This window comes from Caloenas nicobarica, chromosome 3 (assembly GCF_036013445.1).
Source record: "Caloenas nicobarica isolate bCalNic1 chromosome 3, bCalNic1.hap1, whole genome shotgun sequence".
NCBI classification, from domain to species: Eukaryota; Metazoa; Chordata; class Aves; order Columbiformes; family Columbidae; genus Caloenas; species Caloenas nicobarica.
In genome coordinates, this window is record NC_088247.1 from 52,010,397 (window position 1) to 52,081,545 (window position 71,149).

The window sequence follows — 71,149 nt, forward strand, 5'->3', positions numbered from 1 at the left end:
CCTGGGGCTAAATGGTAAAGCAAATGCACAGCAAACAAATGAGGTGATGTTCCATGTTATTTAAAATAAACCCCTGTCATAGATTCTTAGCCCTTATCTCCATGTCTTCTCTTCTTCAGAAAATATTGAACTCAAAATATTCTAAGCCGATAAAGTCTCTTGAAAGAAAGTAAAGGCCCCTGAAGGCTATTTTATTATCATATTATTTATTTGGGTGTAATAGTACCTCACAAACACATCTCTTAACAGCTACCTTTGGTTTCAGATTATTTATGTCAAACTGCATGTTTAAAGGTAAAAGCGTGATTAACCTTTGGAATTTATCTGTGCAGCTGGAAAACATTATATTTTGTTAAATTCTGATAGCACAGCAGATCAGCCACGGCCTCACCTATCACTTCACAAGCAGCATATTGCCAGTCTTCACGACAGGGCAAAAGTGACAAAGAACTGAGTTTTTTCCTCTATTTGGGTCACTGATACATAGGACATCTTCTGTTTTAAAGCATTTGGAAATATTATTTGATTTAAAGTAGCCTGAAAAATAGGAACTGCCATGGACCAACTGGTGTGATTATATGGTTAGAGCTCAGTGCAGCCCTTGAAACAGCCAAGGCAGATGAAAGACTGTATCTAGAGGATACTAGTGTTACATTATGTTCCTCCCAGTGCTGACCCAAAGGTTGAGCCCTTGTAAAAGACTGAAAAACACACTAGTTCTTTAGGAATAAGTTGAATTCAAAACTCAACAGAGGACATAATTCATTTTTCCATAACTCCTTTGACTTCTTCCTAGCAGAAACTGATGCTCTGGTAAGAGAAAATGTAAAACCAGAACAATGCTTTTTATAAAATCCTCATGAAGAGAGAAAATAGAATAATCTTGGCTTTTTATGGAAAGCTCAGCTCCACCTTCTTGTGGCCTTGTGAGAGGAATCCCTGTGCTTTGGGATGGCAGCTGCTGTTACATCCTTACCTCCCTCTCTCCCATCTCCTGGGAAGCTGCCATCACATTCCAGGAACTGGGCTCTTGCAACAAGAGTTGCTTTATAACACCAAGATCACACTGGAGGGCAGAGGCAGGAACACTAGAAGCCTTTGCTAGCAAGATGTAGCGTTTACAAGTAGAGCAAATCACAACAACCACAACAGCTTGATTCCCCTCTGTGGTGGGAGAGATGGGACCTCAATGAACGGTTCTTCCTTCTTCCGCGAAGGAGTGGCTGCAGCATGCCATTTGATGTACACAGTTACTCCTTTTACCATCTGCAGACACATATTATGGCTTATCAGAATAGTTATACTTGGCAAGACAATTAAATCATCCTAGCTTCAGGTCACTTCATCGCAGTTCCATATCAAAGTGGTCCTATCAGCAGCAGTCTCATTTCAACAAGCTAGTAATATACTTAGAGGTCCTACATATCAGCAAAAGATTTGCCACAGCTGCAATTACCAGCAAAACAAAAAGTTTAGAAGTGTGAACTGAACGCAGGTAAGCAATGAAAAAGCCTATGCATCTGGCTATGCTATTGCATAGGATTGCGTTGGCCTAAGTGAGCCGATGGGAAGGCTGCTGGCAGTGTTATGGCTGTTTCTGCTTTTAGCTGTCATATGAACCTGGCTGGGACTAATAATATTTTTCCAGTGCCTCAGTGGGTCCAGGGGGATTACCCTCTGCCAAGGGGATATGCTGCTCTGGGAGTGGCATTGGGGAAGGCAGCTACAGAGGTCCACATTTTAAGCACAGGGTCCTATAATTTGAGGAAGTATGTTCCTTTACAATTAGGGTTGGGCTTCACCAGAAAGCGTCTCAGAAAAGTTCTTTTTTAAAAAACATTCATTGTTCTTTGAGTGCTTATTACTGCTTTGATATAAGCGTTGAAACTGTTCTTATCTTATTCTTGTCCTGAGAAATGAAGAGAATGCCTATCTGTAAAGCAATGTGAATTAAAATTAAATACTGGAATTACTAGAACATTACTAGCGTATTAGATGACTTGATTTTTTGCCTCAAAAAATGTTTATATTAAAGTGTCTATATGCTTTCAGTATCATATATAAAAAAGTATTTGGATGAATCATATATAAGAGAAATTGAACATAAATAGACAAAAAAGATGTAACATTTTGCCTCCAAAATGCTGAATTTACAGAGAGCTTAGCATCATTCCCAAGGAGAAATGAGCACACTTTCTGAATCACGGTAAAACAGTTACAGGTTCTGACAAACACAAATCGCAATTTTCACGTTAATCACCTGAAGCTTTTCTGAGAGTCAGTTTACTGCATGTAAAGAATAAACTACTTCAGCATTCGATGTATAGCATACTCAGGAGGCCTTTCAGTAATCAATATGTTCTCCATCTTGCATAGGTTCACAGACATTCCTACGCTGCTCTTTTCAGAAAGTGCAGTTTGCAGCCGAACACAAGTGGCTGGGACCCCCAGCGGTGACAAGTCTCTGTGATTTACTTCTGATGGCAGAAGTGTACAACTCCCTCTGTTGCCCTGCCACCTGGGAAGAGAAAAGCAGATCAAAGCCTTTCTTGGAATTTCAGGAACACGCTGCCAGTTTCTTCACCCGAGTGGTTAACCAAATATCCAGGGTCTTGCTAGTAGATCCAAACAGGATCCCATTATTTCTCTGAGGCAACTATTTGCAAAGAAGAAATTTAGCTTCTGTGAAGACAGGAGAGTTTGGCAAAAAAAAGGCAACATCCCATAAGCAGTTATTTTAGTCAGCATTGAGCCCAAATGCACTCATTTTCTCTCTTAGGGCAAACATTTGGTAGAGATTCAGGATATAAGTCTTTGGTCTCATCAGGGTTATTTTAATGTTTTGTTATCCCAATGCTTTCTTTCCAGTGGTGCCCAGCTAACAGTTGAAAGTTACCCCATCACCCTGCCCCAGCTGCCACTCCCTGAAAAGGCTATTGTTTGTTATACCATCAATACCTTGGTTGGTTGGACCTTTACATGGCACTCCTGGAATCAAGCTGAAACAAGTGAGACACCAGGAACTTGACCTTAATAAATCTGTGATTAGGCATGTGTTGCTCTAACACTCCCAGAGTGCTTGTTAGGAAAAACAAACAAAAACAAATTAAAACAAAGTAAAAATAAAAAAAAAAATCAAAAACAAATAAACAAACCCCCCCACAACAAACCATACACAACGTTTATTGAGATTTGGCATAAGGTCATGCTTACACAAGGAAATCAAGTATCTCAAATGGTTGGTTCCTGTCCAGGTGGTGCGAGGAACCACTGTGGCAAGAGCCCTTGCAGATGCATATTCAGTCAGATCCAAGTGAGACTTCCATTCTTCTGCTCACTTCTAATCCAGCTGTCCCACGGTGATTACGTAGGAATCAAACAGAATGTACAAACCAGTACAAAAAGATTTGGCACATTACAGCATTTCACTGGAACACCAGCTTAGTCCCAACAGCAGTTTGAACACTTTAGTGACGTCCTGGGGCTGAGCTGCGACTCCTGCTTCTTAGGCTCACAGATCTGGTCACGGTGTCACTCTGGTGAAGAACCTGCTGGGTCTGGAACTGGCAGAGCCTTAGCCAGGAACAGACTCAGCCCCAGTCACAGGGGAGGGAACAGTGCAGAAGATTGAAGCGTATCTGTGAGAGGTTAAATGACCTCATGGCTACAAAACTTCACATGGTGTAAGAACATCTGCCACATAGACCAGAGCTGATGGTCCCCCAGTTCTCAGGAACTCCATCCCTAGTCTCAGCCCTTCCAGTGTCCTATATATTTAGCCCATTCACAGGCTATAGGCCAATTCCACATACCTACTGGAATCAATGCATTTTTGTCATTACCTTTTTTTAATTTCATGCATGTTTCAGAAAAATTGATTTATGGATTGTAGTATCTTTACACATTCACGTGTTTCACTACTTCCAAAAATTACCAGCTCTTATTGCCAGAGCATATTAAACATGGGAGAAACAGGTTAATAGTAAAACTCCTACACCTGTAATACATCTGGATGTCAACACGTGAGTTTAACTGAAAGGGAAGTATCTAAGCTCTTGTTACAACAGTAAATGAATGCCATGGCAGGATACCAGTGCTTAAACAAAGGCATCCAGTGCTATCTGCAACACACTCGACCATCCCTCGCAGCCTCCAGCTGTCATGCTGTAAAGGCACAACTCTTGTACTCTGCCAGAGCAGCAAGTCTTACACGTAGTAGGGTGTCTCAAACGAGCAGACTTGTCTCAGCAGAGAGCCCATGTCCAAAACAGCACTAACCCTGCACAATAGTGCCCCTAGTCAACAATGAGTTCAAATGTCCTTTCCAGATGCCTCTGAGGCCTAGGGGTTATACATTATAAAACACACACAAAAACTGAAATTAAAAAAAATGAAATAAACTCTTCTATGAAATATTTATTTTATTTATTCACAGTACAAAAGAAGTATCTGCTTCCTATACCCCAACGGATTGTCTTGCACAGCTCCTTGAGCACACGCACACTCTACTTTGGACACCACTATCTTAGACCTCACAGCCAATGCTAACATTGATCCACCTCATAAGCACACATGTTCAAGTTTACAAGTGACACATCTAGAGAAGCCAGCTGCCTGAAAAGAGGTTCAGTAGTAAACTAGCTCCTGGTGGAACAGACTGTATCACGTGAAATCACTGAACTACCTCTCTACTTTGCAAATAGTTGCAGGAAAAATTACTGAGGCATAATAGATATTTGTTGATCAGATTTGGTAAGAAATAGAGCACTGGCCACAGAGTCACCCAAAACACATTTTACAGAGGCACTCCAATAAAGTGGTTCCATAGTATCTCTCTCCACTGCTTACTGACAGTTAACTACAGTGCATAGTTTGCTATAGCATGGTACGTGTTGCTTTATATTTAAGTAACTAAGAAAACAGCAAATTTTCTAGTAAAACAAGAACTGTAATACTTCAGTTACAGATTCATCAGGAGGGCAGAGTTTTGACTGAAGATCAAAACTACAGATTTACTCTACTGTTGTGCTTCTCCAAAATCCCCAAACATTTATGGAGACACGGTTTAAGTCTAGAAACTGTTGAGCTAGGGTCACAGTCCAGAAGTTTAATGTTTTGCATCCGGCAGATTCCAAAAGAGGTAATTAAAGGCATCCTTTAAGGAATCTTCTCTGATGTTAAGACTTGAGAAGCACGGCAGCAAGCCTAAAAAAAAGTGCGGAGAGGAAAGAGAGAATAATTTAATTAATGGAAATATCACTTTAAAAGGGCATTTTCCAAACTAGTAGGTCAGTAAGCTTTATGAGGGGTTATATTTCATCTTAATTAAATGGGAGCTTTAAAGACAAAATTCTAAATAATTGATATTTGTAAATATAAAATCACATCTTTGAAAAGAGACAAAACCAAAACCAAAACACCCCCCACAAATTCCAAACAACACTCTTCCTTCTACTGTGTCCTGAATTGTAAAGTTTTTGCCAGCAGGAGGAAGAGAGGTTGGTTGTGTTTCACTGCTATTTCTGGGCCAGAAAACACTTAACATTTCATGTCAATATACAGATGTTAAATACAGTTCAGCAGGTGACTCAGTCACCAGGTATTTCCTGGTTTGAATAGAAGTCTGTCATGAAGCTTGAACATGCTGAACAGTAATAATAAGACACCATAGAATCAAAACATGGTTCCTCAGAATCGGTTTGTTAGTGTAGGAAAGAGAAAGCTTAAGAAACAAAGAAATACAACAGACATTCAGCTGAAAACTTCTAAGGTCTTAAAGTTACAATGCCAAAAGTGAAACACATGGACAGGATTTATAAAATGCTGACAGCTCAAACATAAAAGTTGCTCAGAGCAGCATTTTGAATATATGAAGTATTAAGTACTTTCAGAAAGCAGAATGCACTAGTTCTAGTGTCCAAGCTGAGGAGACACTGGATGGTTAGGCCTCAGTATCTGTGCACCTTTTTCTTCAACTGTCAAAGGTTGACAGACACCACATAGCTTTACGAAGTTACAATAAAAACCCCTGAACATAATTCTGGACTATGTATGCTTTCTAAGTACCTTATATGCCCACATTAAGTTACTTAGAATAAATTACAGTACAAAAATAAAAAGAAGTCTAATTTTTGCCTGCAAACAGCTGCAAATTCATGTAAGACTTAGAAGCTGCCAGTTACATCAAGGTGGCATGCATTTATACGCAAAACTTTTTTGGTTTTGATATCCTGTGATTTCTTAATTCAGAATAAAGTGGCAGAGAAGAACTAGAAAAGCGAAAAGGTTAAAAAAAAAAAATCAATCACCACACACCCATATATGCATATGCATTTGAGTATTAAAGAAGAGATGCAGATTCTCTTAGATTTTCTTAGACAGAAACTATTTTCCAAAATACTTACAGCTTTCTCTTCCAAGGAGAGGACACCATCTACAGCCACTATCTGGTATTGCTTTTCTTTTAAGCTACCCAAAAATTTCCGAAGTAGTTTGAGACTAGTACCATCACTGGTTTGTTTTAGCAGTTTCTGCATTTCTTGGGAAGGACATCCCGGGTCAAACAGTAGCAAACATAAGGTTTTATTCTTCTTCTCTTCTATTCCAATAACAGTACGACTATGACCTAGTTTCAAAATAGAGTTTCAGTATTTTAAAAACATAGAAATCCCATTTACTTCCTCATAACATGCTACTTATTTCCAGATTAAAGATGACATTACTTGAAATGTAATAAGGTGGTTATAAGTAAAGAGCAGATGTCAGGAAGTTGAGATCCCAATCACATCCAGCTCTTCCATCCAATACAAATATAAACTTTGATGTTGCTCTTACTACATAAAAAACCAAAACAAAACAGGAAATGAAGCCATGCCTTCTATTAAACGAAGGAATGTAAAATGCTGCTCTGAATTGCAGCACATATAAAGAAAAATAGAGAGTAGTAAGAAACTGGTATATTGTGATACTGACCTTGATGTTGCAAGTAGATTGGTGGTTTGGAAGTACACATTACCTTTGCACCACCTTCATTATCTGTAGAATAATAACGCAAAACCCACTCAAATAAACGAGGGTGTGTACCCATAGGGCCAGTTGGTTTGTGAAAGTCAATGATTTGACACCTACAACAGAACATGTAGAATGAAAATAACAATAAAATTTCAAGCAGGTTGTTTGTTAAAACAATTTTTTCACCTCTCAATCCCTTCCTCCTGCACCAGGAATGTTTCGTAAACACAGCAATTCCAGGTGTCAAGTGGCTGTTACCACTTTTTTTTTTTTTTTTTTTTTTTAAATACAAGAGTAGGGGACATATAATTACAAAGCAATACAATAGATACTGTCCAAAACTGGAAGATATATTCTATAACAAAGAAACACTCTACTCTGTTCAGTCTAACAAGAACTTGTGAAGCTTGCAAAAATTAAGATGTTTGATTTTTTGTATGCAATACACGTACACTAGAGAATCCAATTAACAGCTTTCAGAATTATGCATGTGAACAGCTGAAATTCAGTTTCTTCTTGAGAAGGAACTTCTAGAGAAATTAAGTTTTTAATCAATGTTTGATTTGATGCATATGTGGCATAATTCTTCACCAAGTCTCAGTGAACTAAGTAGTTATTCTGTTCATGTACCTGCGTAAGTAGTTACACAGCTTTGTGCTGCGTTAAGTCAGAAACGTTTATAGGTTGGTTAACTATAAAGCCACCAAGGTGGCTTTGTCATCATACAGTTGGCAAACCTGACCTTTCAAGGCGCAGGACTTAAACCAGCACTTAAAAATAACAACAAAAGAAAGCAATATTTACTTTATCCTGAGACTGGTTAACAGTGAATAAATTTCACATGCTCCTATCCATGCTTTGGAACCATGTAATCTCTTGTTGAAGTGAGATGCCCCATGAGGATCAAAGCCTTCTCTCCAGGCATCTTCAATCATGGACTGAATCTTTGGTATACTAGGAATTAGTGTAGTATCTGGAACAGAAAAGCTTTTGAATTGTGGTTACAGTTACTGAAACAGTCTATTAACTAAAACTATTCATCTTCTTTTATAAGAGGCAGTTGATGTTACAAAGATGCACCACAAAAACTAAATCTAAAACTTCAACCACATCATGCCTTGCCAGTATTCACCTCTCTGATTCTTTCCACAGTATGTTCCAGTGGTGTAACAAGCACTTAATAGGTATCATGGACCTAGTAAGCCTTGCTGTGTAAACGAAAAGGCTAAACACTAATCAGTTGGTTGTCATCCAAGGTATGTGAAACAAATAGGCAGCATGTTGTTTAATACCTCTCAAGCAGTCATTATACAAGCTGTTTTGCAACAGTGAGGAAAGCAACATTTGGAAATTCCTGTAACCGCAACCCCAGCCTTTATCGCCCAAAGATGAGTGGAAGTGATCGACTCCTGTTGAAAGCCATACATGCCTGACATCTTTGTTGTCATTCTGATAGTACTTGCACAATGCTTCAATGACTCCTAAAATAAGACCAAACATAAAGTTTATGTGCAAAATGAACTGTAAAGTTCTCCAGAAAAAAGATTCTTTACCCAGCTTGGAATAGATACAGATTAAGACAATTTGTTTTAAAATTTCTAAGTGATCCTACATTACATCTAGAACCCAAATCACAAAACCAGTGGACATTGCACCTATTTCATTTTGATGGTCTTTACTTTGATGAATTTACGTACTATGAAGCTTTCAAAATTCAAGCTATTTTTTCACTGCTGTTACACAATGAATATTTTAAATTAAACAGCTTGGACTACATTGTAAAGTGTGATATGCACAGGAACCACTACAATGAAATAGGAAAAGTAATGTCACCAATAAAGCACTTCTATGCCACTGTCAGTTCCAGTACAACATCCCCTTAAAAACATGGAAATACTTATGCATACTTTGTAATCCTTTTATTCCCCATAATTTTTTTTTCCTGGAGAAAGTAAGAGAAGAAAAGGAATGGCACAGAATTTGAGAATTACTGTAGATATTTAAAACAACAACAAAAACCAAACAACACATTTGCAGGATATTCCAAATCCTCCTTTGTTACATGAAAGAACATGCTTAGGAATGGTCTCTTCAATTTGTAAACGCAAATTCTCAAAGGCACTTTATTGCCATGCTGTTGTGAAGACAATCATTCCATGGCCATCACAGATTATTTTCTGAATTCTTCCCTGGAGTCTAAATCATTACCAAGAATGAAGACTTTAAATGTATTACTTCCAGTCAATACATCTTATAGAAGAAATTTCATTTTACTTGTCAAGAACCAAATGGATCTTTGGTAAACTAGAACCACTAGCAATAACCTGTAAGACCTTTGAAGCTGTGATCTTGGCGAGTAAAGACAAGGAAGTCTTTTGAAAGGGACACAGAAAACCATCAGCACTGTATTTTTGTACCAATTACAAAACATTTCAAAGAAGATGTATTGAGTAGATGTCTACTCCTACCAGTCCTCTCTGAGGCTTTGGAATCAGATGAACACTGTGCCTACCTGGGACCAGCTTACATGATACTACAACTAACTGAAACACAAGATAAAAAGCTACTGTACATTTTAACGGCTACGCTAGGTTAGGAACCAATGAGTACTAAGTAGTAAACAAGCACACTCTCAAGGACAACCAACAGGTAAGAAGAAGACATTTGCATCTTTTGATATATATTGCATTTGGGCCTTTAACCAGAGAACTTGATTGCAAGGTTCCACAGAAAAGAAAAAAAGAAGGAAAAAGGTCTTCAGGTTATAACAGAGGTTAGAAATATACCAAACTTTAACTTCCTTATTAGCTTATGACTAAAATGGTATTAGATTGATCTAGAAAATAAAGATTAGAAGTAGAATGCAACCAATATCAAACATCCAATTATAGGCTTTGTTAAAGACAGGTTTGGTCACTACAACCTAGGTTTAAAAAGTACAGTCTAATCATATAATTTCAGCATTTTTACCTGAGGTCTTTGTTTTCCCATCATCTATACCAAAAGCCAAACATTCCATCATGTCAGCTTTTCTCTTGTGGTATTCAAAAGGCTGCATATTTCCTCTATCAACTTCCTTTTCCATATTCTTTAGGTACTGCTGCTTGTAGCCTCCAGAATTATCCAAGCCATATTGTCTCTGTTAGGGATGGAATATGCATGACTTAAATCACATTTTTTAAATTCACCTTTAGCAATTTTGAGAAGCTACATGCGTGATATTTGAAAAACAGTGAACAATGACACATAAAAGCTTCAGATTTATGATATTTTAGAGCTGAAGGCCAAGCTTCACTCCTGAACAGAAACATGGGACTAGGAAAACCACACCTGCAAGAGCAGGCACATCCCTCTGTCCTCTCTTGGGCAGCCAGCTGTGGGCACGGGGGTAGTTAGGGGCCAGGAGGTAGGAAGAGTGGGAAAGGAGCTACCAGAGCTGTCGGGTGGGAGGGAGAGAGAAGGAAGATCTAGCAGGAGCATGGTCATGGGAGCAGGTGATGGTATCCAGGAAGAGGAGAGCCAGGATGCTCAGGGCGTCAGGCCTTCTGCCAGGGAATATGCTCCAGGCTGCACTGCAGGGCAGAGCACTGGAGCTGGGTAGAGCACAGTAGGAGGTGGCGGGCAGAGCACAGTAGGAGGTGGTGGGTAGAGCCCCTGGGCAGAGCAGTGTGATGTGCACAGGGAGCAACACCACTCAAGGCAGCAAAGCCAAGTAGTTCAAAGGCAGGCACGTCCAGCACCAGTGCCAGGATCTGGGCTGCTGAGAGCTTGTGTTTGCCTGCAACCCGCTCCTGTACCACCACCTCAACATGGCCTGTCCAGCTGCATAGCTCTGACCTGGTACGGGCATTCCAGGTCATTTCAGTCCCAAGATACTCAGCTTCTAATGGCACAACTGTTCAATATTTTACCATTTAGAAATATTACCATACCTGCAGCTTTTTAAATTCTTCCCTCTCTCGCTTCTCTTCTTCTGATCTCTGCTGTTCATCTTCTTCAGTTTGGAGCTGTTGAGCCAGTTCTAGATCTCTTATGTTTCCATCTACCCAGGAGTAACATTCCAAAGAGACGACTTGATCAGGAGGTTATCAATGCTTTGACGGATCACTTACTTAATTTTTAAAGATTCTTTTCTAAGCAGACAAACATAAACACAACTGGGCCTTAATTTTAGGAGATGTATCCCACACTATTTTGAACTGTTAGCGAACACTAAACAGGACTGGCTGCATTCAGTTTACTAGGACTCAGACTCTTGACTTGGACAAAGTTAATGCCAAGTTACAGGAGCAGCTCCTTGGCAAATAACACATTTACTTCTATGACTAAGAAAACGGCTTTTACCTACTATGTTTCACTTCATTGTTCGCAAGAAGTCCCAGTTTCTTGAATACCACACGCTTATTAGCTTCTGGGATCACTCCCAGCAGTCTCATAACAAAGTGATAAAAACAAATTTAGGATCAGAGAACTGGATAGGGAATCTCTAGGATTTTATTAGCCATGCTAATAAACAAAATTAGTTTTGATTCCTTTACTTTATTGCTATGACTAATGAATCAGCACAACCATTTAGAAAAAATAAATTTTAAAAAAGTTGAGGTTTTCATAAGCTATAAATTTTCAGCTTATCATACTGGAATGCGCCACTCTTAATTCGAGGTATGTAAACCTTCTATAGAGCTACCAAAAAAAATGGCTGTCTTTTAAACATTTTTTGCTCTAAGTTTTAGTTTTGGCTAACATACAGAGCATTTACTTAACAGGTGTGCATAGACAAATATTTCTTTTAGCACGTGTAATTACGCAGAGCACTTGGGCAAGTGAGAGGACTTGCTGTTAACTATAACGTGTTAACTTCATTGTATATGTGTCCAGCTCTCTTTTTCAATAAGGAAATATTTGGTTTAAATTTTGTCTGAGATTCTACACTGCAACATGCAAACGCTTGTAAATGCTTTCAAGTATTATCAAGCCTGTATCCTTTCATGTACCTTCTGAAAAGTTATGTTCCTCTAAGTGTAAATCCACATGTTCTTCAAGAATTTGAATGTTTGTACAGGTAAGACTGCACATTGGACACTCATATAGCTGTTCAACAATTCCTGCATCTGAAAAAGAAATGCGGTTTCTTGATTAATCCAATGCCTGCTTTTTGTGAGAGTCACTCCCCTAACTGATAAATAGCCTAAGATAAATACACAGTAATGAGTTCTGTGTTCCCATTGAAATTCCCCAGTGCAAGGCAGCAAATTCTAAACAGCTGTTACTCTCTTAACCATTTAAGAATTTGTATTTAAATAGCTGACAAATTTAAGACATATTTTCCTTCTTTCAATTAATCAAGTTTTGCCCCATTTAACTTATAGATTGCAATTTGCTATGATAATATTTGTACTAAGAAATGCTTATTCTGAAATGTCAAACTGTTAATGAAAAGATCTATCCAGTTAACAGAAAGACACTTGCTGTGCAGTTTTAGCATTATTATTGAAGAGCACCGTATAGAATAGGTAAAGTTCAAAAGGACTTCTGGAAATCATCTAGTCCCTCAAAGCAAGGTCAAATGAAACAGGCTAAGTTCTACAGGGCTTTTCCAGACAGTTTTCAAATATCTCCAAGGATAGACACTCCACAAGCTCCCTAGACAACTTATTCCAGTGTTTGACCACTCTCACAATAAAGCGTTCCTGTGTTTAAATACCATTTCTGGTATTCCAACTTGCACCTATTACTTGTTGTCCTGTCACTGGGTACCACAGGGAAGAGCCTGACTCCATCTTCACTGTCCTCTTTTTGAGTCCCTAGATTTTACTTGCACCCTCCTAAGTTCACAAAACACAGGAATTAATATGCTATGTCAGCTGTTTCTGGAAAGCGCTTTCTCAAGCTACAAGTTCATGACTGGTTGGAGGAAAACTTGATGGTACAATAATCCAAATTCACCAGTAACATTTTACATAACACCGCAAAAATATAGTTTCCTGAAACACATTATGTACATAGAAAACCAAAACATTCTTAATGTAACTCCTTTTAAAAAATAAATTGGCAAGCAAGTAAGTTACTTATTCAAGCTCTGCCTTATTTGCACATGTAGAAGAAAGATATTATTCAATGCTAAGATCTGGATTTTTTTTTAATCACAGAATACGCAGTGGGGTTGATTATACTGACACATCTGCATCCTCATCATCACTTGTTTTTCTCTTCAGTGTACATAGCTTGTTATACCAAGAATGCTAGTCTTTTGAGAGAATTACCTTCTAACAGAGATGCCATTACTGTCTGAAATAGCTACCAGCAACTTTGGACGGTTGTCAGAATAAAATTCTGGCCACGTTTAAAAAAAACCCCAGTATTCAAATAAATAACTGTTTTCCTTACTCCAACTTTATCCCGCAAAATACACTTGTGGTCTCCAAATCAACATTTAGTACTTCAGAATACTTCAGTGCTGGATCTTTCCTAAGTCTCTACTTCAAACTGAAAATGACGTTTCCCTAACAGTACTGCAACTGCTCTACACGAGCCTGTCAAAGATGAGACTTGAAGAGGCAAAGTCAAACCTTTGTGGCTAAACACACGTCGGGTAGGTAAAAACCACCTCCCTAACACACAAAAGCTTTCCGATTTGCTTTCACTGATAGAGATGGCGCATTTTGGACATGCAAAACATTGCAGGTTCGTCTGCATTAGCGGCTTTAGTTCCGCTCTGGAGCAGATTTTTCAAGTGACGCCCCCATTGTCTTCACTCACTGTGCCCTCCCAAGTAACACCCCTCCACCGCCTTCGCTCCCTCGCCCCTTGTTGGCGCCCACGAGCGGCCTCGCAGCTCTCCAGCTGCATCCCCCGGGGAGAAAGCAGCGCCAGCGGCGCTCGGGCAGCGCCCCCAGCACGGTGCAGCCGCCCCCGGGCGGTCAGTCCCTGGCACACCGCCAAAGCGCCGCAGGACGGTTCTCCACTCCCCGCCCGGGCGGCCACGGCCAACCTCAACCCCCGCGGGCTCAGACGCGATGCCCCCCGCCGCCGCCGCTCACCTGTGCCCGGGGCGCCCAGCAGATGCCCGTGCCGCGCCCTGACGTGCGCCTCCAGCTCCCGCCCCGCCACCTCCCCGCAGAAGGGGCACTCGGGCAGCCCCACGGCGAGCTCGGGGCGGCGGGCGTCCGGCGGCTCCGGGTGGGCCGCCTCGATGTGGCGGCGGAGCTCGTCACAGCCCGGGGCGGCGGCGGCGGCGCCGCAGAGCGGGCAGCGGGGCTGGCGGCCCGGGGGCGTGTGCTGCGTGTGCCGCAGGTGCCGCCGCACCGCCGCCTCCGAGGAGAGCGCCTGCCCGCAGACGTCGCACACCAGCATCGCGCCGCCAACCGCCACCGCCCGCCTCCCCCGGGAAACGAAACCGCCGCACTTCCGCCCAACGGTCGCCCCCGCGCCGGCCGTAGGTCGTCACATCCTGCCCGCTGCCTGCTGGGAAGTGTCGTTGCCGTGCCCGGGGCGGGTGCCCGCGCGCGCAGAGCCTGCCGGGAACGGAGGGGCCCGCCCCCGCCCCCCCGGCCGGTGCGGCGCGCGGCGGGGCGGCGTCCGCCATCTTGCATCGCGATCGGCTGCCGGCGCCGCGCTCCGGGGCGGAGCGGAGCGGCCGGGGGTTTCTCGCTTGGAGGGCGGCGGCGGGCGCCGTGTGTCTCCGCTTCGATGGGTAAGGGCGAGAGGAGAGCTGAGAGGTGGAGAGAGGAGGCGCCGTGCCTCTCTCTGGGGCGGGGTGCGGCGCTCCTTGCCGTAAGGCTCCCCGGCGCAGGCCGGTCTCCTGCCTGCTCGGGGGCGGCGGGCAGCAGCGGGGCGTTACCGCGCACAGCAGCTCGGGCCCCGCCAGGCGGGGCGGTCGGTGCCGGTATGCGGTGTTGCCGCGCTGTTCTCCGCTGCCTCCTCGGTCAGGGGGCTGCCGTCCTCCCGCTTCCCTGCCCTGCCGCTGGTGGAGCGGACTTTTCCAGCCCCTCGTCCAGGAACGCGGGTGAGGAGCTCGGCTGGTGGCTCTCAGTGGCCGGGGTAGGTGTCCTCTCGGCCGAGCAGCCGGCCAGGGGACTTGCGGTCCGGCCCGGTCCTGGCCGGTGCGAAGCCCGCGGGCAGCACCTGGGGACCCGCGCGGCGCCCCCGGCGCTGCCGGTCGGGGGGGGCGGTGGCAGAGCCAGGCACGGTATTTAGGGAGCCTTATGTAGGCAGGGAGGAAAAAAACTCTTAGTAGGATAGGTCTTAATCTAGGTACAACAAGTGAGCGAGATGCAGGATGGTGGAGGGATTTAGTGTTCAAACGAGTGTAGTTTTGCAGAGCAGAACTGCAGACTTCTTTAGATCTAGATGCAGAAGTTGTGAAGCCTGAATAGATCAGGGACTGCTAGTCTTTTTGCCCCTATGGTGTCTATGCCAAAACCCTTGTGGGTGGAACAAAACTGTAAATTCGTAAATTTTTGAAAACAATTTTGATGAGCACATCCTCCCAGTTGTGCTTCTGTAACTCTTTATTGAGCTGGTAACCTAAACTGGGTTGCTTTGCATGCTGATCTTGTTTGGTTCGTTGCTTGGTCTGACAGTTTTATTGGCACAACTAAATTAGCGAGACATGAATGATTAAGAAAGTGATGAGAGTCTAGGACTAGTTAAGCCAGTACTGTTGTTGGAAAAAATGATTTTCTTAAATTGTACCTCAAAAGTTACATGACGATTACTAGAAAATTGCTTTAGTTGATGGCACACCTAGCATTGTGGTCCAGAAATGGTAGTAGTTTATAGAGGCTCATTCGAAGCAATTGTGTTTGGGTGAAATAGGCTGTTGAGTCCTCAGAGTGTCTTGTTGATGTCAGACTAAGTCTGCAGCCTGTTTTCCTCTCAGAGTCTGTATTTATTGCTCAGCAGTCCTTGGTACTGCTGGTATTAAAAAAAAAAATAGTCCCAGCATGGAAGTTGATTGAGAATTCTGCGCAGCTCAGGAGCTGTAGTTCATATGTTCTTATGTATGTTTTCTTGTTGTAGAAGGGTTTCAGACAAGTGAGAGTTCATGTGGTGTCTTAAATAATATTTTTGACAGTTTTTTCTCAGATGAAGGCTACAATTTTAGCTTCAAAAACTAGCGCCATACTGTTACAACCTTTATCAGTCAGTTTGATCGTTTCGGTGGCAGAATCATGTTTTATCACTTTTATCTTTTCACAATTGATGTGCCTGAAATGACAGTCTGACTCAATCTAATGAACAGCTCTTTCGATGGATTAGAATCTATCATTTGGTTTAAAATGGAAAAGACTATGCCTATCTGGATGCTGTTGACCCTTAACTTGTTTTTCTGTATACAGTTTAGAAGGAAATGCAGCATAACCTTTAGATCCTTTGTTATGTTTGTGAAATAAGCATCTTAAAAAATAAAGAAACTGTAATAAGATATTAAATGAAGCAGTAAATACTGAAGATTTTCTTCTTGGATTCAGCCTTATTTTTTAATACACTTAATATCTCCTTTTTGAGGGGAGGAAACAAATTCCTTTACTTGCTGACAGAATAAAAGTTTAGCAACAAAATGTTTTTGCTTTTTGTTTCTTAGTTTGTTGTCGTGGTTTAACCCAAGCTAGCCATACAACCATGATAGCCGCTCACTCACCCCCCTCTTCATGCCATCTCCTCCAAATAGGGTAGAGAATCAAAAAGGAAGGGAGAAACTTGGATTGAGATAAACACAGTTTAATAAAATAACAAAATACTAATACACTACTAGTAAATATATATATAAAATAGAAATAGAGTATAAAATAGAAGATACTCAAGGCAATTCCTCATGAACTCCGTCTACACTGAGCAGCCAGTCCCAGGAAGCAGCACCTGGTCCTGAACAGCTGATCCTGAAGAGAGAAAAAAGGAAAAAAGGCAGAAGGGCCCCGAGGCCTCTGCGAAATGGCAAAAGGCTGAACTAAACATCCCAAACCGAACTCCCCCGGCTCTGACAAAAAGAGTGAACGTGGTGAAAAAGCGAGACAGAACAAAAGATCCCGACTGTCCTTAAATAATGAAGTGTGATGCTAATGGGATGGAATATTCTTATTGATCAGTCTGGATGTCAGTCAAGCTCTGCCCCATCCATGCCCCCATTCCTTGATGCCTCGCACCTGTGGCCAGAGCGCTCAGAATGTCCTTGGCTCTCAGACCAGAGCAATTCAAAACATTAACTCCGTTATCTCTTGTTCTCAAACTAAATCCAAATAATGACAGTGCTACCTATGAAAAAGAAAGGTTTCTAACTATGAAGAAAATTAACTCATTTTCAGTCAAACCAGCACATGTTCATAAGACTTGTAACTTCTTTTTGCAGTAGCTTATGTCCTTTAATGAAGTATCTGATCCCTGAGATGATCTGTAGTTTAATCTGCAGTTTAGAAATACCTGTCTAGGCAAAGGTTTTTCTCTGATTTCTACTTAAGAGATTTTTGTTGGTGAACTGGGCATTGCAAGCAGCTACAGGAATATATAGCTGTTGCTGTAGATATTTTTATAGTATAAGAGGTGGCATGTTTGCTTTGCAAGGTTTGGCCTTTTGGAGTAATTTTTCTTTTTTTTTTTAATAGACAACATGGCAAGCCCGGGTAAAGATAACTTCAGAATGAAGAGTTACAAGAATAATGCGCTAAATCCCCAAGAAATGCGCAGACGAAGAGAGGAGGAAGGAATCCAGCTTCGGAAACAGAAAAGGGAAGAACAAGTAAGTATCTTGGTGAGATGCTAACTGTTAAGTGCTTGCGAAGCTAAATTCAGTTATGTGAAGGGACTTGAGCAGTTGACTCCTGTGGTGCAGAATTCAGAGTGCTAGGTTGAGTGTCTGTTTTCTGTGCAATCCTGGGGAGCACCAGGTGCTTCTCGACAGTGTCATAAAACAAAAAAGTGTACAGAAACCCTCTTAAGTCACTAAGGCAGAGGAGAGACCTGTGTCTTAAGTTCAGTCCTGAGTGTAGGTTTAAACATGTAAGACTGGGCTAAAGGATACTATTTCCGATAAGGATTAGAAACCTTGCATTCTCTTCTAGAGTTTGGGCCAAAGTTGTACTGTTAGAAGGGAGAGTATTATTTTCATCTCTGAAGCCATACTTCAAATTGCCCAAGAGCTTCTCTACAGTAACTTAGTGAAGTGGATACCAATTGGTGGTCCCTGAACTGTTAGGTCTAACATTCACAGTTGTCCTCATTGGGTTTTTAGCGATCAGAGTACATGGAGCATTGTATAATTTAATGGTTTCTTTTCCCAAAATATTTATTAGTTTCTTCCCAGGAAAGTAAGAAATGTAGTTTGTTTTTCTACTTGGTCTAAAGTGGCTGGATTTGTCTTATCTACCTAGAGAGTGCCGCAGGCACTGACCCACAGTCTTCTCTGAGCTGGGAATCCTTACCTTTCTCCTGGGAAAGTGGTGCTACTGCATGGAAAAATAATTTAAATTAGTTCAGTCAGAGAGGTAAGAGTAAGGAGTAGTATGATACTGGAGCATTTGCCTGTGAATGGGTAACTTCATTGTAGTTCCCACTGAAAGTATTGTTTGCGTATTTTGTAATAAATACTCCCTGGATAAATTATGAAAATAATAGGTGTTTCCTCTCCCACACTGACTTTTGTAACAATTAGAATACTGTTATGTTCTCCTTGATCTTCATTTGCTGGACTGGTGTTTTTCAGCTCTGCTTGAACTGGAGAGAACAAGTTTATGCAGGGAGATGAGGCTGCTTTTGTTCCAGAAGAGATTATAACTGGTAGATAGACTATGATCCTAAGCAAGAACAGTTTATACATTTCAACCAAGAGCTTCTGTGTCCTCGAGTGCTAGAAAGAATGGCTTGCCTTCCAAAAGAAGAATGTTGTTTCTTCTTCCTTTGTGGGTTTAAATGGAATTAAACCTTGTTTATGTCCAGGATTCTGCAGTTGTTTTTTGTCCAGGATTGTGCCCAGTCCAGAAGTGTATTGAACAAGGGAGAGAAAGTCTTGTGTCAGGTTCCTGTTTGAAATATGAGTTGATGCAAACATGGAATTGCTCCTGCAGTTTTGGGCATGTACAGTAGCAGAAACCTAGGTGTCTGTAGACACCTAGAGGACAAAAACTTAAGGATTTAGTAAGGGGTTTCATTATTAGGCTTACAGGTGAAGTTTTGGTCAATGAACCGAGGTTCTAACATTTATTTTTAAAGATGCCAACATAACATTCTTAGAATAATAGTTGTAAGTGTAGTACGGGGATTAAAGGTAAAAATGTAGGTTTGGTTTCTCAAAACGGGCTAATATGAGTGTTATGCTTGTATGCCAGAAAATGAAGAGGCACTCATTAAACATAGCTTATTAAATACTACGGTGCAGGTATGTATTTTGAGCATAGGCAGTGCATGCAGCCAATTTTAAAGTGATTTTTGGACTTAGAGAATGTTTAATGTTACATAATTTGAAAGTTTACCTTGAAGCTACACTATTTTTTCTGCAACTATATTAAAATAATGTTTCTGTTCTAATTTTTCTGCAACTGTATATTAAATATAGGTGCTGTTAAATTGTCATGCAAAGAAAGTACATAAATCATAGTCCTTCTATTGAAGGGAGGAATGCAGTATGCTGAAACACAAATACTGTTTCAGTGTTGATGATTTTAGCCTATTGACTAAAAAAGGAGAAAGTATCCTTTAGAACACTGTTTCCTGCGTAAAAATAAATACTGATTTTGAGAGAGAAAAGAGTAAAAGTAAAAAGATCTGTATCTTCTTTTCCTTAGATGTGGAAAAATTTATGGATCTTTGCTAACTAAAAAGAACTTCAGGTTTTTTCTGTCTCTAAAGTCCTGCTGTGCAGTTTATCAAGATACAAATATAGTAATGTTTTTCTCCTGTATGTTGTTTAAAATTTGATGTAGAATTCCATTTGCATGGATGAATAGGAAGGTGAGTAGTTGAAATACTTTAACTAGTACTGGTGAAAGCACTTCTTCAGATGTATGTCATCAGTACTCACTCTGTGGTAATCTCTAATGTCTCCTGAAAATTTCTGCCTTGTTTAGCTGTTTAAACGCCGAAATGTTTCTCTTCCTGGAAATGAGGAATCTATGGTAGAAAGTCCAATTCAGGATCCTGATGTCAGCTCTACTGTACCTATTCCAGAGGTAATTATTTCAGAGCGTGTTTAGAATGTTATCTGTTAAGGTGCATACTACTAGATATAATCCTCCTTTCATTTTTAGGAAGAAGTTATTACGGTAGATATGGTGCAGATGATTTTCTCAGATGATCCTGATCAGCAACTCACAGCAACTCAAAAATTTAGAAAATTACTATCTAAAGGTATGTAAACCTGCGTTGTTGGTTTTTTTCATTCGTTCTGTGTTGTTATTACGAATTTTAGTCAGAGTCAGTTAACATCTAGTTTTGTTTTACTTCAAAATACAGCTTGCTGAAACTTCTAGTTCTGTTTATAGAGAAACCATGCCAAATCTATTCCGACCTAATGGCTAAATACAGAAAGCTTCATTATTCTGATGTTAAGTCTTTCAGACAAAGTAACAAAAGCAAGGACATTTTGATTGAAATGTCTAGGTCAGTAATTAACTGCACACTAACATTACTTACAGCGCTTGCTGCGGTGATTCAGTTTCTGATTCTCGTTCTGTATTTGAGGGGAGAAAAATTACATGGCTGCCGAGGAAGAGTTGTAACTTGTTTTTGTTGAGAATGTAAGGCATGCAGTCTTAAATTAATGCTAGTATTTGTATAGCATGATAGGTAAAGTTATGGTTGGGCGTTTAAAATAGTATCTAATCATAATTGCCCTTCCACTGACCTGAGCTACTGACCGAGGGAACAGTGTTTTGTAATGAGTTACTGACATGCCAATGGATAATATTATGTGTTACTATTAATATACATAATAGGGTATTTACTAAATTGCAGCACTTTATGGAGATGATCCTGCAGTCTTCTAAAGTCAAAAGTTTAGCTCCTTCATTTGAGACTAAAATAACTGAATGCTAAAAATTATTGTAAGAATTGAGAATCGTATTATTGTTTTGTGTCATACTGGAAAAGTAATTTATTTGGTCTTTTTTGTTAGACTTATACAAATGTGATCTGTTTTTTTTTTTTTTAATTCTCTAGAGCCTAATCCACCTATAGATGAAGTCATACAAAAACCAGGAGTAGTACAGAGGTTTGTGAAATTTCTAGAGAGGAATGAGAATTACACTCTGCAAGTGAGTTTGGCTGGTACTGATGGGAGGTTTGGAATGAGATCAGAAACCCTTCAAAACAGCTTTGTAAAGCATGTGATTATTTTTTTTAATAACCAAATTTAATTATTTTTAACCACCGAAGCTGTCAATTTTATTTGTCTAAAATGTCAGTTATTGCCACTGAAATTGTGACTTGACTCTTGTGAATTTCATAGTAGTCTTTAGGGTTATGTATGCAGCTGGTCAAATACTTCGCTGTTGAAAGCAGAATGTGTTCAAGAGAGTTTCCAGAGTGTTATGTTAAGATCATCAGCATCAATGTATGAGCAGAATCTATTTGGTTTGCTTTGTGTATATTGTAGTACTTTTCAGTTCAAATCTTAGAAAAAAAGAAGGAAAAAAATACGGGAAACTGAAAGGCTTGTATGAAGCCCCTTTAGAAAATCGTCAAAAGATACATAACTAATAGTAGGAGTAACTAATTCTGTCTACTTTTGTTAGCTCATGGCATGGCACTTAGGCCTTGTGTACATTCATACCAGAAGAATTAATATAAACAAAAGGAATTTATACTAGTTAACAGAGATTTGAAAACTTCCTTACAATTAGTGCTGCAAGCCAAAACCTAAAAAAAATTTAGATACTGATGGAGCTTATTAAATAGAGATTTTGTCAATGCCAGTTACTGTATCTAATAGAAAGTACAATAATAGTAACAATTGCTATTCAGTGGAAAGGAAAAAAGTTGGAAAATTAACTCCTGCAACTCCCATGTCAAACTGTTCTTCATGAATTTAAGCTTTACTGCTGTGTGGTTTAACATGGTCTTTGTGCTCCTCAACAGTTCGAAGCAGCTTGGGCTTTGACAAACATAGCGTCTGGAACTTTTCTACACACCAAAGTTGTAATTGAAACTGGAGCTGTTCCGATTTTTATTAAGTTGCTTAGTTCAGAACATGAAGATGTACAGGAGCAGGTAACTGTTTTCTTGGGGTGTTTTATAATTTCTTAAAATTAATTTATGAATGTCTTGTTTGTGGGGTGTTTGTGTGGTTAGAGAGGTTTTGAGGCCCGTTTGCCTACTAGCCCATTGATTTGGCTGCAGGAAGATAAGAAATTACCTTCAGTGTATTTTTACCCTATTTTTTTTCCTCTGATTCTTTCAGGTTTCTTTGAACCTGTTTTTTATTTCATGTTATTGGGTGATTTGAAGAAAGTACCTTATTTCTATTGGGGCATTTACAGGTGGATAGGATGTAAAACACCATAATAGAAAGAATATAGTAGAAAACAATGTGGATTTTTTTTCCCTAAGTTGTCTTGTAGCTTTATTTCCTATATCCTTCTGGTCTTTCATCTTACGATGTTACAGTCTTCATTAACGTTTTCCTGAACTTTATTTTTTTGTTTATGTTTAAGAGAGGCTATAATTTACTGGCTTTTATTTCGCATGTTTGAAAGTTTGTATAGTGAAAGTTCATGATTTACCTTTTTTATTCCTCTTACATTGTTTGCAACTTTGAGGCAGTTTTATTGAATCTATTACACATAGTGAGGAAATGTAACTACTGAAAAGTGTGTGTGTACCCTTTTTATTGAAAAGCTCATGAATCAATATATTTTCATAACAGAAAATTTTCTTTCCTTGAAAGAGTGACTTCAAGTGTAGGTAGTTGACTTTGTGTCAGTTCTCAAAAAATGCAATATAGAAATCAGTAGTCTTTTGAAATTTTGTATTTGGAATGATACTGCTTTTTTGATTCTGTAATATTTGTTGTAAAAATATATAGGATCTGTAAAAGTTGATTTGCAAGCATGTTTAAATTCACTTGGATGCTTTACTTTTTAAGGCAGTGTGGGCTCTTGGTAACATTGCTGGTGATAATGCAGAATGCAGAGACTTTGTTTTAAACTGTGGAATATTACCACCCCTCTTGGAGTAAGTAGTGTAAATTAATACTCTTAACTATAGCATATAGGTGTAGATAACTGTAAACTTCAAATCAGAATTTATTTGAGAAGAATATAAGCTTTTTGCTAAATAGAGAATATTTCTTTTTTATTATTATTATATTGCTACGAATCTAATGTTTTGGATTGCCTGCGCTTTATGCATATCTTTAATTAGTCTGTGACTGGAAGCTTTCCAATGTTTCTAAAAGGAGAGAAGTGTTATTTCACAGGTATGAAATTTCTCTCTTATGCAGAACTCTGTGTTCTCAGAGTTCTGGATATATAGGGTGGGAGCGATGATTGAATTCACACTTTGTGTGATTCCAGCTGGCTGGGCAGTAGGCTGGTTTCCCCACCTTTGCCCAGTAGCTCTAAGTTCCACTATCGATTTGCTTGTTGAGATGGTCTGGCAGACGAGTTGTAAGTTACATGAGCTACATTCCACCAGAAGGTTTCTCTTCACTAGGAATATCATTGCAGGATTTACTATATGCTTACAGTAGGATGTAAGGCAGCTTCATCACAGGGAGAAAATTTACATGATGCAAATTTTGTTAAATTCATTATTGTTTAAAATAATAAAATACTTTAAAACATTCATAAAATAGTTTAAAATAATAGAGGAGAATATGATTGCTTTCCTCGAGGATTTAAAGGATTAACAGTTTTAGACATTTTGGTATTTATCTGAAAATTAACCTGATTTTTCAGGTGTTGAATCTTTCGCATTCTGTTCAGCAAAAACAGTGAAGTGTTAATTTTTTTAGAAGATCTTTTAAGTTCTAACTTTTTATGGAACTTTTTTTTTATTATTAGTTGCATTATCTGAATGAAAACATCAAAATTAATTCAAGGGAGAGCTGCATCTCCTAGTGCCTCTGAAGACCTTCAGAAAACATTAGTTGAAGAATTTTTTTCATATGAGCAGTGGTTTATTTTGTATGCATATACTTGATTTGGAAATGAGAATTCCATGCAAAATAATCTGTTCAGATTCAGTTTATTCTAAGAAAATATTCACAGCATGTAAGCTATGAAGGGAAATAAATTGAAACTAGTACCCAATAATAGGATTTCTTATCCTGATTTGAGATACTGTTGGTAATAATAGACATAAAAAGGCTTGCCTTTTCAATAAGAAAATGTTATTTTTTTAATTGTCATCTCTCTTTGACAGACTGTTAACAAATTCCAATCGTCTTACAACAACTAGAAATGCAGTCTGGGCTCTCTCAAATCTCTGTAGAGGAAAGAACCCACCTCCAGACTTCAGTAAGGTATAATAAAGTGTTCATTTTGAGAAACCAGAGAGCTGAAGAAGACTTATGTTTGTAATGTTGTAACACACAGAATCTTTGAATCGGGTGATAGGCTCAATTCTTTTTAATGTAAACACACAGCCTTGTCCATCTGTTGTATCTGCACAAAATCATCTAATTTGACATCAAATGACTTAAACTTGAGATTGTAATTAGTCAGATGCAATAGTCATTCACTGGTATGAAATGATGGACAAATAATACATTCAGTGTTAACCCCTTTGGAGCTGTGTTTTCTCCAGATCTGTTTTAGAGGATGTGAGTTAAGATCGATTTTAAATTTTTTATTTTATGATTACAAGTGCTTGCTGCAGGAATAAAATGTTGAGTTTTCTGCTCTGTCAGATGCAGTTAAAACAGGCTGTGATGACAAAGGTGATTTGCCTGTATACTCTCCCCTTCCTCCTCTCTCCAGTATGTGCTTTTGAAGATAGTAAGACTGTAGAGGCTAGTGGGAGTATTAGCTCCTTATTTTCAGTATGAAATTGATTTCTGGTGAGTTTAATGGCATTAAAAGATGGAACTTTGGATATGCTGGTAGAAGAGACTGAGGTTAAAGTATCATTAAAGATAATCTGGAGACAATTTACATGTGTTGAAGCTTACCTCATGGCGTAGCAATTACTGTCATTGCATTTTAATAATTCTGGCAGAGATTTTAACAAAAAGGTGAGATTTCTGATGTCAGTTAATCAATCACCTCACAATTGTTCTGCCTAAGTTACATCCTTCAGTAGTGTGGTGTTCTGGTAGAAAAAAACCAAGATTTCTTGCTGCTTAAGCCGTTTGCAATAGCACTGGTTGGACACGTAAAGGAGGCTGAATTGCGTAACCGATGCAAGATAAAGAATTACATTCTACAAAGAATGTGAAATTCCCAAGCCATACAGCCGAAACCTGTCATGTTCCAAGTGGTGCTGAGATGGTCTTGTTCATTTGGCTCTGTCTGTTTGAAACTTGTAGGAGGTTAAGGCCAGAGAGTTGCAGTGAGAAGGGAAGTCAGCTGTTGCTTGTTTGATTTGGTTCAGTGAATGTTAAGTCCTTTCTGAATCACTCTGAGTTTCTTTGTGGTGAAGGAGTTGTAAATTGGTTATTACAAATAACCTCCAGTACTCCTACAAAGACACCAATATAAAAAAAAAAAAATTACTTCCAAATTCTGTTCCTCAAGTGATTCAAAAAAGCATCAGTAATTTCTGGTCATCTGCTTACCTGTAAAAGCAGACTTTTTTGTTTAAGCTGAACAATTATATACCTATTATGATATCTCTGAATAAATAGGCCATGGATCAGAATTTATCCAAATTGCCAGTTTGAAGTGGATATCTAGTTTATTCAGGAAGTGTTCTACATAGGTCCTGATTTATTAATGAGCTCGTATGCTTTGGTAGTAAGTAGTTTTGCACCTTTATGCTTTTGCAGAATGTTCTCTGAAACCTGAAAAATATGCAACACCTAATTTTATGCAAAATTTTTCTTTAACCTAGGTTGCTCCTTGCTTAAATGTTCTGTCAAGACTGTTGTTTAGCAGTGACCCAGATGTATTAGCAGATGCTTGCTGGGCCCTCTCCTACCTTTCAGATGGTCCCAATGATAAAATTCAAGCTGTTATTGATTCTGGAGTGTGTCGAAGATTGGTAGAGCTGCTGATGTGAGTCTTCACCTAATAAATGTCTTACAGTACTGTTAATATTCATGAATTCAAACCGAGTTTTTTATTAGGTGAGAAGTGATGAACATTAATTCAGTCTGAAACCTTTTCATTTGCCTGCTACGTTGCTTGGCTCCTGGGATTTTTTTCTGAGATTGACAGTGAAAAAAGTTTTCCCGATGTATTCCTTTATATTCTTTAAAACTTAGTGTAGAATTTCATTTACATGGAGGAATAGAAAGCTTTTTATTATTTTTTAATTTCACTCTTCCTTTTTGTTTTCTAGGGGATGTAGTTGCAATACAGAGTGTTCTTGGACTCACAAAGTCCAGAGGCAGGCGTGTGCCACTTTTGAACTGTTCCACTATATCAGTTTTATGGTTCATTATTTTCTTAGAAAGGGAGCCTACATCCCTGTGTTCACATGGGGGCGGCAGAGCAGGTCAGGGATAGTAGTTGCCAGCACTGACAGCTCAGCACAGTTGTCCATGAAAAGCTCATTTGTACAGCTTTCAGGAAAGGGTCAGGCTGCTTTTTCTCTTATAGATGCTTTACCACAACTGAGTAGATTTCCTTCTCTCACACCTCAGACAGTTGAATATGGGCTTTGTGTACTGACTTCTAGGGTTATTGACTTACAAAAGGGGAAAGTTGTCTTACAAAGGGGGGCTGCTAAGTTTTAGTATATAGCTAATAAAACCTCTTTTGTTTCTGTGGCTACTGAATAATGCAGGTTCCACTATTGTATGCAATCATACTTGAGCTGGGTGAAATGAATCTGCTGGGCAAATAAATTGCTCTAAGTTGTGTTGTTCCATAGAGATGCCCTTTCCTTGACTCAGCAATTCAGCTATGGGCTTGTAGTTGTTAAATTTGACTAAATAGGGGGAAAAGTCTAAGAAGTAATGCAGCGTTTTCTGTAATTGGAAATTTAGCACCTGAAGTTAATAATTGTTCACTGAAAATGTAAAATTATATTTTAACACTTGGTAATATCAAGCAATTTAACATTTGTCTCCAGGCATAATGATTACAAGGTGGTATCCCCTGCATTAAGAGCAGTTGGAAATATTGTTACTGGAGATGATATCCAGACACAGGTAAGACTGGTTGATTTAAGAAAAATGATTGGCACATGGAAAAATGCATACAGAATTCTGTAAAAATTCATTGTGACAAAATACATGTCTAGTACAGGTATCTGCTATTGCAGTGAAAGAGGCTCTCTACAAATCTACATTATTAATTTGACAGTCAGTTTAGGCTGATATTTTAGACATAAAATTGCTGCAAGAATAAACATTTTCTTACAGCACTATAGGCAGTGGATTGCTTTATTCTTCTAAGATACCTTTAATGTTGCTTCCCATTCATGATGCAAGTAACTTTTTTTTTCCCTCCTTAGTGGAGGTTCAATTATTTATTAGCATGCCCTTTTTAAAGTCTTCAAATGCAGTCAGAGTTTTTGCTTGTAAGCAAAGGTCATATTTGGTTTGTCCATGAATTTGTATGTGGTAGTCTTAATGATGCAGTTTGTTCTAAAGATTTGTCTTTAGGCAGTGGAATTGATTTTGATGCAATGGAGGAAATACTAAGGTCCTGCTTTAAAGAAAATTGCATCTAAAAGGCTGACAGAACTAGTGTAAAGGGAAAATAAGGAAATAATTTGATTATTTAATTTGTTTTGAGCTCTATAGGAGAGGATTTTGCTGAGGAATTAAATAGAAAACACCTGTCTCTTCAAAAACAAATGAACAAAGAACTATACAAACTGGATGTACACTTCTCAGTTATTCATATTCTAACCTTAAGCATATTCATATTCTAACCTTTAGTCTTGCTCTCTTTAATCTTCTGGTCTGAACTTAACTGAGGGTAGATTGTTTCAAATTGGAGTGTCAATGACGAGACAATCCAGCATCATTAAACACTTCAGTTTTGCGGGATGTCATCTGTCACGCTTTGTGTAGTGTAAATGTGTTGCAAAATCTGCTTTTATGTATGTATATTGCACAACCAAAATTTCAACTTTTAAATTATTTTAGGTGATTCTAAACTGCTCTGCATTACCCTGCCTCTTGCACTTGCTTAGTAGTCCCAAGGAATCTATTCGAAAGGAAGCGTGCTGGACTGTTTCAAATATTACTGCAGGAAACAGAGCTCAGATTCAGGTAAAGCCTGTATATTTGTTATGTGGTTGGGTTTGTTTTCATTTTACTACCTCACTTGGTTTTCTTTCACAAGGAGAAATACGTAGATGCTACATTCGCTCTGCAATGGGTCTCTTCCAACCAAAATGATTCTATGATTATTTGCTTTAGTTCTAACTGTCTATAGTTTTACCTAACTTTAATGGTTTTTTTTCTAAATTTTGAAAGATTGTTACAAATAACTTCACAAAATAATACTTTAAAAATAGCTGTCATTATTTGTACTAGAGAAACGAATTAATTTCTGTCGAAGGGATTTGGCTGATGCTTATAAAACAAATGAAAGGGTACTTAAAATATTCTCTTAGATCTGATATCAACAGTTGTTATTTTTCCCTGTGGGAGCATCATCTACTGGTATATTCTCTTTAGTTTTGTTCTGCATTGTAATATACATATTAAAGTAATAAGCAATTTTTGTTTTTTTAAAAGTTGAAACCATCTTGTACAAATTAGTCCAGTGAAAAGTGGATGATTCTGCCAATTTGGAAATGTTGAACATTTTGCTTGGATAAAAAACCTGCATGATGTCATCAATACTGAGTTGTGTTCTTGTGGAAACTACTACATCCTGACTATTGCTCCAGGTGTCTGGAGTTACCTGAAAAAAGGTTCTGTTTGACAAAAATAAGAATTCTGAATCAGAGTACATATTTCAGTATGATTTTTTTTTTCCCCTTATACTGCAGTCAGGGATGAAAATGTTACTTCTTGATGTCATTTAAAATGTATAATACAGTTTCCAGTTATAGACATAGTCTTTCTGTGGAGACCACAAACGTGAATAAAAGGGACAAAGTGAAGTTTTGTTCTCAGGCTTGATCTGCAGTTCAAAACCTCAGGTTTAGTGTTTGTCATGTGATTTTTAAATGGGCATATCCAGAAAGCAGTATTCTGTCCACTAGAGACAGAGATATCAACAAAGAAAATACTCTGTTGGCTGCTGCAGTGCAAGGTTGGAGTAGTTCTGAATTTCAGTTTAGTGGCTCTAGTTAGCATGGTGCCTTCTAACAAAGCATTGTTTGCTTTGATATCAGCAGGCATCACTGATTCTTGTAGTGAAGGGTATTAATGTTCTTTTTCTGTGTGAACTAAATCTTTATTAACAAACATAAAATATTATAATTTCACCTCTTAGGCCGTTATAGATGCAAATATTTTTCCAATATTGATTGAAATTCTTCAGAAAGCTGAATTTCGCACCAGAAAAGAAGCAGCATGGGCCATAACTAATGCGACATCAGGAGGAACCCCTGAACAGATTAGGTAAGTTTGTATATGTTAACGTTTTCTCAGCGAAAGGGTCTTGTTGAAGGTATTTTTATTTCTGCATTTGAATCCTGACAAAACATAGCAAGAAAATCCTAACCACAACTGTGACTCCTTGATACTCTGTCTGTACAGAGACTAAACACGTAGAAATTCAGAAAAAATGAATGAAATGTATGCAGTAGACTTAATAACAAATTGACCGATACTGCTTTGTTTCAGTGGTATTACACCTAAAACTTTCACAAGGCTATCTTTCAGAGTTGATATTAGATTTCAAACACAATTGGAACAGTTAATGAACAATTTCAGTATTTGAAAATGGAAAATTTTGGGAGACTTGTTTCAAAAACTTACACGATGGGTTCTTTTTGTGGAGAGACTTCAGGAATTTTGGTGGCTTCCTCATGTATTTTAAACCCACTATCAGTATTTTAAAACAGATACCTGAACTCCTTTTTCAAAATTTAATTTGATTAAAAGTTACTGTCAGCAGCTATTTATATGCTGCAAAGACTGGACTTCTTGAAAGACTAGAATAAAATACTTTCTGGTTTCTCTGAAAACCATCAGCATGGCAATCAATGTGAATCAGTAGCTGATAAATGGATTAAAACTGACAGTGTATTATTTGGAAACCAGAACTGAAAATGATGTGGTAAGTCTTCCAGCACGTTGGGGAGATCTGTTGCAACAAGTGCATTCTGATTTATTTAAAATGTAAACAATCCTCGTTTTCTTATAACCAAGTTTTATCAGAGGTAAGGAAAGTTTCTTGATTTCCGCCCCGCCCCCCCCCCCCCCCATTTGGATTGCTTGCAGAATGTAACGTCTTAAAAATTTAGTGTATTTTAAATGAATTTTAATTCAGGATCCTCAAACAGTAGATGTGCGTGTAGTACCATAGAAGTAGCTTCCTGTCACAAAATACAGATATATTATCTATGTCATGAAATTTTAGCCCTTTTAACTGCTGTCTAACTGCAGGATAATTAAAACCACTAAATCAACTATATTTAAGCAACTTTTTGATGCTGGCAAAGATTACTGTCTTTATTTTACTTGCACACTAGAAACAAGGACACAGGTTCTGACTTTCAAAGTTCCTACACAATTTTGTGCAAAATTGGGAAAAGGATACTCAGAATACAAATATCTTTTTCATATGTACAATTATGTTCTTCCTTTAAAGTAGGTAATGCTGATAGCTCAATGGGCTGCTACCGTGGACTGTGTTAGTATAGAGCAGTGTCCAGTGTTCTTATCTGTCTCTAACGTGTTTACTTGACATTTTTGCCACTACAAAATTTCAAATGTCCGAGAAAAGAACTTACTGCTAAAACTAACTTTTTTTCTTCTATTCAGTTAAACCCATCCGAAGAAGATAAGTGAAAAGGAATTTAAAAGACTACAAATTCCAAACTCCAGTTAGGAACATGCACATGAAATTTTCTCGTTAGGATGAATTAGACTATTTATTCAATTTCAGACTAAGATTATCTTTCTGTTCAATTTTAGAATTTTTTTGTTCCAGCCACTTCTTTTAGCAAAATTAAGGACCAATAGTGATAGTCAGGCATGTCAGAATAAATGTGCTGGATTATCAGTCCTTTCTTTTTCCCCACCCCCCTCTGTTTTTCTGCTCTTATAAAGGTATTTGGTAGCACTAGGTTGTACCAAGCCTCTTTGTGACCTCCTGACTGTGATGGATTCAAAAATAGTACAAGTGGCTTTAAATGGACTTGAAAATATTCTGCGTCTTGGAGAACAGGAGTCTAAGCAAAATGGAATGGGCATTAATCCTTATTGTGCCCTTATAGAGGAAGCATATGGTAAGAAATTACTTCTTGTAAAACTACATACATGAACGTCTTTGTTTCAAGCTGTAAAAACAAAACCATTGTGAACCATTTATAGGTAAGTTTAATAGTAGAGTTTTTATTTCAAGCATAAGTGGATATCAAAGCATCGTAAATTAAGTAATGTAACATGGTGGAAAAAGTGGTTAAATGTGGAAAACCTGTGGATATTTTTGTCTGTGTTCAGTTTACGAAATGTGCCTCTAGAGAAGCTTTCTCAGAAATATGTAACACACAGATGTCCTAGTCTGCTGGAGCCATGGTTTGCGTAAGTTTATCAGCTAATCCTAAATATAGTTTTCTTATTTTAATATATAGTCGCATTTGGTACGGTTTCATTACCAACACAGATGCGAGATCAGAGGGTTTTTTGCTTCCTCCCAAAGTCCATCACTTTTTAGCATAGTAAATATCAGTAATAGAAAAATCAACTTCAGCTCATGAAATTAAATAAGTTTGTACTTATTTCTGAAAGTATTTTGTTCTATTTCTTCTTGTAAGACCTGTTGAATTAAACCACATTTTAAAGGCAGAGTATCAAAACTAAAATGACATCTGTGCACTTTTGTGACTGGGATACTTTTGATTTAACTTCAAAACTGTCTCAATAACGAATATGATCTAATTTATGGAGACTTGAATTTTCGTAGTGTCTGACAAAACAGAATTGGCAGACATTTGTGTTTCAGGAACTGCCAATAACAATTCTAGTTGACCGCATTATATCTGACGAAATGGTACTGACTTTTCTGTAAAGCAGCCTTGAAATCTGAATTCCGTGTTAAAGTTGCATTTCTAAAATCAAGTGCATACTCGAGAATGTACTTTGCAATCTAACATCTAAGAGGAATAAGTACTGAGTCCTTTAATGGAATTTATTCTGTTCCAGATTTTGAGTCTGTTCACAATTTCAACTATTGAATGTCTAGGTTCATTTTTTTCCTTTACCATTTAAGTGTAGGCTGCTGAAGCTGTGGAGTAGAAGTTCTGTAGGGGAAACAGCTGATAATGTCACTCTCATTGCTTTGGCCTCTATAGTCACCAGAAGGGTTCGTATGAACTCTTTCTAATCCACCTTAAGAGAAAACTGAATTGTCTTAAATAGTTTAAAGGGAGTTTTGAATCAGCTGACTGCCAAGCACTTAATTCTGACAGCAGAACAGAGGTTATGTCCTCTAGCTTGCAAACAATAAGCCTTTGGAAAACTAATATCTTCAAATCTTGAATTTGAAAAAAATATACTGGACTGTGCTCAGTGACAACTTTATAATAGGGGATAGAATTCAGTGTTGGGGAAGGCAGAAGGAGTAAAAGAAAAGAAATGGAGATACTGGAAATTACTATAGCAAACAGCTTTATGCTATCCTAATTCTGTACAGATACAATTTCTTTGTAGGCATGGCATATTTCTCCGTAGATAGTACAGCCTCCTCCTTCTCCTTAGTTTAACTGATATACATTTAACATAGTTTTAAAATTAGTTTGGACTTCAGAGAATGAAGATTAGAAATACATGGCTTAGGAAATTAAGTAGTAAGAAATTAAGAATCAGTGATGTCAAATGAAATGAGAATGATTCGGGGTTGCATTTTTTTATCTAAGAAAAACCACTAAGTTTTCATACTATAAGGTGTTTTCCTTTGAATTCATCATTCTTTTAAGCAACTAGATTTTGAAAATGTTTTGTTTCGAATTTAGGACTTGATAAAATTGAATTCCTTCAGAGGCATGAAAACCAAGAGATCTACCAAAAGGCTTTTGAACTCATAGAGCATTACTTCGGTGTCGAAGAAGAGGACTCCAGTATTGCACCTCAGGTGGATGAAAGTCAGCAGCAGTTTGTGTTTCAACAGCAGGAGGCTCCAATGGAGGGGTTTCAGCTGTAAACTACTGAACTGAAGACAACTGTAAAACGTAAACATTTGCTGGGTTTTGGGGTTTTTTTTCCCCCCAGAGGTCTTTTCTTTATGGCCAAAGCTAGAGGAAAAGTTGAATATGTTTTGCAGAAATAGATGAAGCAGCAGCTCATGCACTTTTATATATTCTATTAGGTACAACTGTTCTTTGTTTTGTATTTGTGTTTTTCATTATCTCATATGTACAGAAAGCAACTGTGAGTAATCATGTCTAAAGTAAAGCATTAAATGTGATTTAACAAGAACTGTTAAGCTAAGACTTGGTAGGATTTTAGGTAGTGGTTCTGAATTTTCCATATAGTCTCAAACTGCATATCAGCAATACAGTTACTGACAGTTGCATTTTTGGCAGTAGGCTTGACTTGCCCAGTCTCTATTAAATCTACCTCTTGTATTGAAGCAAAAACGTTGCTTCAGAACTAAGGCATGAAATAAAGATGAGCTTGTAAGAAGCTGAATTGGAATGTGAAAAATATTTATTTAAATTGTGAAACTTTTATGCATTACTTACTTTACAACACACTGCTGGAATTTAATTATAAACTGTATTTAAAGACATAATAGATATACATATATAATGCTAATTACCTAATATAATATTGAATATATTTAAAAGCTTTTCCTGAATTATGTGGGAAGAGGACTATTTCAGAGGTTTTCCAATTGAAATCAGCAGGGAGCTTGCTGGTCATTTGATATTGGCTCTGTAATTAAAGCTGCTAAATGGCATTAAAAGTCAGCCACAAAGACAGTACTTTGCTGTGGAAGCAGTTGCTGTAGTTACCACAGGAATGCTGTGATTATGAATGGCAGAGATGGTGATATGCACAAATCACCAAGCAGAGAGTTTACAGCTGTCTCCTGTCAAACTGTGGTAACACCGCTTTAGTTTGAGAAACATTGCGATGTTTGCTTTTCTAGTACAGTAGCTTCTTAAAAGTTTAGACAGTAGGTGGGTTTTTTTTGACCAAATATGCTACCGCCACTGAATTGTTCTCTAAGTTACTAACTTGGTTTTCTTTTGGTAAGACAATAGAAATACTGCAGTGAAGAACGAATAGCGCATCACTCCTTTCCAGTTGAAGGAAAAGTTTGTTGTACTGTAAATAGCATTAAGTATGTGGACAGCAAAACTAGCTAGAAGTTACTGTCATCTAAATATGTAGGCTCTACAATATACAGTGTTTGCTGCTAAACACTAAAAGAAATAGAATACTAATATTTAATAATTTTGAATACAGAAAAATGTATACTCTGCTTAGACTTGCATATAATTAGTGTTTCTGGCGTATTAGTATTACATCTCATTTGGAGAAATTAATACTTTGGGTTAACTCTAAAGTACGATTATTTTTTTAACCTGTAATTAATGTATTAGCTCCTGGATTAAGTGAAATCTTTGATGTATGAGAACATTTCATGCTTCATAAACAGCTTCAATTTAAACTTCAAATTACTTACCCCATGGCACTGTGCTTGTCACTAAACAATATTTTAATGCACTGAAAAATACAGGTTAAAGGTGGTATCATTTACAGTACCATTTTATCTTTAGATTTTTTTTTTACATGCAAGTTAAGATTTTTAAGATGTTTAACTTTGTTACAGCAATATATACCATACTGTAATTGAATGTGGGACTTGAAGTGAATTTTCTAAGATTAATGGTCGGTTTTGACTAAGGCGTAACTGGGAGAGAAGAAACCTCTGTTTAGGGGAAGACGGAAGTGTAAGAAGTGTATATAGGAGTGCTGTTACTTTATGAACTCTGAATAATGAGATATTTTAGCAAGTGACACTTGAAACCTAGATTTGTACAGCATACAAGAGTTTTGAATAGCATGAGAATACTGAGTACAGCTGCCAAATTTTCATATAATGTTAGATTATTGTATTCGTGCCCTTTTTACTCCCATAGTTTTAAATTTTCATATACTGACCTTCCTTCCCCCTATCTGTTCAAAGTACAGGGTAACAACCACGGAAACCTACCAGGATTACTAGTAAATGCTGAATTTCAATGTTCTTCTAGTGTAAGAAAATTATTCAGGTAACAGGGTATTCCATTCTTTCTAACAACCTTCTTTTGATAATACTACATAACCAGCTGTGCCTGCTTTTTATTTGGAGAACCCTGTAAAAACTGCATTTATAAGCCTCTCTAATTTAAACCAAATCTGAACTATAAGAATCTTGATTAAAAGACTTGAAAATTAAGAAAAGAGGGGACACTTAAAGTATTAATTTGTTTTGAAAGAATGTCTTCAGTTTTGTGGCAATTTATGTGTGAATGGTTAGTGACTGCACTTTATGCATTTAGATAAACTGTATTTCATGCCTCTGATACATTTAAATGTAACAGTTTAAAAGGGAACTAAAATGGATGGCCTTTGGCTGCAGAAAACCATTATTTAAACTGAACATCTGGTTTACCCTAAAATTGTTAAAAAATAATAATGAAAATTCTTCTTTAAAGGATAAACATATAGGATGGCCTCTCCTATTTTATCACTGGGTTTACAACACGCTTTGTTGAAAGCAATAAATGAACAATATAAAAACAGAGATGATGACTTAAGGTCAGCTCTGGTATAGTCATTTGCAGGTAGGGGCATGAATACGATGATGTTGCCTAAACAGATGAAACCAGTGTGGAGAAAGGAAGAAAAATAACCAAGAGAAGAAAATCTCTTTAAGTTTGGCATTTCATTTGGAATCTGAAGTGCCCTGTCAGTTACCAAGTCTATTTAAAAGTACAGGGTTTTGGTTGTTTTGGTTTGAGTTAAAAGAGTACCATTTGTTCTGTTTAAATGTGAATACTAACTAGCTAATCTATGCAACTATGCAAAGCAGAAGATTTTTTTAGTTCCCTACTGTTGATACACTGAATCATATCTATTTTTTTTCATCATTGCACTTTTGTCTGAGGACTGGTTCATACAGCTTCTTCATTTTCTAGTATTTGCTTTAAACACTGTTGCTAGCAGCAATCAGAAAGTAGTAATAATGTTGGCACAGAAATAGGTTAGCTGTAGAACAAGTTTGCAACTGGAAAATATTTATTGTTGGGTCTGTCTTTGAAAAAAAAATAGAAAAGATGCACTATTGTCTTTCCTCCACGGTTAGTTCTCAGTTTAAATTTTTTAAATTGTACAGCTGAGGATTTTTGTAATAGGTCTGCCAATTGATATGTGAAGTTTAACTCTGACCCCAAGAGTTCACTGAAATCTGGAATGAGAAATTTCAGTTATTTGTGGCACAATATCTTCATCTAATGTGTGGAAACTAAAATACCTATACTAACTTCCAATAGTAATAGTGCATCTTTAAATCTAGGCCAAAGGCCCATTACTGTAAAAGAACACATATGAGTAGTATGCAATATTATGGAATGTTAAATCTCCAAATACCATGCAGAAACCAATAAAACCTATTTTACACATGTTTATTGTATTTATTTAGTGTTTCAATAAGTGTGGCTTCCTAAACTAGAAAACACAAATGCCATTTTGAATACAGCACTCAGGCAAGGGAATTGAAACTGGCTGAATTGTGCACTGAAAAACTACGCACTGTCACCAGACAGAAAGCTTTTGGGTTTCAAATGTGTTTTGTAAATATCTAATCAAACATATACTTGTACAATAATCACAGTCCTGTCTCTGCCTGCAGAACCGACTGCTTTTGAGAATTCCCGTGAAGTTTATAGGGACTTCAAAATTTGTGGAATTATCAGGCCCTTTCCCCTCCCTTCATTTCTCCAAACCTTTTCTTTTCGGTGTTTAAGATTTGTAATATTCTGGCTGATTACAGTTTGTTCTTTATTTAGACTTGAAGAAGTGAATTGTGTAAGTCTCCTTATTTTTGCAGTTTTCATACCTCCACTACTGCTTGGTCTTTGCTGCGTTTATCCTTTCATTGAAAAATAGAGCTAGTTTTTCTGTAAGGAACTCTCATCTGTGTAACAGCTCAAGAAAAGAAAGAAAGAAAGAAAGCAAGCAAGCTTTTAAGACAGACAGTGGAAACTTGTCTCCCCCGTACCTGACATTCTTAGGAAGCTACCTCATCTCCTTTGAAATTAATTACTGCTTTTACATTCTAATTTTGATAATTTGCAACAAGTACATCAAGTATCTCTCTTTTATTAGAGACCGTTTCATTTTGTGATCCTATAAATACCCTTGTTGGCTCCAGTCTGTGCAATACTACAGTTCCCCTTTCTTGGTGAAATTTACTGATCTCTCTCAGCAACACTTAATTTTGCTCCTACAAGGACACTGGGCATTTCAAAGCAAGTTACTTTGTCTTCGACTCTGCTGCTAGTGCCGCCTCTTTCCGCCACTGGGCCTTCTTTGCCATGTTCCACCTCGTTAAGGACTCGTGACGTGCTGCAGCCTGTGGAAGTAAAACATCTACTTAAGAGTAGCGTGGTGTGAGTAACAATGCTCCTCGGGGAAAGCTGCCCAGCCTCAGGAACAGCCAGCAACTACTTACATGTCCGGGTGACAGGAACATCGGTCAGCTAAAAGGGCAGCTGTAAGTCACTGCTGCTGAGGTTTCTCTACTTTTCACAGAATTCCGTAATTTTTAAGTTTGCTACACGTTGACTAGCGCTGTACTCACCTTTTTAGCTGAGGCAATCACTGCAAAACAGGCAACAACTGACAGTGCGATCATGATGTAACAAGCTTTAACTCGAGCTTTGTTTCTTGCCTTGTCTAGCATCTCTGGCCTGCAATTAAAGTTATTGAATTGAATCATAACAAAACTGTGAAGCGTCTCCAGAGCATCGCAGGCATAGTATCACCACTGAAAACCAATAGAATTAGCTTCTCAAGCAAGCATCTTCAGCTTGCTGTGATTGGTTATGTACCACCCAAGAACTTTGCATTTTCTGACCCTAAACCATTTCCACTGGAAAAGCAACATTTAATGGATTAAATGATTTGTTGGGATTTTTAAGCTGGAAAAAAAAATGTTAATGCAATAAATATTTGCAGTTAAATATTTGGGGTAAATATACCAGAAATCATATCTTAAGCTCTGGAAATTTAAGAGATTGTATCTATTTTCAACAGATGGAAAAATGTACGTGGTGTCAACCAGATGTGCGAGCAAGTTAATTTTATTCAAAATTAACCTTGGAAATTAATTACTGTCATGTCTAACCTGTTCAGGTGACAACCTGTATGCTGTGGGCTAGAGACTTCAAATACTTGGGGAGGTGATTAAAACAGAGTTTGCACTGCTACAAGCCAGACTTTTTAGTCAGTTCTTTAGAGAAGCAGCAACTTTATTTAAAGTTGGCAGCCGATATCAGCCTCCTTGCTGTTACAGGAACAGATGCCTGAACAAGAACAATCTACATGATTATTTTTGCTGGTTAAAGGCAAAAGTAATGGAAACTTCTGCCCTGCGTTTGACGGTAGTTGCTGCAAGAGGCGTCGTACAGCCCAGCATGCTGCGTTGGTTCAGCTCCCATTTCCACCCTCCTCTGCTTTGAGCAGCAGCAGGGTGTGTACCCCAAGAACCTAGAGTACAGGAAATCTCCGTATCACTAAAATAATCCCAAAACTTTTAGCTAGATCCTTTTCTGAGTCAGATGTTATACTTGGGAGTAGTTCTTAAGATATTCATTATAATGTTGGCTGTGCACTATTTTCCTTTCATAAATCACATTGGAATGTTTTATATATGTAAAGATAAATATTCATAAGATCTAGAATATAAATATACATCGTATATAGTTATGGTTCTATACATATATAAGCAAAAAGGATACTTGCATATAGAATTAATTTTATGTTGTGAATGAAGATATTGTAATGATCTCTTTCCCCAAAAAGCCTTTAGCTTTACTTTAAAGAGGATGAGTGTTGGGATGGGGCAGACAACACCTGCAATTCTAAGTAACGGCTTTTGTTTTGTGCAGTGGTGAACATACATCATCTTTAAAAACAAAAACAAAAGCCACACACGTCAGACTAGCACATAAAATCATTAATCCATTAATCCATTTGTAGCAAGTAAAACCATAAATGTTATTAGCCTGGTTTATTAGCCTAATCATATTTCACAATGCACTAATTGAAACTCTTCTGAAGCAGGTTTTCACTTTCTCCTTGCTTTCTGCCTCTGCTTTAAGGAAAACAGACCTGATTATGTTATTCCCTAATTGCACATTTAGGGCATTTGCTACTCAATCCTTAATCAAGACTCTGGGTAAACTTCTGCTGAAGTCAGTAACAGCTGGTTCGTTTGTTGGTTGGGTTTTGTTTGGTTGTTTTTTGTTGGTTTGGGGTTTTTTTTAAACAACAATAAAAATAATCAAACAAAAAACCTTGAATAAGGACTGCAGATTTGACCCTTAGCACAAACTATCTTCAGCGGCTAGATTGTGTTCACAGGCTACTTGCCTTTTTTTTTTTTTTTTAATAGTTAAAGCAGTGACAGTTCAGCTTCAATGTCTCATAATTCACTTCTCCTGGTGTATTAGTATTTATGATCTTACAGTTCTAAAAAGACTTTGCTCACTCAGAAAGCACAAAGTGGTGACAGGCACTTGGCAGGCCAGCTATGGCATGGAAACGAGCAATTTGTGTGCATGTATGTGTATGGACTGGTAAATGTGTGTCTTTATAAACACTTCCCAATGATGTGAACAGCTTTTAGAGCTTCTGCAGCCTGTCTGAACTTTTCTCTAGGGGAAGATGGTGGGACTGACACAGCCCAAGAGAGGTGGGACAGTGGGAAGCCACCGTCCAGCTCGGGAAACACCAGTGAAACTATCAGGAACAGGCAGAGGTTGAACCTGTTGCTCGACACAGCTCTGTACGCTGCTTATGCTCAACATACCATCCCCGACAGGGAGATACCACGATGATAAAAAGTAACGTCCTGGAGAGAGACAACTATCAAACATCCTAAGAAAAAGGCAGCAATTAACATCACAGGGGTTTCATGTGTTCAGTGACTGACTCCCTTGGGGGATGATAACTTCCAGCGAGCCTGAGAACCAAAGAATCATCGTGGCTCGTGTGGGAAGGGACCTTCAAAGATCACCTAGTCCAGTGGGTCAACAAGAATGAGAGGCTAAGAGTATGTCAAGTACTTGGTTTTCCTTGGTGGAGGATATTTCTCTCATAACCTCCTTTTCTACTTTTCCTCAAATTCTATAATAAATCATAATTCATTGGATGTAATCATTCAATGACAGCTCCCGTAGAACTGTTGATGGGAGCTATAAACAGAAAATATTATTTACCAACAACATCCTTATCTGAGCACACATTAGGAATAAACAAAATAAACAAGCCAGTGCATAATTGTAACCACAGCTATCTAGTCAAATGGATCTAGTTCGTAATCCCAGGCTCTGGGGACCCCAGCAAAGAACATTTTTCATCTTAACCTCTAACCAGGACAGGAAATTCTTTTGCCCTCTAAGTTGTTTCCAAGTTTTCAGTGTTGAAAAACTGACTAGTTCAAACTCTGCAGAAAAGCTTTAGATCAGGATCACGCCACCACTTTCCCTTCAGCTCCATGTTCCCCTCGGACAAGAGCAGTGCACTTACGTGATCCTTGGAGGAATATCTTCTTCTGTCTTGAAACGTCCAGTCCAGAGGAGGATTTTTTTGTCAAACTTGGAAGGTTTGTAACTTGCAACCACCTTGTGAGCCTGCTCAGCTTAAAGATTAGTAAAAAAACACTTCGTCAAACCATGTACTGAGAGTGAATGACGGGGTGGTAGTAACGGTGGAAGGGGAAAACCCCTGCCCATCCTGGTGGTTGGAAGAATAATTAAGGGATTAAACTTCCAGGTTTCCGTTACGTGGAGTTACCACCACCAGGGGTTTTGAAAACCCCCGCATGCAAAGAGAATCTCTGTGGGTCTGGTTCGACCTCCCCGCAGCCCGCGGGTGGGGCACCCGCGCCAGCAGGGGAGCGGCTGGGACCACCCGAGCTGCCGTGCCGGCCGCGGTGCGGACCCGGCCGCCGGGGAGTCCCAGCCCCGCTCCGCCGCGCCCCGAGCCGCCCGCCCGCCGCCAAACCTCCCCGCGCACCCCGAGGCGCCGCCGGCGCCCCGCTGCCAGCCCCGCGCACCCCGCTCCCCGCGCCCGGCGCGGCGGGCAGCGCCCCTTACCGCGGGCAGCGCCCGGGCTGCGGGCGGACTCCCCGCCGGCGGCGGCTCCCCGCGGGGCGGGCAGGCGGAGCGGCGCGGCGGACAGCAGCCGCCCCGGGCGGAGGCGCGCCGGCAGCATGGCGAGGACGGCGAGGGCAGTGCGGAGCGGCGGGACCCTCTGCCTCGGCGAGACCCTCTGCCTCGGCGGGACCCTCTACCTCGACGTGAGCGGCCCGGGTCCCGGTTCCTGTCCGGCCCCGCCCGTTCCCACCCCGCAGGCCCCCTCCAGCCGCCCCCGGGGGCGAGGCGGGGCAGGCGCCGGCAAGGGGCGGCCGGTCCTCCCGAGAAGCCATCCTGCTCACCTAATACATCTCGAGCATAGAAACATCGACATTGAAGTCAAAAGTCGGTTCAAAAAACACCCGAGGTGGTTCAGCTTCGCAACTCAGCGCAAGGCGAACTCAGTTCCGTAAACCAGACCTGCCCACGTCCGTGTTTCTGTCATTTTACCGCTTTCAGAAGGTTCAAACAGACCATTTCTCGTTACACACTTTTCTGTTTAATTAAACTGCAAATCTTGTTTTGTTTCGTTTTGTTCCCATCACATCCTGGACAGAGTAAACCTTTATTGGAAAGAAAAACAATCTGTACAAACATACCCTTGAAAAAAATAATTCAGGAAGGTCAGCATGGAATACATGTTTAGTAAGCATCAGCCTGTGCCAGTACAATACTACTGTTAGTGTAACAGTGTCTCAACAGCAGTGCGTCTGATGCACTGAGGGTTTTACATCCACCACCAATGCCAGAATGCCTGCAGATGAATGGAGGAAGCCCCACTCCCCAGGGACGGATCACTGCTCAGCAGCAGCTGAAGCCTTGTCCTCAGCGTGATGGCAAGAATGAGGAGTCTTGAACCATTTGTAGCCAAATCTCCAGTTATCTATTTTGAGGAGCAGAGACACAGGTAAGCGGCATTTTCTGAAAGCGAATTGTTGAGTAGAGGAAATCAGAAATTTGTTACCATAAGTGAGATCGAGCGCTTTCAATATTAAAAGTTTTTTTAAATGATGTTTGGAGAACATTTCATTCTGGGAAGATATTTTTTAAAGCAGTTTCCATTCATTAAGTAGTCCCGTGTTGATCTTTTCTTATTCACATATGTACAGTTTCCGTTCCTAAATCATTGAAGTAACTCTCTGGTGACCAATGACAGAACCCAAGGGAATGGCAGAGAGATGTGCCAGGGGAGATTTAGATTGGACATGAGGAAAAGGTTCTTCCCCAGAGGGTGGTGGAGCACTGAAACAGGCTCCCCAGGGAGGCAGTCACGGCCCCAAGCCTGACAATGTTCAAGAAGAGACTGGACAATGCCCTCAGACATATGGTGTGGATTTAGGGGCTGTCATATGCAGGGACAGGAGTTGGACTTGATGATCCTTGTGGGTCCCTTCCAGCTCAGGACATTCTATGATGATGTCCTTATTACTGGACACACAGTCTGACCTACAGGCCATGGCTCTGAGGAGACAGTACCAAGATTTCGCTGTGACTCAGGAAGGTGATCCCTGTTCTGTGCTCTGGGGCTGGAAACCTGTTTCAGGATCATTTAATGTCTGTGTCCAGTAACAGGAATGGTTAGATTGCCGGAATACTTACTGTTCTGGGTAGGGGGATGCATGCAAATGCCCCCCATAGTGTCCTGCACCTCTATTTTCAATTTTTAAAAATCCTTTGTATAGGATAGCATAATCCCCTTATGCTCTACCTACTTATGATCACTTGCTTCTTGCAGACAAGGCATTTAAAGACATATGTAACACAGCTTGGTACAGTGTCTTTTTTCTACCTGTTACATCCTCTCAGCTCCATCATTGACTGTGTTTTATGCAGAAGACCTGAGTAGCTGGACAGGCAGATGTATTATAGCATGCAGGACTCTGAAACTCTGCCATATGTGGTGTCTTTACTTACAGGTACCTCTGTGGAGAACTTCATATTGCTGTTTCCACTCCCTGTTCCTCAAGACACTTTCCTTGCTGTCCTGTAGGGAGGATTGCTCTACCATATTTAGCTTTCAACCTAAACGACATGTGTAAGAAGCAGATTGAGATCTACTGGGTGGAAAAACTGCATTGGTGCACATATTGCTGCTGTTCAAGGCCAAACTGAAGTTCATGGGGAAAAGTATGGAAATTAAATAAGCAAAATCAATTTTAAACAATGACATGGCTTTAATCATCCCCTTTCCTCTTATCTTCAAGACATGACATACTCAACGCTTTTGAAAGCAATAAATACAGGTACAACATTTGAGCCAAATTAACTTTTCTAGACAGCTTAGTGCTGACAGTCATTGTGCAATATAAGTTTTGCTTCTCTCTTTTGGGGAGAGACTTTTTACTGCATTGACAACCAAACTGCAGGAATTTTAACCTTGTTGTACATAATTTCATGTTCAGAATAGTATTCATAAAAACTGATGTATGAATAGCATTCATCATATAAATACATGTGTATAAACTTTCATTCTTCCAGTCAGCTACAGAACTTACCTAATTGCTCAAATATGTGTGTAAATTGCGTGCTTCACATTCAAATGACTTTAAAAATGTCTTCACAGATAAGTTTTACATATATAGTCTACATGTCACAGTAATTTCATTGCCTGTGTCCACTGTTGAAATACGATTTATAGCTGGTTTTGACAAAATATTAGTAGAAAAAATCATAGACATATGGGTTATAACATATAAATAGAAATAATGGAAAAAATGATGTATTGTACATATTATAACAATAATACATCTGTGTAACACCAAATCTACTAAATTTTATTTTGGCCTGCCACAGCATCCAGTTATTCCAGATCTAAACAGAAGCATAGACAAAACTCAAGGAATTAATATTATTGCACCGTAACATGGCACAGAACTTAAAATAATGAAGTTTCTATGGTTCAGGCCATGGGCTTTAAGAACATGGAAAAGGAATCTTCACAGTCCTAGACTAGCAACGCAGCTCTGCTATTTAAGCTTTGAAAAAGCCGTGTGATACCGTTGATTCGTCAGAAAAATTCCTTCTTCTCTAAACGTGCCTTTTGTCTCCCATACAGAAAGCAGGGCATAGCTATGGCCACCGAGCTACAGAGGAGAGACTTATGTAGTGCAGCTCATATCAATTCATTCTTGTGCTATTTCTGCGCATCATTATAGTGCATTGTCATCTTCTTGTCCAAACTCAGATTTTTAAAGTATATATTAAAAAAGCTCATGCTGATCCTGGTTGTTATATTATTTATGGCAATGATAGGAATTAATTAGTGTTTCTAAGTTTTGATGTTACACATTGATGTTACATCCTCAACTAAGACACCTGAGGACAAACATAGTGGGTCCTCTCTCCTCATGGGTCAGAGGAGGTGCATGAGGTGAATCAGAGTATTTCCTCTGAGTATGAGGAAAAAATGTAGATAACCATACTTATAACTACAGAGCTCCAGAGAAATTATTTAATTTTTATATAGACCTGTCTCTAGTTCATTATCATCCTGCTAAATACAAGGAACTTTAAAAGTTACTGCAGTACTTGTCTGGAATAGGGTGTGTAATTTTGGAGAGGGAAAAAAAAAAAAGGTTTCACTGATACGAGGTAAAAAGGGTTACTTTTGGATGTTCAGGAGAATGGAAAGCCTATCTTAAAAGTGGAGACTAAAGGACGGGACTTGTTTATCCTAGCAAACAAAGGTTGAGAGAGGATTCTGTTTGATCCATAAAACAGCGCCAAGTGGGAAGAAGAGGTCCTTAAACAACTGGGCATCAAATACACACACACACACAAAAAAATGGGGTAAACCCATCTGTTCCCACCTTCGTGCCTATGAGAAATAATAATTTCCTGATACTTCTGCTTCACTTGGGGAAGTACAATTGCAGAATAAGTTCCCACAGGTCTACGTGAGCGGGCCAGGGAAGGAAGAGAGCTGCTGAAGGGGACTGTGCCTCCTGGTGCCCGCAGGAGCAGCGGCTGGACTCTGTGAGCGAGGAGAGCCTTGCAAATCTGGCAACGGATAACTACTTCAGCATCAGAGGAAAAGGCATTTCGTGTGACCTGCTCTCTTCGGGGATGCCAAAAGGAAAGAGACCTGAAAGAGAAACAGCTCCCAAAGATGGCTCTTCATCTTCTAGTATTTTAACACTGCCCAGTCATATGCTGGAGAGTCTTCTCCTGGCCATAGTCCTTGCAGTATTTTTAGGAAGAACTTTCCCTTTTATTAGCCTCTGCCCAGGCACTTGGAAATGGCTGTTCCCATTCACAGAGTTTCCCTCAGATTTACACGAGTCTGAGATAGTAGCTCGGGAGCTGGAAGACTTTGAATCCAGAGAAATCTGACTAACAGCAACACTGCTGGCGCTCTTGGAGGAATATGTGTAAATCATTTTGAGAAAGGCAGATTTAGTGTTTGTTTCTTGCTTGTAAAGGATGATATAGCACTTTGGAAGAAAAGTGCAGCAGAGGATCCCATAATTGGATATTAAAACAACGATGATTTCCACTGCTGGCAGGTATTTGCCAAATGTAGTTGCATAGACAGGGATAAATACAATCCACGCTATAAAGTAAATTAGCATGCCAAAGGTGATGAATTTAGCTTCGTTGTAGTTCTCTGGTAACTTCCTACCTTTAAAGGCAAATATGAAGCAAATGAAGGCTAGGGCAGCGATGTAGCCTAACATGATGCCAAAAGCCACAATAGAACCTTCATCGCACTCCAGAATTATTGTTCTTGGGATTGAGAAATTTTGCTTTACAAAAGGCGTCCTAAATATGAGCCAAAAGGTGCAAATGATGACTTGAATTCCAGTGCAGGTGACCACAGTGGGAACAGGTTTATATACACATTTCAGGAAATTCTGCAACTTAGGATCAAAGCTGAAAGCTAGTAAAATTTTCAGTGACTTTATTAAAATACATGAAATGCAGAGTGTAAAACTTATGCCGAAGAGTGCTTGCCTAGTTTTACACTTGAATTCTGTGGGTTCATCTATGAAGAAGACAGTGCTTAAAAAAATTAAGAAGTGGCTGAAGAGAATAATATAGCAGACGGTTAGACCTCCAGATGCCTTTACAACTGGTGTGCTCACGTTTTTAGCAAATATTACGCTAATTGACAAAACCAACACAACCCCAAAGGCGGAGAGGAGGAGGAGGAAAATAGCAAACCAGTCAGTCCAGGCGAGGAAATGGATTGACTTTCTGTAGCATGTGGTGCTGTTTACGGGAGCCCAGTAGGTTTTATTATGACATTGGTAGCAGTAATCGATATCTGAAAGCAGAAAAAAAAAAAAAGGAAGATAATTTAGAGACCCGAAGCAAATAAACTGCGGAGCGGATTGTCTGGGCTTGAGGTACTAGGTGAAAGTGGGAAGGATTGTTTGCTTCCGACTATTGCCGTCGCCGTCCAGGCGGAGGAGCTGCAGGGCTGCAGTGGCAGCGGTGGCAGCGGTGGCAGCGGTGGCAGCGGTGGCAGCGGTGGCAGCGGCAGAAGGAGCAAAGGAGGAGGAGCAAAGGAGGAGAAGGAGCAAAGGAGGAGAAGGAGCAAAGGAGGAGTACCTACCAGCTGGGAGCAGGGGCTGCCTGCAGCCGGGGACAGGGAGAACGAAGAGGGTCCAAAAACTGCCTTGGTCATCACTGACTAGAGATATGTGACCTGGCCAGAGCTCTGGGCAGGCCAGCTTTAGCTGAAACCTGAACAGTGACTAGAGAGTAAATCAATTCTCTTGCAGAAATTGGAACTATGCTTCTTTTGTTTGCCTATTTTGACAAGAAAAAACCCCAGCTTTCTCTTTACAGACAGCTTTTGAAATGAAACTGCAAGAACATACATTGCTTTAGATTATGCTTTGAAAGGTTACTTTTGCTTTAAAATTTCTGTCCTCTGATAGGGAGAAATTTCACAATTGTTTGAATTAAAGACATAAAACTTAATTTTCTCCTGCTTTCAGGGTATTAAAAAGTACATTGCACCGCAGTTTTCTTAATTCCAACTCTCTCCTCCATATTTAATTTTCCTCTTTAAAAATTTTGGCACAAACCTATAAATGAACCAGTGGTAAAGTACACATCAGATTGGATACTGGCAAATATTACTGTACAGCTATATCAAACTTTAAAACAGTCCCTGGTAAGGCAAAAAAAAAATGCTGGTAAGCAGAATACATAACCCTTGAGCTTTGTAGACTCATAGACTGGTTTGGGCTGGAAGCGACCTGCAAAGCTCAACTAGTCCAACCCTCAGCCATGGACAGGGACATCTTCAACTAGATCAGGTTGCTCCAAGCCCCGTCCAGCCTGGCCTTGAATGTCTCCAGGGATGGAGCATCTACCACCTCTCTGGGCAGCCTGTTCCAGTGCCTCACAACCCTCATTGTAAAAAATTTCGTCCTTATTGAACTGGGCGTACTGCAGAAATACAGGGAAGCAAGGCTTTATTTTAACAAGAGTCAATCTCACCGACAGATCAGCCAGATTTTCCATCCTAACTATTATAATACCTGTCAATTGGAAAATCTAATGCTTTATTTTGGTCTTCTTAAAAGCATTTTGTAGGCTGAACACTTGTATTTGGGAAACCAAGCATAAACGAATATTTTAATCCCATTCCAAAGTTATACCTGAGGTTGCCAAGGCACATTACACCCAAACAAAACAATTGTATTGATGTCTAAATAAATCTTTATTTGGATCACAATTCCTTACCTGTTTGATTGCTATAATGATTTTCTGGGCAGTAAACACACTCATAGCAGCATGTGTGTGGACTTTCTGTAATCTTTTTCATCTGTCCTGGTCTGCAGTGCTGGGAGCATGTTGACTGGACCTTCTGCAGGTGGCAGAGAACAAAAAAAGGGAATCAGCTCAGGCACAACATGAAAATAAACCTCCAGTAATTCTGTGCTTTGCAGTCTCTTTTTGTATCTAACATGTTTGAAGGGCATCTGAAAATGATGCTGAAAAAAGGCATTGTATATATCTTGTATTTTCTCCACACAGTCAACAAGTGACAGCACAGGACATTATCTACCTGACAATTTTATTTTTTGGCCCTGAGTCCTAATCAGTGGAATCATCTGTACCTTTAAAATCCAGATCAAAGTGTCTCTTTGAACCTGGAATTTAGGCTTCTGAGAATCAGCTCCAAAGAAAGCCCAGAAGCATCTGATAGGGAATTCGAGTGGAATGCTTCACAAGTGAGATCCTGAAACACTGCTCAGCTGCTCTGAGCACCGGGAAGACACCCCAGCTTGGGGGAGACACCTTGGCAGGTGCTCTGAACTGCAGCTCCAATGTTCCTGACCCTCTGTATCTCATCCCTGAGCGATGAAGCACCACCCTGGGGTGTGTGATTGGGTCTGAGCTGAGGTCCTCCTTCCAAAGACAATTTTTTGTAAAATGGAGAAACAGCCCTGAGGGCCACTGTTATTTCTTCTCCCTCCAAGACAGTGCTCACAAGGAGATGGAGACATTTCCTTGCTACCCCGGGCAGTGCCACAAATACGGACAGGATTTTAGGTTTTCTTCTGTCCTCAGCCTTTTCTATCAGCCGGGTCCATGTGCTGAGAGTTGCATTCAGCTCACTGAGTAAGCAGCCTCTCCCCGTCCTGTTAGTGGTGAGTACTTTGAAGCACAGAGTTGCATAAGGACCTAAGACCTCTACCCATACACAGATGACAGATTATCCAGCTGGAACTGGCCAGGGCCACCCACTAGTCCTGTCTACACCAGTGCTGGGGCTCCGGGTTGTACCACCTACCTCAGGCTCCTGTAGTCATGCTCCAACCAGAGCAAATAATCACAACTTTATATATATATATACATTTTAACAGTAAAATCAATAGATATGAGTCTTCACATACAAAATAAATGATGGTGCTTGTAAGAGAGGGAGCTTTTATACACAGTCACTTTTTATTTTAAAACCTCTTCTCAAGATTCTGGAGTAGCATCCTTAGGACAGACATAACTCGTCATCTTAGGAAACCTCCTAGGAGCATTCTGGAGAAATAACACAATTTCAAACTGCTGAGCCTGCTTACAGGCTAACACGCTTCTCAGGGTGCATGAAAGTGGTGGAATATACCCAGAGAGGTTTCTTTCCTCTAAAAGGAGAACATGAAACCACGAGAGAGATTTCTAGCTGACACATACTTCAGTTGCAAATACTGGAAGGAGAAGAAAACATATGAAACAAATATCACATGTTATGTCAACAAATTAAAAGTTACCCTTAAATCCAGAAATTCTTTTTTTTTCTCTTCATCCTCAAAGATAAAGTCACCTTTCTCTGGGTCATATTCTGCCATAGTGGTGATTTCCATGTGGCCATTGATTTCTTTCCAAAGAAGTACATCATAATTGGTGCTCATATCTCCATTGGAATCAAACTTGATTTCTTTATCATCATCAATGAATGTAACTTTTTCAAGTTCTTCAAGGAGCTGAACATAAGTATAAGGAATGATAACATACATCAACATCATGTCAGTGTGATGAACCCAATAGTTTAACATCCGTATGATAATATCAAGCTAAAAGAAATGTTGCTTCTTAGGAATAAAAGAAATCTTAAAATTAAAAGTCATCTTTGTAACTGTCTAACTTGATGTCTGACACAGAATTACATTATTCAGACAATCCTGTTGACTTTAAAAACCTATTAATAAAAGAATCATAGTTTCTTAACTCTATGCAATGTGCACAAATATTCATGCTAGTATTTTTTTCCAGCCTTGGAAATTCTGGTATGATGATGGAAATGAAAAGATTTTTGCTTACAAGAACTAATGTTGAAACTCACCTTCTCATAAAGAATGACAGTGAGTGATGCTCCTGTTTTTACTTTACTGTCACCAGAGTCAATCTGGGCAATATTTGCTTCCAGAGTAACCTTCCCCAGCATGTCTGGAAATATCTAACATTATTTTCAGCTGTGACTCTGGCTGATATTGGCTATTGCCAGGTGAGACTCAGAACTGTTAAGTGAGCAATACCTGCCAGTTTGCTCAGATGAAGTGATTAATGGCACAATGGCAATAAACAGCAAGGCCATATTTGATAGATTGTAGGAAATATCAAGGCAAATATGCTTTGATAAGGCTTCATATTGCAACCCATTCTGTTCAACAGGGGGAAATTTCCATCTCCCTCATCACAAACAGCCAGATCAAAAAATTGTGTGTGAATCTAGAAAAGCACAGATTAAGGCACATATAACCCACTCCCCATTCATGAGGAGACCACAGAAGGACTTCCATTAGCTACCATGGCTCTTAATTGAAGCAAAATCTTTATCCCTTTGCAGGCCTAATGATTTCTTTGCAACAGGGATTAATCAACAAGAAAAAAAACAAAAGTTTTCGTGAGAAGATGAATTTAACTGCCCTTTGAAAAGCATGATCTTACATGGATCCATTTGTGATATTTGTAGCACTTACTGAACATACTGACAAGTATATTACTTCAATAGGCTAGGGCAAATATACGTATATGACACATTCTCTGTATATAATGTCATTTTTTTGTATGTAATGTATTTTTTTTGAGAGTCCACATACTGTCTCTGCATCTGTACCAATTTATGAAGAACCAAAGCATGTTTCTAATCAATATTGCATTTGAGTTGGGTGTTGCATAGCTTTGTGGCACTGAAGAGGAATTTTATATACTTGTATATAACTATATATAATTTTTATATACACATAGGCTGGTAATTTAATCTTTCTCTTCTCCACTTTTCAAATTCTCTAACAATATGGAAAAAATAGAGCTTTTGGAATACATCTTGAGACTCAGACAGAAGGGCCTAATAATTAGCAACGGTTTGAATATAACTGATGGTTATTTCTGCAAAGTCTGTAACACTAATGACTCTGTTGTTTCTCAGTATGTGGAGATGTGTGATATGGATTAGTTGCATCCTAAGCTTTGTGTATATATATATCTATTTCTAGAGGGTTTAAATTTAGTGTAGAGGAAATGTATTGTGAAAACAGCACAGGGGACATAACTATCTCTTTCAGCTTTCTTCATGAGTTCTTAGCTTCTTAACAGGACTTTCGATTTGGTTGGTTTGAGAATTAATTCAGCAATGATGTAAATGCAGCTCCATTTGTTGCATTTTCTGTAGAACAGTCATGAATTTGTCCTATGCGTATTTACAAATTCATGTAAGGGTCTGATTTTTACTAGGTTGTTTGTTTGTTTGTTTTTTAAATTCTCTATCTTGGTTTGACCTGCCCTGACCTAGGATAAGAGGTCAGAGCAAGTCAGAGTGTTTCAGTGGCTGTTTGACTTTTAAATGAACTTTTGTTTAATCCTCTGAGCAAAAGTGTGTGAAAGTGAATACTCCTGAGCAGGTTATTGGGTAAAAGGTCAGATCAGGTTTACTTGTCTGATTTTTCCTCTTCTTTTCCCACCCAGTGGAGTTTGATTAGAAGTACCTGATGCATTTAAAGATTGTGTATGATTTTCCTACCAGTCACTTCAGTATAAATCAAGATCAGACAGACGGATGGTCTTGCATTTTCATGTTCATCGCAGAAGAAAATACTTGGTTCAGACAGAACAGAGACAATGAGAGGAAAACTGAAACTCTTCGCTAAATGCTTCTATCCTGCAATATCCCTGTCTCTCAAGAGCACTCATAGCTGTGTATTATAGCAGCAACAGGACCAGTCACTAGTAGTTGAATAGCTGATAAGCCGACTGTAGATTGACCATGTATTTTATTCTGTACCACACGAGTACCTGGCAACACATTCCAGCAAAGAGCCTGCAGACTGGAGCCTTCATCCAAGCTGGTGCCTACTCTGTGTGCCCTTTGGAGGGGATAGGGCAAGAGTTAGGGTAGCTAATGAAGCCCAGCAGCTAAAAATCCCTTCTGCACCTGTGGAGTCAAGTGTTTACAGCCATTGCTATTGTATCCATGAAGAAGGAGATGGTGGGTATGCAGTTATGATCAGTTAGCTATCTGTATGTGAAATGCAATAATCATTCCCTACCTACAGCAGAACACAGCCATGGCTTAGCACCAGGAGCTTCTGTGCCTACATGCCCCCCCAAAAAGGGAGACAAACCTGGATTCTAGTTCTAAGCACTGCAGCAGTTAGATACTGCTAGTCCAGCACATGGTCTGTGATTTCAGCTGGTGAAGAAAGGCAGGAACAGGAAAAAAAAAGTTACATAGTAAAAGGACCAAGCTAGTAAATCCAGGAATGTGGGAGCAAAAATGAGATGAAAGTTTTGCAGAGAGAATGACTCCTGAAAGAATTAACACCATACCTCCCAGGGAGCGAAGGCAGAGGGATCCTTGCAGTTTCTGTGTTTGCATTGCCCTTTAATGGCATGAGCAATGGCATAGACTGCAAGAATAGTACTGTGGATAAATCCTGGTTCAATGTTAGCATTCAAAAAATCATCTCTCCAGATCTGCTGTTTATTTTCAACATTTTGCAGTAGATCATCCTGGGACTGGTTTGCAATGCATGTTTGAAAATCGTGGTATTCCAGGTGTGCACAGGCTGACAAAAGCATAATATATTCATGTAAAAACTTGTTGTTGTCAGTGGGCTTTTCATGAAGATTTCTCAGAAAGTCTTGGAATGTGGAAATGTCTCCGCTTTTAAATCCAAATCCCACAATGGTTCCCAGCTGTCTGATATTGGAAAATGTACTGATTTTGACTGCAGTCGACCAATTATCACTTGCAATCCAGATTTTGTTTACATTCCTCTCAATTGCCTTCTTAAATAGTTTGAGCACATGGAACTGTCTCATAAAGACAACAATAACATTTACTCTGGTTTCCTTGACAATTTTCTCAACTGCATGATCAACTTTAGTGTGAAAGGTGCTGTCAGAGAGATAGGCAGGCAGCATTTCTTTAAAAGCTATGCAAACGTTGTTTGCCATGGCCTGGACCCCAAAGCTCTCCAGAGCAAAGCGTCCATTGTCATCATCAGTGGCTATTACTCCAATCCAATTCCACCCAGCCTCACAGATCAAGTGGGCCATTGCTCTTGTCTGATGGAAATCGCTGGGGATAGTTCTGAAGAAAGAAGGAAACCGGATTTTGTCACTGAGGATTTCAGCTGATGATGCAGGACTGACCTAGGAGGAGCAAACAATTCGGTTACAGAAGAGATCTTCTGCAAAGGATGCCAAGAGGTCCAAAACTGCCACAATCGCTCTTTCATCCAGCCTGACCCAGAGCTCCCTCCTCCTGCGACTGAACATCAGTAATGTGCAGCCAAAAGGGGCAGGTTCCCTTGCCCTGCTCTTTGGATGAAGACTCATGCCAGTACCACTTCCACTGTTTTCATCCTCGTGCACATCATTACTTTGGTAAAGGCAGAGCACAAAACCTTCCAGAATGGATATGACAATTAAGCTGCTGGATGGATTTTGTTTTATTCTATTCAAATACCATCAACATGCTATCCAAAACAATATTTCAAGTGTTGGAAGCATTAAGTATTTTTTGATTTATTCAACTTGGTAGTACCCTTACACTTTGCGGCGTTTTTCTGTCATTGAGTATGTTAGTATAGTTCACCTACATATATATTTTCTCTCCAAGTTTTAATTACTATGTTTTAAAAGGATCATTAAGTCTGTTAGAGGAATCTCCCAGAAAACCAAGCAACAACCAAGACTATATAAAGATATAATTCTTTCAGATAAAAGATTTATTACCTTTTACTTGTGAGCGTAGCTAGAAGAAAAGGTAAATGGAACATTTTTCTTTAAATCTCTTTACTTTTAATGCATTTCTGTTTGTTTGTAGGAGTCTTGTTTGTTTGTTTTCCTACACTTAGATTTCATACATTGCTTGACAGTTCTTAAAAAATAAATCTAAGCTTTCCAAAATGAGAGTCACCTGTCTGGAAGGGATACCAAATCTTACTGATGTCAGAAGATTACAGATGCCATTGGTGAGAAAAATCTGCTGGTTTACCTTTTCCATCTCTACATCCCAATGCAGATTTGTTTCATGACTTGCCTTTTGATTATGTTCAAATGTGGCATTTTAATTTTCATACTTACTATCGCTCCTGTGGTGGAGCTGGAGGTCATAATTGCTTCCTACTGTTGCAGAGGAGAAGATTCAGTTAGAAGTTATATTTAGTTCAGATTTTATGTCTTTTCTACGTGTTTGGTTACTATGTTGCTACTTTGCAGTGAGGTCATTTATGTTCAATTGCCAAACCCAATGTGCAACACAGGCAGGTATGTAAATGGATCTCCTTTTTCTTTGTTGGTCCTGGCCTTGACCCTAACTCTTTTACCATGGAGAAAGTAGGCCTAAGTGCAAGTGTGAGACTGTAATAGTCCTAGAGAGGACAGAAATACAGAAGGTTGTTTTGGGAAGGACCAGTGTGGATCTAGAGAGTTGTATTACTTCTTTTCTACAACTGCTTGAAGAGCAAGAGGAGTAAAACGGTGGTTTGGAACAATATTACTCACTTCGTTGCCCATAGTTATAACAGACTTCAAAATCTGATCTCTTTCAGGCAGAAGAGAATTTCCAGATTTCTGGCCCAATTTGATTTTGTCTTTTTGTTTTCAGCTTGAGATTGGGTGTTGTCGTATTCACCACCAGCCAGACTAAACAAGGTGGGTGTAGCTTTGTTGCCTGAACAAAGTTCTTGAGTGTCATCCAAGGTACACTGGAGCAACTGGCACAGCCATGCCGGACTAATGGCACTGCCAGGCTGACAAGGGCCCAGCACCATCCTGAAATAGCACTTGGAGGCATGTGCCTCAGGCACATAAAAGAGCCTTTGTTTAGGCAAGTGAATCAAGCCCTCCATTTAGAGTTGAATCCCACCCCTTCTGACATACTTCAGTTGAGCCAAATCCTGCCCTGGAGCAAACACGAGGCTTTTACAATCTCTGTGATCAGAGCTACACCTTTATTCTAAGCATGGTAAATTTGACCCTCTGCCCGAAATGGAATAATTCCCTCAAACCTACTTGTGGGATTAGTTGCAAAGCCAACAGCCTTGAAACTGCCATCGACACCTCCGAGTAGCTGGCTCCAATGACAGCCTTAATTCTCGGGACGTAGTCTGAGTAGTTACACTTGAACTCTACAACATCCTCAGAAGAATTGAATTTAGACAGAAACCTCAGAGAAGATGCCATGGCTTTTGTAACTTCTGCACATGTGTCATAGATTTCATAGCCCAGAGTAACTCCAGATAAGAGCGTTGAATTGTTGATGGTTTCAATAGCATGTATCATTGCAAGTGTCTGAAGAAAAATTTGAATTTCGAAGCTGTCAGGAAACACAGAAGTTTTATTTTAGAAAAACATTGCTGGGAACAAGGCTGAAGCAAAGTTCATTTTGAGCATATCACTAAGAATTTGACAACTACTGAAAAGAAGTGATGGATACTATGTTTTGTGTGATTTGCTTGGGTTTTAGTGTGCAGAAGATTAGAAACCAGATATTTTTGTCTCAGCTAAATGGGATATTAAGCAAAATAAACACAAAACTTAAAATATACCTAATAAAAGTGGTTTTTTCTGAAAACAAAAAGATACTAAAAGTTAATTTTCGTGTTACATGAAAATTTGCAAGTGATATCTTCAGGAAGCATATTTCAAAGTCAGTGAGGATATTCTAATTTACTTCATCTGCCCAGTAAGCTATTTAAAAAATGTATGTACTTTCACCAAAATCATGAAATAAAGAAAATAACTAAATATTTCAGGATATAAGAAAATAATTCAGAAGTTGAGGACTTCTGCTAGTTGCATCAATGTTCCTAAAATCCTGTCTAAACCTGATGTAAGTTAGTACAGCTGTTCCTCTTATCTCCAGTGGATATTATAACAGATGCTTAATCAGAACTGTGCTAGCAGAAAATGTTTGCAACACAACCAACCCTCCTCTCAGACAAGCTTCACAAAAGTTTACAAATCTTATAAACTAAATTAAATTTCAAATGGGCCTGAGACAATTTATGACTCTCTAGAAAAATAATGTAAGACTGACAAAATTATCAACTTTGTCATCATTTTGAAATAAATCCAGATGGATACCTGATGTTCAGCTGATTATTAGATTCAGAAGTGAGATTAAGCTGCATGTAAAATTCAAATAAAATTTGAAGATTTGCACATGTATTAAAATTAAAGAAAATGCATATTTGGAATTCCTGGACTTAGGAAAGCTTTATTAAATACTTAAAATGGAGTTCTTCACCAGGTTTCCTCTGCATTCTTTCCAGAAAAATGGGTGATTCAAACACGGGAGGATTTGAAGCCAACAAAATAAATATTCTGATGCACAGTCTGAACCTGAATGCATACATGACATGGTGTTTACATATGGTCTATCATATAATGTAATGCCACAGTTATAATACAAAGCGTAATAATTACAGTAATTACAACAATAATTACAATCTAGTCAGGAAGGTACTGTCATAGATTATAACCGAAGTGCCCTGTGAGGTGGGGGACATACTCTGTTATGCGTTTCGGTAAAATGGAACAGTTCGCCTGTGTTCAAATCAGGTAGGTGCAACTTCATAACAAATAATGAACAACTGCACGGTAGAGTACTTCACACATATAGCAACAAATTAACATTTACATGGAAATTAAGTGATTGTTCAGCACAAACCTCCAGGGCTATTTGATTATATTTTATTATATATTATCTTATATATATACTATATATAAGATAATATATTTTATTATATGTTATATATTATATAATATTTTTATTATATATGAAGACTGAAATAGGATCAAATGCTCATTCCCTTCCTCAGAGAGCCACCTTATTTTTTACTATAACTTTGTCATCCTGTATTAGTTTAAGCACAATTTATGTGACGTCCAAGGCCTTTTTTAAGATTAAGAAATGCAAGAGAAGCAAATTTTGTTGATCTTAATATAAGAGGTACATGCCCAATGTCAGTCATCTCTTCTTTCTTATATGTTCAGTTCCAGTATTACTCACCCAGAGCAATTCTGAACTACTGGCTTGATGGGAGATTCTTCTGGATGCAGCATTTCGCTATGAACTGCAAACAAACCTCCAATAACAATGTCCCCCGGAGAACTGGCCCCCACGAAGTCATCGGTATTCTGGCAGGAGAAAGCGACATCAGTGCTGATCACAAAGCAGGAGACCAAAAAGCTCATGAATGCCATGTTTCTGTTTCCCTCACTCACTACCAGCTTTAAGTCAATTAAGCGAGCTGCAGGGCCAACAAGGGCTCCTATGTCATCTATAAACAGCAGCAAAAGAAAAGGGCTGCACTCAGAAGCTGGGCACACCTCATAAGGTGCTTGTGTTTGCTTCACTGGCTGAGGCTATTTTATTGAAGGTACTTAAGCAACGCTGTCACGTAAAATGCGAAGGTGTAGGGGTGTGAGACTGAAGAGGGAGGGAAAACGATAAATGAGTTTAAAAGGAAGCGTTGGACATAAAATCTGTTCTGCTGTGTTCAAAGTTTATGATACCTCATCTGAAATACATGGCAAATATTTTCAGTATAAATTTGGGCTGGTCTTGAATACTTTTCCACTGAGTGCAGAGTGACAAGAAGCAATCACGTAACATGGTAGTGATACTGCTGTGACCATATTTTAAGGGTCTGGGCTAAAGCATACTGAAAAAAGACCCTCTTGCTATGGTGTGTTTTATTACAGATCAGACTCTGGTCCAAAAAAACCCCACCCCAAAGCTAACAAAAGACTGCTTTTCTCTCAACCTTTTTCTTATAATTTTTGAAATATTTGTATAAAAATGGTTTGGATAAGCTAATATTAATAAGCTAATATATCACACAGTCCCTAGGGACACCAGTTGGCTTTGGATCAGGCTCTGTATTTACAAGCCAGGCCATGTCTGCTGCTGGTTAATCTCATAAACAAAGAACAGTGGGAAAGCACAATACTAGTCCTAGTTTTTTAACAGAGGAGGAGCAGACTGTCTTCTGCCTCTCACTGAGGACAGCAGTACATGAGCAGCAGCTCCTGAGCTGTGGCAGGACCGAGAAGCAGCTGTTCTCCGTGCCACCATTCCCCTCAGATTCGCAGGAATTCGATGCTGCACCAGAAGGAAACTGGGGGAAAAGAGAAGCATGGGCTGGACTCTCAGCTTTCATGAACTCCAACCATAAACACCAAAGTGAACTTCTTCAGGACAGAAACATGACTGATGCTACTAAACCATAGCGATTTACATAAGAGACACAGATTTGAACAATAATCCCTTTCTGTTCTTGATATTGGCTTGTTCATCTATTTTCTTATAATGGCTTGTTCAGATTTTGCTTCTTTTGGTAGTGTGCCAAAACAGTCTCAGAAGAACGGGGTCAGTCATAGTGTCTATTGTCTATGATTGTACTATACAAAAAGCTGGGGTTTACACCAAAAAAATTGAAACAAGGTTTGTTTTCCTGCAAGCAAAAAAAGATAATTGGGATTTCTGTTACATATTGTTTCTGATAAGCATAACGCATACCATAGAATTTTTTTTATTTATTACATTTTGTTTTTTCTTTTTTTTTTTGTCACTAGTCTCTTTGTAGTTAGAGTATCCATTTACAACACAGACGTTTCCTGCAAATGCAAAAGCAACAGACATATTACTTGCAAATCCAAATGTTAATCCCCAGTTAAGTCACCAATCAGACTCTTCTTTGTTATAACGTAACAGCTTGTGTTTCCTTCATCTGCCTTCGTTCTTTCCATGTAGCATTCTCACTGCTGGGTCAGGGCATAAAGTAAACAGCTGCTGGCATTTTCTTTAATGTATCTGATCACACGCATTTATGGGAAGATGATGATTTATTCTGCTTCTGTACTGACTTGCAAAAATTCCAGTTATTCCAAAGGCTTTCCTCTTGGCTTATAGCAGTGTAAGGGTAGTCAGACTCTGGCCCTGAGTTATGAGACATTCACTTGCAAATATCCATGTACTCATTCCTTTCCGTTCAGGGAATGCACCCTAAAGCCTGGCTGTGTATATTCTGGTGTTTCCTTTTTGCTGACTTTGCATATAACTTTGTCTATAAACTCTGTGCATACTTTATGTAATTAAAGCGTAAGATTGAAGCTAGTAATTTCCTTAAGCAATGCACAATAAATATTCAGCCACATGCCTCTAGTATAAAATGTAACATTTAAGGATCTAACACTTGGTATTGCGTCAAGGATTCAATGGAAATATAGTACTGGTAATTTGAAATTTCATATTTTTTATAGTTTATTATTAGAAGCAGAAAAGAAACTTACTCTAGCCAGTCTCTAAAAAGCTTTTTATAGAAGAGGATTTTACCTACAAACAGAAATCTTTACTTGGACACTTTTGAAAGTGGAAGTTGACAGAATAAACATCACATATAATTGGTGCATAATTGTATTATTTACAAAAACACTACGAAATGAGGTGTGCTTCAAATTCGACTACATTAAATTTATGTCACAGCGTAGAACATTTTCACAAGGAAGGATTTTTATAGTTACTGTTTGTTTTCGAGACCTGTATCTCATAATTACTGCTAGTGATGAGAAGTACTTAGAAGTTACTGAGATAGTTCGGCCTAACTTAGTACTGCAGAATTAACTGGAAGTATTTGCAAAGTATGTAAGTACCAATACAAATAAGTGTATAGTACAGAATGTTCTTTGCTTAGTGATATACTTATATTTAGTGATATACTGTTGTGACATTGCTGACTTCCACCATTGCCTGCATAGGAGTGTTTCCTGGCAGGTAGAATCAAGCATGAGATTCAGGGGAAGTCCTGAAGTACCACGATCTCTAGAAAGCAGCCTTTAATGGACTGTGTGAAGGCAGAAACCAGGACCTACTGAACCCAGAGCTACTCTGAGAGCCACAGATGAATTCAAAGAGGCTTTGGAGGATCTGATGGGAGACAAAAATATTCTGTTAGTGTCTCAGTATGCCCCAAAGATACCTGCTATAGTGCCAAAATAGCTGTTTATCCTACCTGGGCTTCAGCTTCCCTTTGAGAAGGACCAGAACCAGTGGGTTTTAGAAGACAGCCTTGTCAAGCTCAGCACTAATCCTGCACGTGACTTCTTGTAAATGTACAGTTAATACATTTTTGGCAACAGTGCCACACCTATTGAAAGGCTCCAGAATCCAAAATTTGCAAGAGAAGCCAGGCAGACTTGAGTATGAGACCAAACAAGTGTATCCTCACAGCAGTGGATACCTGTAAATGGACCACCTCCATCTCCTGTCTTTGCAGCCTCTAGGCCTAGAAAGGTTATGGTTTTTGTGCAGAAGAAAGCTTTGCAACTGTCAGTAGCTTGGTCAAGCAAAGAGAGAGTATACTGTGCAGGAAACAAACATCAAGATTTTGGTTGAACTTCTTAGCTGTTGTTTTTCATGGAGAAGCTAATGGGTTAAATTCCAACAGGAATACCTTTTCTCTGAAGCCCGTCCAGTCAGATACTGGTAAAGGAGAAGAACATTTTTTATCGCTTTCTATTTTAAACTGCTTCTAATTATGCTGTTTCCAAACCAATATACAATGGATTGCTAAATCCTCTGCTAGCCATATGAAAAAAGGAAGGAAAGAAGGAAGGAAGGAAAGAAGGAAGGAAGGGAGGGAGGGAGGAAGGAAAAGGAAAAGGAAAAGGAAAAGGAAAAGGAAAAGGAAAAGGAAAAGGAAAAGGAAAAGGAAAAGGAAGGGAAGGGAAGGGAAGGGAAGGGAAGGAAAGGAAAGGAAAGGAAAGGAAAGGAAAGGAAAGGAAAGGAAAGGAAAGGAAAGGAAAGGAAAGGAAAGGAAAGGAAAGGAAAGGAAAGGAAAGGAAAGGAAAGGGAGAAAGAAAGAGAGAAAGAGAGAGAGAAAGAAAGAAAGAAAAAAAGAAAGAAAGAAAGAAAGAAAGAAAGAAAGAAAGAAAGAAAGAAAGAAAGAAAGAAAGAAAGAAAGAAAGAAAGAAGAAAGAATTTGGATTTTCTCACTGTTATTTGAAAGAGTGGGATAACCCCTCCTCACTCAGACAAGACCTACTCTACCTACAAGGGAGATTTCCCTGTTTAGAGAACATTGCAGCATTCAAATAAAATCCTGTCTTTTACTATGAAGCTGATACTTGTGTTAGTTGAGTGACCACTCCTTCTCAGATTGTTCCTGGAGAAGACATAAGCCATGAAAAAAGGCAGATGAGCCAGAATTTTTAACTGAGTGGTTTGTTCCCAGTTCTACCACTGGTTTCTTGTGCCTGATCTGCACAGATTTCTGCCATGACTTCCCAACCCCAGTCAGGTGTTCACAGCTAGGTTTCTAAAAGGCTCCATCTCGCTCTCAAATTAAGTAGTACCAAAATGTCTTGAAACTCTAGACTTAACCTTCTTCTGATTCATATAACGTCTGTGAAACAAAGAATGATATTGTCTTTCCATGCAGATCGTAAACTGTTTAGAATAACTACTGTCCTTTACTTATGGTGACCCCCCAGATTATATAGTATATTTTGATACAAGTAATAAATAACATAACCAGGTAAGAGAAAACAAGCTAGAATAAGCCATGTCCCAGTATAAATCAGTGCTGCAACAAAGGAACATACCTTGTGTGAGGCATCTATTTAAAAAATGATTATTTTTCACATAACTCTAATCAAGCCTAGCAATACTATGAATGTTGTGGTCACAGAAGCCTTGACCCACCAGGGAGTGGTTCAGTAGAAATTCCTGTGTCTGCTGCCACCTCGCTTCCACTCATGAGCTGACAGTGTATCCCATCGCTTTGACCAGCAAGTCACCTCTCCATGTGCCTTTGTTTTGGGACGGTAAGCAGCATGCTTGGAAGGCTCCCAGGTAGCCCAGCTGCTCCCTCATGGTCTTACTGAAGTCCACAGGAGCTGGTGAGCCTCACCAGCAAGGCTGAAAGGCCAGCTGAAGGCTAATCTGGAAGGGAGGAAAAGAAAATCAGAGAGTCAAAGTGCGAAGCTCAGTATATATTGACTATGAGCAGTGTTTGGGAACACTTCAAAAACTAGAAATAGCAAGGAAAACACATGTGGCACTGCTTTCTAAAATCACCACTAAAGACCCCGTGCAACTGAAAGCAGCCATTGTTTCCAGCAGGGAAGCCATTACAAATCATAGAATGTCCTGAGTTGGAAGGGACCCACAAGGATCATGGAGTCCAACTCCTGTCCCTGCATATGACAACCCCGCAGTTCACACCAAGTGTCTGAGGGCATTGTTCAGTCTCTCCTTGAACACTGTCAGGCTTGGGGTCATGACTGCCTCCCTGGGGAGCCCGTTCCAGTCCCTCTGGGGGAAGAACCTTTTCCTAATGTCCAACCATGAGTACGCTAACACCTTCCAGGCCAGTAAGGAGCTGTACCTTGTGAAATCATCGTTTTTTCCATGCAATCAGTTTATAGAGTGATTTTCTTTCAATATGATAGACTACATCTACACTAATAAAGACAGTAGGTAGTCCTGAGGTCAAAACATTAAGAACAGTAAATATTTCTTAGGATTTCCAGCTTTCTAGACCAACAGAACCATTGTATTTAACCCAATGATTTTGGATTACTTGGTTTCTTTTAAGGAAGTTTAAATGATAGAGAAAAAAAAAAGTATTGTATTACTTAATTTTAATTATCTTTTAAAAAATTATTCTATTTACTGTGACTCTACATAGCTTAATAGTAAATATTAAAATTAAAGAATGGGAAGGAGAATACCCATTATTTTGATTTGTGGTCTATTTTTAAAAAAACCTTAAAAATTAAAACCACATCAACAGTGAAATGGAAGTTGGATGGAAGCCAAGCAGTCACATTAATTCCTGAGAAACAAACTAACTCAATTTTCAAGTTCATTGGGTTTGTCCTCTAGAGTGTGTCAGCTGAGATGCATGATGGGGAGGACAAGTCTTGTTTTTCTCTGTCAGGTCACAATGTGCCTTCTAATGTTCTCTGAAAGTTGAATTTTCCCCTGCTGCAAATGGCCTTGTTCAAGTACTTCTGGTGGGACACTGACATGCTGAAAAGTCTGCCTAGATGAGGGCTGTGACAGTCCCTTCAGCCTCCTGCCTAGACTGTCAGTGCAGTCCTGAGCAGCCCCACGGTAATGTCTTTTCCAGAAAGTGTTTAAGTCAATAGTCAGTGTTGTGCATGTTCAGTGTACCTCTGCTGTTTATGCCACAATAGAGCTATAAGAAATTAAAGCACAGTTGTGAAGGGGGGAATACAATTTCTACTTTCTTTTGAGTTCAGAGCAGAGATTTCATTTATCTTCTCTAATATTTTAATACTCTTAGATTAAATTTCAAGTCAAATATAAATTCAAAATGAAAGATCAAATGGATTTGACTTTTCTGACGTTGAGGATAAGTATTTTTAGCCATTTCAAAATTGAATTTCTCTATAAATTAACTAGGTCTGGTTTTTTACTTTGTTTTGTTTTGTTTTGTTTTTCAAATAATCTAGCAAGGCTGTTCTTATCTCACCCAGCCAAGAAGATTGTCAGCTACCAGGATGGATGCGAGAGAGTTTTTCATAAAAGCCAGCATGGCAAGCATGACCCAGTTGATCGAGATGTTATCTTCAGAATGCTTCATCAGGTTTTGTTTCCCTCCTTTGTTCCACCTCTTTTCTCAACTGGAAAACAAGTGAGAAAAAAATGTAATTCTTCTATTGACTATGCCAACATTTAGACCCAATCTGTAGTAAAACAGCCACCCAGAGGGAAAGAAAACTTCTAGCCTAGATATTTGGGCTTTTTCCTGAGACAAAGGAGGCCAGAGGTCCAGCCCTTCTGCCAATGACTGCTCCAAATCCTACAGTGAGATCTTTGCTACAAAAGGAGGGGACTCAAGTCTTTCTGTTCCTGGTGCCCTCTACTCATTGGAATGTCCCTTATGATTTGTTTGATAAAGTCCTTCTGGCATCCACATTAGGAACCCTCCTCAGAGAGTCAGTATATTCAGAAACTGCTGGTAGTATATTGCCTAGTATATTTAGTATATTCTGGAAATGCCAACCTGCAAGAAAGTCGGGCTGGAGATCATCTCACATGAAAATATTGACGGCAAGCAGGTATGAAGTTGATGCCAAAGCACTCAGCATTATTAATACTGAACACACCTTAAAACAGAATTAGGCTTACAGGGATTTTGAGTTCAAAAATAGTTATAATGGTTATAGTTTTTAGACTCCAATTTTAGTCTCCAATTAACTGTGAGGGATCTCGTTTTGGATATAGACTGTTAAAGGGGCAGCTAGCTACCTAAATCCAAACATCTGTCCTTGTGACCTTGTGCTTATTCTCATTGAATCACTTTTGTAAATAGTACTTAGTCATGTTTTTACTCTTACAGTACTTGTCCCATATAAATTCATTGAAAAATACGAGCATTTCAGTCATTTTGGAGCTGAAACAGAAATTATAATATTAAACAGTAATTAGAATAAGAGAAATGAAAAAAGGTTCAGTTTTGGGAACAGGGACTGAAAGTCAGGTGGACCCTACTTTTAAGGGAATGCCTTGATCACTAAAAGAGATCACATAATACTTGGGTTTTGTCTAGCCCAAGCCTCCAGTTAGTCTGTGCAAATATCGGCATAGGAAAGAACGAGAACTCATTTGCTTCCCTTCCTCAGCATACTTTGTCAAGAACACTTTTGGAAAACATAGGTTTAAACCTCTTCAGACAGAAGAAAAAATTGAGTCCATGTCTCCCAAATGTGCTGGCTGACATGATCTAGAACACTACACCAAGGAGAGGGCTGGTTTTCACTTGCCCTGAAGCTGTTAGGAGCTCCTTATTTAGCTGTAAGGAGCTGTGCAGGCGAGGGCCGAGATTCCTGAAAGTAGATAGGTTTTATGCCTTAGTTAACTCAGTTGAGGTTTGATGCTTAAAAATGTTTAACTTTGACTCTAAAACCTTTTCAACCCTAGTACTCCAGCTCTCAAATTATTTTGTCATTTTTTTGAGAATTGATTCAAGGTTGTCATTGTCACCCTCATTCTGGACTTTAAAAATTTATTTTGTTCTTCTTTCAAGATCTTAAAAGGTCTCAGCTCGCCTTACAAGGTTTAACTGATTGTGTTATAAAAGTAAACATACATCTGCAAAGAGAGTACAGGCAGAACAGGTGACACTCATAAAAATTCCTTTCAGATAAGGAAAAGAACCCTAAACAGCAAATGTGCAAGAGTCACTCTCAAGACTGACTTCAGTCTTCAAAATTGAAGACTGAAGAAAAAAAAGTTGAACAAATTAAAACTGCTAGAATGGTTCCTGCTAAAATGTTCATTCTTAAAATCTTGTAGAACAATATAGTGCTCTACACACCTCCTACAAAACATTGTGCACTCTTGGTTAAGGAGAGATTACATAAACAAAAATACTGCACTTTCCCTTCCTCCAACAGCAAAAGAGTTTTATAGCAGAGGGACAGGGAGAAAAAAGAACTTCAGGAGTTTGAGGCCAGTGCATGTACTATTTTCCCATCTGTTTTTGTTTGGTTGGTTGGTTTGGTGTTTGTTTATTTTTGGTTTGTTTTGTTTTTTAATCACTATGGTTTCTGTCTTTTCACTCATCAACTTGTTTACGTAGATTTACATTACCCATTGGAGAATTCCTGTTTTCACTTTATTCCTAGTGATAAGAAAAATCATATTTGTAAGGTACATTAGAAAACTGAAATACAAACTTGAAAGCCTTGATTTAAATGAAACTACAGCTGTGATTTCGTAACTAATAGCTGACAAAGTTGTACTATGAACTAATAAAAACTTAAATATCCAAAACAACTAAAATCCTTCATTTACCTTAAATACATTGAAATGCAGATATTACTTTCTCTAAAACTATAGGAAAAAAGTTCTTGTTTACATGGATGCAGGATGCTTAAACATACATTTATCTAAGAAGTTTTACATGGGCAGCAGATTCTTACACTCATAGAATTGTTTAGGCTGGAAGGGACCTTTAAAGATCACCTAGTCCAACCCCCCATGCTGTAGGGAGGGACATCTTCCACTAGATCAGGTTGCTCAAAGCCCCATCCAACCTGACCTTGAACACTTCCAGGGATGAGACATCCACAACTTCTCTGGGCAACCTGTTGCAGTGTTCACCACCCTCACCGTAAAAAATTTATTCCATATATCCATCCTAAATCTAACTTCTTTCAATTTACAGCCATTGCCCTTTGTCCTGTCACTACAGGGCTTGGTAAAAAGTCTTTCTCCATCTTTCTGGTAAGCTCCCTTTATATACTGAAAGGCCGCAAAAATATTCTCATTGTTCTTGAGACAATGTTTTATTTTCAAAAGGTAGTATCATTATTTCCACATACAAGTGTTCATAAATCATCAGCCAGGCACAATAAAAACATGATGATGATGCTGATGATGACGGTGATGGCAGGTAGCATTTACATTAGAGTCCGTGAATATATCTATAGGTTAATGAAGTCTGATTCATAATTATGATTCCAAGAAGTGAGGCAGTAAGAAAGGTCTCTGTGCAGGTGCCACATCTAATCCTAACTTATTAGTGAGAAATTAGGAAGCGGAAAACTGAAATACTTTCTGAATTACACCGGAGAAATTCACAGCTTAATTCTGCAGAGGTGTTTAGTTACACTAAACCAACCTGTACCCTCCAGGACTGAACAATGACAGACCTCCAGATTTACTGTGAGACTATCAAGTTCAGGAATGCACCAACATACCTTCAAATTCAAAACGCAACACAATCTCTTAGCTACCAATTTCTTTGAATACACCATTTTTAATATATGGCAATGTAACATATGCATTGCATCATTAAGATACAAATACTAATGGAAGAAGGAAAGAAAAAAAGAAAAGAAAAGAAAAGAAAAGAAAAGAAAAGAAAAGAAAAGAAAAGAAAAGAAAAGAAAAGAAAAGAAAAGAAAAGAAAAGAAAAGAAAAGAAAAGAAAAGAAAAGAAAAGAAAAGAAAAGAAAAGAAAAGAAAAAAGAAAAGAAAAGAAAAAAGAAAAGAAAAGGAAAAGAAGAGAAAGGAAAGGAAAGGAAAGAAAAGAAAAGAAAAGAAAAGAAAAGAAAAGAAAAGAAAAGAAAAGAAAAGAAAAGAAAAGAAAAGAAAAGAAAAGAAAAGAAAAGAAAAGAAGCAGAAATGGAATTAGTTCATCTGCAAGAAATACTAGTGTTGTGTATATATCCAAGTAACAAGCAAAAGCAAGCAGCTAGAACAAGGAAAACAATTACAAAATTATTTTGTCATGAGTATGACTGTTACTGTTATTCTTGACACATCATTCAGTGTACATAGGTCCAGCAGTTCCTTACCCCTCCCATTCTCTGTGCTTGCACAGATTATGCATTTCATCATGGACTAATGTTCAATGCTCGCTCGTGGACTGATTTGAAATATGAAGTAGCAGAGCAGTAGACAATGAGATGTCAAGTTTGACTGCCAGTGAAGGACTACCTTGTTGTATTTAAATATTTCAAGATTATGATGGCACCATCAATGTGTCTCCTGCACAAAACAAACAAACAAACAAACAAACAAACAAACAAACAAACAGGCTCATCCTCATATATTCAGACAAATATTCACTTATTATTTGTAATAATTTTATTCTGTGAGATAAGTCAAGAGGAAAAAAATAAAATGTGTCTAGTTCATATTCACTGATTAGAAAATTACATTTCAGAGGATTTAGCACAGATGCACCATCTCTGGCAATCTCTCTCCTAACCTTTTGCACATAAGAACAGAGCTTCCTCTATGCTCACGCTATAGGTAATACCCTTGTTCGAAGACTAACTTAAGCATAGAAATTGTAAAAGTATTTATTCAGACTATCTTTCCAGGGCTACATGAATAGATGATTTGAAGATGTTGCTGCTGTTTCAGCAATCATTAATTTGCCTGTTGTGAGCTATATCAAACACCAGAGAAAAAAAATCGTTCTTAAATCCATATGTGGGTGTTCAACAAAAGTTTCATATGTGAATTTTAGGGTCAGAATTGTTTAACCCCATCAATCCAATACAAAATGTTTTGAAGAAACAATCTCCAGAGTTTCCAGCATCTTCAGAGTTTTCTCATTCCCATTAGAGCTTTCCTCTTCTCACCAGGTCTAGCCTTATTCAGTCTGTTTTATTTATATTCTTTCCCATTTGTAAACAGTGCATGTCCAAGTGCCTTGTTTTTAATGAAGTGTAGCAGTAGCATTTGATTGGAATTTAGATAAATAAGCAGATAAATCCACGTCTGTTTTCTGCAAGTTTATATGTACATATATGAAAAATTTAAAACGTAGCTAGATAAAGACCAAAGGCTGGTCTCTGATATCATGTCTTACCATTTTTCACTCCAAAATAGAAAGTATTAGGGGATCAACAAGGTTCTTATGAGATTCCCCTTACTGTTGAAACAAAAGTATTATGAGATAATCTTTCATGGAGTCCTTATAAAGAATAATAGGAAGGTTGAATGGAAGAGTCAGAGAAAAATGTGCTTTTAAGACTTTAAGAACTTCTTTGTCTTATGCAAGATAATTGTAGTAGCCCTTTTCATAAGTATCAACATATACTGTTACTTGTAATATTTCAGTAGTTTGAGACTATCAGCATGTATAAAATACTAGGCACTACACGTAAAAAGACACAGTTCTTCCCCCAAAAGATTTACAAGCTCACTGAAACCAAGGAACTATTTAACTTTATTTTACAGGTGGAAGAGGTGATTTTTCCAAGGGCAAACCAGAGATGCTGGAAGCAAACAATGAGACCTGCGTCTTATAGCACCCTTAACCGAGTACCGTCATAATAACCCACCCATCACTTCAGTATGTCATTAACTTGAGCATTCATTAGTTCAGATTGCAGTGGGATGTACTGCTAAATGCTGCACAAATGTTCTGTTCACTTAATCTGTTGATAAGAGACACAGCAAAGACCTTTCCGATGTTTTCAAAACATGTGGCAGGTTGAACAGGTGGTGTTGAAGGTGTTCTGGGTTGAGGAAAGGACTAGCTGAGGCTGGCTGGCTGTTCAGCCTCCTTTGGCTTGGTGTGTTAAGCAGAGTAGGAAATAAGCCAGCTTGCTTATTTAATGCTAGGAGTTTGGGAAGTACCCTGCCCAGCAGGAGCCTGACCATGGCCAAGCATAGCTAGTATCTCTTTAGCAAACAACCTGTACCAATGCAGATCTCTCAATCCTCTGCTGCATGTGGGGCTTCACACTGAGCCCTCCTCAGGGCATGGCTGCTTTTCTGTCCACTATCCCCAGCATCCCCAGGGTCTTGTCTTTGGCCAATATTTATGTTCAGAAGCTCTGAAAGAAGCGTGACCACTTTATGGATGAAGAGAAGACATTGTTGGCAGTAAGCAACATTGCTTCTCTGACATGGACATCAGAGACAATTTTCCTCCTGAGCAGATTCCAGAATCTGTTACCAGCAAGAAGCTGTGGTTTTACCTAGAGCACAATACCTCTGTGACTGTGTACATGCAACAAGCTGAACTTCTATCTCTTGTTTACTTAGCAAATAAGGACCTAATCAAGAGCCTGTCGAAGGCAGTGGGAAGAATACTATTGCCTCTGAATGATGCATTGAATTGCTCTGACATTGTATGTCATTAAGTATAATATATGTAAAAAATGCTTTAAAAATTATTATCCAAATACACCCTGCAGAAAAACAACATAATTTTTTCTTCCTTCCAAGAATTTTAAAATAACTGACTATACTGCATCCATTTCCAGCAAGCACCACTGTGTCAGTGACAACTGGTGACAGGTAACTTCAAACACTTTGTTCCTAACCTTAGAAAACTCTTGCTGCAATTATTATAACTCAGAGACTAGCAAATGTATCAATCTCTTTCTATCCAGGAAACAGATATTCAAAGCCTGACTCCCACATCTCAATACAGACTATATGCTACGAATGGGAATATGCAAAAGGGCAAGCAGTAGTTTTGTTTCCAGATTAACTGAGGGTCTGAGAAACTTCCAAGCAAAGTCACTGTCTGTCCCTGAGGCCTTCTGAAGACTATGTCTAACCAATCTCAAGAAAAAAAAAAATCTCCTGGAGTGAAAAAAAAAACCAGAATTATCCAAAGTGACAGAACACCAAACTCAGATAAACCCAGTCATAGCACTTAGTAGATTCTTAGTGTGGTGCACTTCTGTTCATGTCTAGCAGGAAGAGCATGAATAATATTCTAGAAAAAAATGGAAAGTCAAGTCCTGGAATTAAAAAAAAGAAAAAGAAAGAAAATAAAAGAAGGAAGAGGTCAGTTGTACATTACAGAATTGTAATTTTGCACAGTATCTGCATGAGATCATTTGTTTAATGAAGGCTGTATAAATCTAATGAGCATCTTTGGCCAGATGCATGTCACCCATGAAGACTGTGAATACATCTGTGGTTCCACAGGCAGTTCACCACATCTGACAGCTTACTGCTGCTGGGCTGAGGAGATCCTGTTTCCCCTCCATTCTCACATACCCTCTCCTCCATCCTACCCCATCCTCCTCCTCTTTCCCTCAGTCTCAATTGCACTGTCCCCCCATATTCTGGTTCT

The 71,149-nt window shown here is 38.9% G+C and overlaps 4 protein-coding genes across 4 annotated transcripts; 1 reads left to right on the forward strand and 3 right to left on the reverse strand.

Annotated features, from left to right (window-relative positions):
• Positions 1-4,128: 4,128 nt before the first annotated feature.
• ZUP1 (zinc finger containing ubiquitin peptidase 1) lies at positions 4,129-14,451 on the reverse strand. Its single transcript, XM_065632532.1, has 9 exons — positions 14,052-14,451; positions 12,006-12,122; positions 10,944-11,053; positions 9,982-10,150; positions 8,304-8,492; positions 7,816-7,984; positions 6,973-7,124; positions 6,405-6,625; positions 4,129-5,205 (listed from the first exon to the last, which is right to left on the reverse strand). The coding sequence occupies exons 1-9, from the start codon at positions 14,362-14,364 to the stop codon at positions 5,158-5,160; spliced, it is 1,488 nt and encodes a 495-aa protein (XP_065488604.1). The 5' UTR covers positions 14,365-14,451; the 3' UTR covers positions 4,129-5,157.
• A 52-nt stretch (positions 14,452-14,503) lies between these two features.
• On the forward strand, positions 14,504-36,852 carry KPNA5 (karyopherin subunit alpha 5). The gene is made up of 14 exons (XM_065632530.1): positions 14,504-14,704; positions 17,613-17,746; positions 20,070-20,171; positions 20,250-20,349; positions 21,160-21,254; positions 22,078-22,209; positions 23,084-23,172; positions 24,364-24,463; positions 25,993-26,156; positions 27,178-27,256; positions 28,202-28,327; positions 29,505-29,632; positions 31,289-31,467; positions 33,193-36,852. The coding sequence occupies exons 1-14, from the start codon at positions 14,701-14,703 to the stop codon at positions 33,378-33,380; spliced, it is 1,620 nt and encodes a 539-aa protein (XP_065488602.1). The 5' UTR covers positions 14,504-14,700; the 3' UTR covers positions 33,381-36,852.
• FAM162B (family with sequence similarity 162 member B) lies at positions 34,216-41,736 on the reverse strand. The gene is made up of 4 exons (XM_065632533.1): positions 41,554-41,736; positions 40,985-41,096; positions 38,034-38,142; positions 34,216-37,805 (listed from the first exon to the last, which is right to left on the reverse strand). The coding sequence occupies exons 1-4, from the start codon at positions 41,669-41,671 to the stop codon at positions 37,707-37,709; spliced, it is 438 nt and encodes a 145-aa protein (XP_065488605.1). The 5' UTR covers positions 41,672-41,736; the 3' UTR covers positions 34,216-37,706.
• A 4,001-nt stretch (positions 41,737-45,737) lies between these two features.
• GPRC6A (G protein-coupled receptor class C group 6 member A) lies at positions 45,738-57,795 on the reverse strand. Its single transcript, XM_065632520.1, has 6 exons — positions 57,569-57,795; positions 55,567-55,870; positions 52,873-53,700; positions 49,818-50,030; positions 48,292-48,415; positions 45,738-46,858 (listed from the first exon to the last, which is right to left on the reverse strand). The coding sequence occupies exons 1-6, from the start codon at positions 57,760-57,762 to the stop codon at positions 45,738-45,740; spliced, it is 2,784 nt and encodes a 927-aa protein (XP_065488592.1). The 5' UTR covers positions 57,763-57,795.
• Between the last annotated feature and the right edge of the window lie 13,354 nt (positions 57,796-71,149).

Excerpts from the sequence above, each read along its gene's own strand:
- KPNA5 (XM_065632530.1), top strand. Across the intron at positions 17,747-20,069 it reads AACAGAAAAGGGAAGAACAA|CTGTTTAAACGCCGAAATGT; the intron begins GTAAGTATCTTG and ends TGCCTTGTTTAG. Across the intron at positions 21,255-22,077 it reads ATGAGAATTACACTCTGCAA|TTCGAAGCAGCTTGGGCTTT; the intron begins GTGAGTTTGGCT and ends GCTCCTCAACAG.
- ZUP1 (XM_065632532.1), bottom strand. The coding sequence starts at position 14,364 with ATGCTGGTGTGCGACGTCTGCGGGCAGGCGCTCTCCTCGGAGGCGGCG. Across the intron at positions 10,151-10,943 it reads AAGAATTTAAAAAGCTGCAG|AGACAATATGGCTTGGATAA; the intron begins GTATGGTAATAT and ends CATCCCTAACAG. Across the intron at positions 8,493-9,981 it reads TGGGAAAACAAAGACCTCAG|GAGTCATTGAAGCATTGTGC; the intron begins GTAAAAATGCTG and ends GTCTTATTTTAG.
- FAM162B (XM_065632533.1), bottom strand. The coding sequence starts at position 41,671 with ATGCTGCCGGCGCGCCTCCGCCCGGGGCGGCTGCTGTCCGCCGCGCCG. Across the intron at positions 41,097-41,553 it reads CAGCCCGGGCGCTGCCCGCG|CTGAGCAGGCTCACAAGGTG; the intron begins GTAAGGGGCGCT and ends CTAATCTTTAAG. Across the intron at positions 37,806-38,033 it reads TGATTGCCTCAGCTAAAAAG|GCTGCAGCACGTCACGAGTC; the intron begins GTGAGTACAGCG and ends TTACTTCCACAG.
- GPRC6A (XM_065632520.1), bottom strand. The coding sequence starts at position 57,762 with ATGGCATTCATGAGCTTTTTGGTCTCCTGCTTTGTGATCAGCACTGAT. Across the intron at positions 53,701-55,566 it reads CTTTGCAACTAATCCCACAA|GTCAGTCCTGCATCATCAGC; the intron begins GTAGGTTTGAGG and ends TGCTCCTCCTAG. Across the intron at positions 46,859-48,291 it reads TCATTATAGCAATCAAACAG|ATATCGATTACTGCTACCAA; the intron begins GTAAGGAATTGT and ends TTCTGCTTTCAG.